Source organism: Oncorhynchus gorbuscha, linkage group LG17 (genome assembly GCF_021184085.1).
Source record: "Oncorhynchus gorbuscha isolate QuinsamMale2020 ecotype Even-year linkage group LG17, OgorEven_v1.0, whole genome shotgun sequence".
Taxonomy (NCBI): domain Eukaryota; kingdom Metazoa; phylum Chordata; class Actinopteri; order Salmoniformes; family Salmonidae; genus Oncorhynchus; species Oncorhynchus gorbuscha.
In genome coordinates, this window is record NC_060189.1 from 54,758,568 (window position 1) to 54,830,656 (window position 72,089).

General features: G+C 43.4%; 2 protein-coding genes across 6 annotated transcripts; one reads left to right on the forward strand and one right to left on the reverse strand.

Moving 5' to 3' along the window:
- Positions 1 to 9,044: 9,044 nt before the first annotated feature.
- On the reverse strand, positions 9,045 to 18,642 carry LOC124001596 (centrosomal protein of 44 kDa-like). Of its 4 annotated transcripts, none has more exons than XM_046308522.1 (11): positions 18,406 to 18,642; positions 17,737 to 17,835; positions 14,267 to 14,414; positions 11,362 to 11,508; positions 11,062 to 11,157; positions 10,710 to 10,862; positions 10,317 to 10,532; positions 9,963 to 10,029; positions 9,709 to 9,827; positions 9,286 to 9,323; positions 9,045 to 9,159 (listed from the first exon to the last, which is right to left on the reverse strand). In XM_046308522.1, the coding sequence occupies exons 2-11, from the start codon at positions 17,826 to 17,828 to the stop codon at positions 9,111 to 9,113; spliced, it is 1,125 nt and encodes a 374-aa protein (XP_046164478.1). In that variant the 5' UTR covers positions 17,829 to 17,835; positions 18,406 to 18,642; the 3' UTR covers positions 9,045 to 9,110. The 4 variants fall into 4 exon arrangements, with proteins under 4 accessions (XP_046164478.1, XP_046164476.1, XP_046164477.1 ...); XM_046308520.1 differs by lacking the exon at positions 18,406 to 18,642 and adding an exon at positions 18,101 to 18,377; XM_046308521.1 differs by lacking the exon at positions 18,406 to 18,642 and adding an exon at positions 18,096 to 18,377.
- A 37-nt stretch (positions 18,643 to 18,679) lies between these two features.
- LOC124001598 (F-box only protein 8-like) lies at positions 18,680 to 32,210 on the forward strand. 2 transcript variants are annotated; one of them, XM_046308524.1, is made up of 6 exons: positions 18,680 to 18,978; positions 22,717 to 23,114; positions 24,850 to 24,976; positions 25,572 to 25,690; positions 25,781 to 25,977; positions 29,464 to 32,210. In XM_046308524.1, the coding sequence occupies exons 2-6, from the start codon at positions 22,726 to 22,728 to the stop codon at positions 29,649 to 29,651; spliced, it is 1,020 nt and encodes a 339-aa protein (XP_046164480.1). In that variant the 5' UTR covers positions 18,680 to 18,978; positions 22,717 to 22,725; the 3' UTR covers positions 29,652 to 32,210. The 2 variants fall into 2 exon arrangements, with proteins under 2 accessions (XP_046164480.1, XP_046164482.1); XM_046308526.1 differs by lacking the exon at positions 18,680 to 18,978 and adding an exon at positions 19,071 to 19,305.
- The last annotated feature ends 39,879 nt before the right edge of the window (positions 32,211 to 72,089 follow it).

Sequence of the window (72,089 nt, forward strand, 5' to 3'; positions counted from 1 at the left end):
TAACACCATCCCAACCGTGAAGCATGGGGGTGGCAGCATCATGTTGTGGGGGTGCTTTGCTGCAGGAGGGACTGGTGCTCTTCACACAATAGATGGCATCATGAGGACAGAAAATTATGTGGATATATTGAAGCAACATCACAAGACATCAGTAAGGAAGTTAAAGCTTGGGACGCCAAGCATACTTCCAAAGTTGTGGCAAAATGGCTTAAGGACAACAAAGTCAAGGTATTGGAGTGGCCATCACAAAGCCCTGACCTCAATCCATAGAAAACTTGTGGGCAAAACTGAAAAAGCATGTGAGAGCACGCTACAAACCTGACTCAGTTACACCAGCTCTGTCAGGAGGAATGGGCCAAAATCCACCCAACTTACTGTAGCTTGTGGAAGGCTACCCGAAACGTTTGACCCAAGTTTAACAATTTAAAGGCAATGCTACCAAATACTAATTGAGTGTATGTAAACGTCTGACCTACTGGGAATGTGATGAAAGAAATAAAAGCTGAAATTAATCATTCTCTCTACTATTATTCTGACATTTCACATTCTTAAAATGAAGTGGTGAACCTAACTGACCTAAGACAGGGCATTTTTACTAGGATTAAATGTCAGGAATTGTGAAAAACTGAGTTTAAATGTATTTGGCTAAGGTGTATATAAACTTTCGACTTCAACATTATGTTTTCACCACTGATTTGTGGTGTGTAGTGGACCAATGTGCCTCTTTCAGTTCTATAGCCTTCTTTACCCAGACTCTGATGCAGGTCCTGCCAACAGTCCACTGTCAGTTTGTAGCGTCTGCTCGGGCAGTGACCTCAGCAGCACATTCACAGTGTGAGAGTCGCAGTGTTTATTTTTCAACCCCATGTCCGAGTGACCTCCACAGCTCACCTAGTGTGCTCGCTCACAATGATAAGATGTTATTGTAGGACTTCCCATAGCCCTGTGGAAACTGTTTTGATTGGCAACCCAAAGGGCTTTTGGCCTGGGTCCAACTATAACAACTTGGCTTCTATTGGCCGAGAGAGTGAGAAATAAGAGTACATTTGCAATCAATCATTAGATCTAGCCGAGGAAATTATTTTCGGAACAAAACAATGAGGAGAAATAGTGGAGTTAAATTGGAGTGTTAGAAAAACAATCCTCGGGGGCGTGAAGTAGGTCAATTGTTTGCAGGATGACCAGCTTGGAACCGAAACAAATGTTAGGTAAGATAATAACGGAATCTTAATGTGAATCAAATCAACAATGACTGGATGTTCTTACACAGGGGCCCTAAGCAGGATATGGTTCCGCCATGAAGGTTTAGATAGCTAGCTAGACTATCTTACCGAGCAATCTTATCGACTTTCTGACATAACAGAAGAAAAACTGCTGATGCACAAGCTACCAAATTTCTACGTTGCGCGTAGTGTATTCTTCTATGCTATTTTTCAACAGTAAGTTGAGAACTGAGGTCCCCCCCCCAAATAGTCCCCCTAGCGGCCCCGGGGCCCTACCTGCAGCACATAGTCTGCGTATAAGCAGATAACAAAACATCAAAGTCACTTTCCTCATGAGCCCAGGAAAGAGCTGACAAACAATAACTACCACTTACTGTGGACAGTCATGGGGGGAATCCGCTATAAGCTAAGTGTCACATTTGATCACAGGCGTGTGTCTAAAGACACTTCACTGCCCGGTTTGGGCCCATACATTTCAGTCATCTATACCCGCAGGGGGGGTGAACTTGAATGTGGACTGGTGTGAAAGGAGGGAGGAGTGGCGGGGCGCACAGAGGCATATAGCACCCTCACACACTCAGGACTTTGAAGGAATGTGCCGAGTGCCAGCTCCCTCTTAGATTATCCCTCCTTCTTCCCTCTCTCTTTCTTTCTCTCGTTCTGTCTGTTTTCTCAATACTGTTGAGACTGATGAAGGCTGGAGTGGAGATGCAGATTAAGGTAGATGTGGGGAGCGACAGAGCCATGTGTTCCAGGCAAGGCTAATCAACAAAAGATAATGACACATTCACTATGAACTTCTTTTCCTCTCTCTCGCTCTGTCTTAATATCAGCCTCTGGGGCTCTTAGTCTTGAGACACATTGTGATTACATCATGAATCATAGTGGTGGCTAGCGTATTCATTTTAGAGCAGAGTGAATTGGGACTCTGATGGTTTCAGGGTTTCAGTTAAAAACTGTAGCTCAAATGATAGAACATGGTGCTTACAAAACCAGGATAGTGGGTTTGATTCCCATTGACGACCCATATACAAAATGCATGACTAAGTTGGTTTGGATATGCTGAATGGCATAGATACTGAACAAAAATATAAACGCAACATGTAAAGTGTTTCATGAGCTGAAATAAAAGATCCAAGAAATGTTGAATACGTACACAAAGCTACCTTCCCTCAAATGTGTTTACATCCCTGTTAGTGAGCATTTCTCCTTCGCCAAGTTAATCCATCCACCTGACAGATGTGGCATATCAAGAAACTGATGAAACAACATGATCATTACACAGGTGCACCTTGTGCTGGGGACAATAAAAGCCACTCTAAAATGTTCAGTTTTGTCACACAACACAATGCCACAGATGTCTCAAGCTTTGAGGGCAATAGGCATGCTTACTGCAGGAATGTCCACCAGAGCTGTTGCCAGAGCTGATGAAACTGTGGGTTTGCACAACTGAAGAAGCTATGGACAACCAACACATTCATATTTTACTGATGGCAATTTGAATGCACAGAGATACTGTGACGAGATCCTGAGGCCCATTTTCGTGGCATTCATCCACTGCCACCACCTCATGTTTCAGCCTGATAATGCAACGCCCCACATCTCAAGGATCTGTACACAATTCCTGGAAGCTGAAAATGTCCCAGTTCTTCCATGGCCTGCCGACTCACCAGACATGTCACCCATTGAGCATGTTTGGGATGCTCTGGATCGACTTGCACGACAGCGTGTTCCAGTTCCCGCCAATAACCAGCAGTTTCGCAAAGCCATTGCAGCGCGACACAACATTCCACAGGACACAATCAACAGCCTGATCAACTCTATGCGAAGGAGATGTGTCGCGCTGCATGAGGCAAATGGTAGTCACACCAGATACAGACTGGTTTTCTGATCCACGCCCTACCTTTTTTGGTCTGTAACCAACAGATGCATATCTGTATTCACAGTCATGTGAAACCCATAAATTAGGGCCTAAGGAATATATTTCAATTGACTGATTTCCTTGTGTGAAATGCAACTCAGTAAAATAATTTAAATTGTTGCATGTTGTGTTTATATTTTTGTATATATGGAGGGATTTTCTATTGAAACAGCTACTTGTGCAGATGGTGTTTGACTTACGGTATAGTAGGTATGTTGTAGCAATAAGTCAACACAGACGTAATACTAGAGCCTTTCATCAGAAATACACTTTGGAGTGAACAGGTGGCATAGTTTGTTTATTCCTTGTTGGACACTTGTAGGCCTTTCTGCTATAAAAGACACATTCCTTTAGGGTTGAAGAAGTATATCGGTTCACAGTCTAGTCCATAAAACAAGAAAACATTCAAATTATGACAGAAAAAAATTATAAAATATATGTATATAAAATGTATATAATAATTCAATCCAATGCCTTGGAGGATTGACTGTTTTACTGCACTTCATATTGAACTAAACTGATGACTGAGAAGACAATTGCAAAGAAAAAGATTGATGGAATCAATGGGCTTCATTCAACATGCCTTGGAGGGCTTCCCTTTATTCAATACAGATCAACATTAGGGAGAGAGGGTGTATGTTTCTAGTGAATACACTTCCTCCCCTTCCAAAAGCCCTACAGCTCCGGGTAATTACTTTAAGCTGAAATGGAGCGGCTCTCTTCAACTCCACACAATGCAAGAGATGTGTTTGTTCAGGCAGGAGATCACAACAGTGCTTCATTGTACTCTTTAGTCGTGTGTTGTATTCAATTCATAGAACATTCTTTTTCTTGGGAGAGGAATTTCTCTTGATAGACTACATACAGCAAGACACAACCACATAATCCCAACAACAGTCAACACACACACAGAAAACACAGAATGCACAGTGCATAACATAAAATTACAACCCTCACACACAGCCAGTAAAAACAAGCAGGGCTTAGGGAACAATCTTGAGGAAACATACCAGTGGAGAAGAAGTGATTAAGGACTTCTCCCCCGGCTTAGCCACATCTGGGCAGGGCAGGTCTCACAGTCAGGCAGCAGCAGTCCTGTAGTAACCCTGACTTGGTGTTTCAGTATGGGTGAGGGTTAGGGGTGGTCCAGGGTCTCCTGTTGGATTTGGGGGAGGAAAGGTGGGATGTGGGGGAGTTTTTAAAAGGAGTTACATGCTGTTTGTTGAGTCGAAAAGGAGGAATGTGTGGATCTGCTACTTTTGGTTCTCGCTCTGTAGGTCTATGATCAGACTTTACGACAGAGACTGTGTGGTCTCGCTCTGCCAGCTGGCACCCCCTGCTGAGCTCCCATCATCACAGAAAGCTGCTCCACACACACACAAACAGACACACACACACACACACACAAACAAGCAGAGAGAAACATGCACACATTCACAAACAACTAGAGACAGACACACACACACCACCTCCAGTGTCAGGGCTCACCTCCGATCTACCCATGTTTTCGCTGAGCTGCGTCACACACTTACTCCTGACTCACACTGAAAGTCAATAACAATGTTCAGGAACAGTGCCTTGGATTTGCAATAGCAGACTCTGTTCCAGAATACTAATGTGTACATCCTTCCAGACAGGTCTAGACACATGACCTGGATGTTTCATCTCTCCAACAGCTTCAGCCAGCTAGAGGCCTGGGAGCTGAGCTAAACAACAGGTAAGAGGGAAGGAGAGACGGAGGGAGAAAGGTCTGAGAGGTTAGGCTAGCTCTGTTCTGACTTGCTGTCTCTAGAACAAGGGGTCAATGAATGGATCCTCTAGGAATGACCATTCAGATTTAGAGTGGCAATTTGCTCTGGAAACATTCCATCTCACAGAGCACTTTGCAAATATTCAAAGTAGCAGTGAAGGATAAGACAGATGTATTGTTCTCTTATACATAGAATGACCACTAGAGGGCAACGATGAAGCATGAATTAATCACGTCAGCTGGAATATACTGTCTGTTAGTGAACTCTAGTGGTCAAATCCATACATCACACTGTGGTCAGGGAAATAAAGGATCAGCAAAAGCACTGCATTTTTCTACGTGCTTAATTGGTGAAATATGAAGATTTTGTATGTGAAATATACAAGCATGAAAATCAAGAGGCATTTGAACACATCAAACACATTTGTTTTCTGACTCCGTTAATACATTCGGTAATGCAACATTTATTAGATGCCTTCATCGAAGAAGATGCATTGGGGGCAGTGGTGGAATAAGTACCCAACTGTGAAGATACCTTAGTAGAACATGACTTGAGTAAAAGTGAAAGTCGTCCAGTAAAATACTACTTGAGTAAAAGTCTAAAAGTATTTGGTTTTAAATATACTTTTTTTTTAAGTAAAAAGGTATAAATAATTTCCAATGACTTATATTAAGCAAACCAGACGGCACCATTACACTCTAACACTCAGACATCATTTACTAATAGCCAGGGGCACACTCCAACACTCAGACATCATTTACTAATAGCCAGGGGCACACTCCAACACCCAGACATCATTTACTAATAGCCAGGGGCACACTCCAACACTCAGACACCATTTACAAATGAAGCATGTGTGTTTATGGAGTCTGTCAGATGTTCTCTTGATAAGTGTGTGAATTGGACCATCTTCCTGTCCTGCTAAGCATTACAAATGTAACTAGCACTTTTGGGTGTCAGAGAAAATGTAGAGTAAAAAGTACATTATTTTCTTTAGGAATGTAGTGAACTAAAAGCAAAAGTTGTCAAAAATATAAATAGTAATGTAAAGTACAGATACCCCAAAAAAACGATTTTTACTTAAGTACTTTACACCACTGATTGGGGGTTTGCCACTTAGAGAGCAGGAGCTGCTGAAGATGGTCCAAGCTCCATGGACCTTTGTTTGAATGAAGGTCTTTGGTTCAGTTTGATTAAGTAAGATATGCTCTGAATTAGAATTTGATCATGTTGTGGGCCCCTCAAAACCATGGTTCTAAGCCTCAGAAGGTGACCATCCCTTCCGGCGACCGATTTGGTGGTTGATCAGCCCCAGGGAGGTCCTGGCTTTTGATCCCAGTCCCCAGCTAAGTTTGTCATTAAAAGTCTATATTTTGCCTTTAACCTGCCTCTTGAGTGTTTGTACTGTGGCCAATCCTCGATTACACCACAGCTTAAGTGGCGCTTATAGGAATCAAAGCCAAATCTCTGGTGTTGCAAGCACCATGCTCCAGCACACTGGGTTGTCCTTTGGATCCACAACTCTCCTTGGTCATTGTTGTTTTTTATTACGCATTTCTATGATATTTTAGGCCAGGATTAAATTAAAAAGCACTTTGTCAGCAAAGGCCACATTCACGGTACAACGCTGCATATTTTATTTTATTTTTTTATTTTATTTCACCTTTATTTAACCAGGTAGGCTAGTTGAGAACAAGTTCTCATTTGCAACTGCGACCTGGCCAAGATAAAGCATAGCAGTGTGAACAGACAACACAGAGTTACACGTGGAATAAACAATTAACAAGTCAATAACACAGTAGAAAAAATGGGCAGTCTATATACAATGTGTGCAAAAGGCATGAGGAGGTAGGAAATAAGCATATCAAGAAGCTGATTAAATAGCATGATCATTACACAGGTGCACCTTGTCCTGGGGGCAAAAGGTAACTCTAAAATGTGCAGTTCTCAAGTTGGGGGATCGTGCAATTGACATGCTGATTGTAGGAATTCCCAAAAGAGCAGTTGCCAGTTAAAATTATGTTAATTTCTCTACCATAAGCCGCCTCCAATATAGTTTCAGAGAGTTTGGCAGTATGCCCAACCAAGCCTCACAACCACAGAGCACGTGTAACCACGCCAGCCCAGGACCTCCACCCAGGGGATTGCCTGAGACCAGCCACCCTGACAGCTGATGAAACTGGAGGGTATTTCTGTCTGTAATAAAGCCCTTTTGTGAGAAAAAACTCATTCTGATTGGTTGGGCCTGGCTCCCCAATGGGTGGGCCTATTCCCACCCAGGCTCACCCCTGACTGCGCTCCTGCCCACTCATTTGAAATCCAGATTAGGGCCTAATTTATTTATTTCAATTAACTGATTTCCTTGTAAGAACTGTAAAACTCAGTAACAATCACTGAAATTGTTTCATGTTGCATTTATATTTTTGTTCAGTATAGTTGACAAATTGAAGAGGGTGTGCTAGCCATGGAATAGATCAAGTACATGAAAGGTCTGGAGATCTCAATGAGAGGTTTGAGAAATCACTGCTTTATAACATGCCTTGAATTGAATATCAGCCTGAATTGAAGAAACCTTTGAGCAGAATTAGACGTTCTCAAATTATAATTCCTTGTGTCCTTTCTCCTAGCCTTCTTTTCAAAACGCAATTGCTCTTCATACAATGCAGTTCGTACAGGGCCTAGGAGAGCTCTACTATGGAGGAGGAAGGATGATTGAACAGGAGCTGGAGTATAGTCCAGTATAGCTGGAGAAGATGTCTCAGAGAGGTCTGTTAGTGACCTCTACTGGTCAGGTCCATAGTTCAGTGTCCAGGGAAATTCAAGCAAGTGGGTCAGTTTAGGCACAACTACAGAGTATACATCAACACACCGTGAGGCTTTATTCAATTTGCATTGCTGAAGAATTACAGATTGCCTGACAGAAATGTAAAAGGTTATTTCCAATTAAGCTGACATCCAGCGTTTACCGTGATTGTAGTGTCCGTTTACATGGGAACATTGCTTATAATTTCACATGCTGAACTTGCGCTATACGGATTGAATAGAGCCCTCAGTTGACGGGTATTCCGACACGCCACCCTGATTGAAAGTAAGGTTACACAAGACTGGGCATTGTACGTAATATTGTTTGTGCAAATAAAATACAGAATTACAGTACCAGTCTAACCACTAGGCTACCTGCCACACCATCACACCTCCTCCATGCTTCACTGTGGGAACCTCCATCCGGTGGGAACCACACAATCCGGGTATCATCCGTTCACCAACTCTGCATCTCACAAAGATATGGAGGTTGGAACCAAATATTTCACATTTCGACTCATCAGACCAAGTGACAGATTTCCACCGGTTTAAAATGTCCATTGGTCGTGTTTCTTGGCCCAAGCAAGTCTCGTCTTCTTATTGGTGTGCTTTAGTAGTAGTTTCTTTTCAGCAATTCGACCATGAAGGCCTGATTCACACAGTCTCCTCTGAACAGTTGTTGAGATGTGTCTGTTACTTGAACACTGAAGTATTTATTTGGGCTGCAATTTCTGAGGCTGGTAACTCTAATGAACTTCTCCTCTGCAACAGAGGTAACTCTGGGTCTTCCTTTCCTGTGGTGGTCCTCATGAGAGACAGTTTCATCATAGCGCATGATGGTTTTTACGACTGCACTTTTCCAGATTGACTGACCTTCATGTCTTAAAGGAATGGACTCATTTCTCCTTGCTTATTTGATCTGTTATTGCCATAATATGGACTTAGTCTTTTACCAAATAGGGCAATCTTCTGTATACCACCCCTACCATGTCACAACACAAATGATTGGCTCAAATGCAGTAATAAGGAAATACATTTCACAATAATTTTTAACAAGGCACACCTGTTAATTGAACTGCATTCCAGGTGACGACCTCATGAAGCTGGTTGGGATAAAGCCAGGGTGGCTACATTGAAGAATCTAAAATATTTAGATTTGTTTAACACTTTTTTGGTTACTACATGATTCCATATGTATCATTTCATAGTCTTGATGTCTTCACTATTATTCTACAATGTAGAAAATAGTAAAAACTAAGAAAAACCCTTTAATGAGTATGTGTGTCCAAACTTTTGACTGGTACTCTATATAATGGGTGGTGAACACAACTCGATATTTTTCCATGATTATTTTATTCATCACTCGCATACTAATCCAGAGATCAATTACAAAAATGCATATTAAGTCTGAATTTACATTGAGGGTTCTATACTTCTTAAAAGGCTGGAAGTGTCTTTCATCCTAAAACAAAGGAGAAGAACAAAACGTAATGAAGTTAAACATAAATGGAGTATTATTTATATACAGTAGATGGTGTATTGGCCTTGGTTAACAGAGGGAACACAACATAGATCTACAGTTACTTACATGTTGGCTATCCTTTCCAATCTCTCTTTCATATTCTCCTATAGAAAATGAGTCAAGAATGAATGAAAAACAAAGGGATTGATTTCATCCGTATTGTGGAAGATCCACGTAAAAATTCTAAGGTAATTTCGGCACATGCAGAGTTTACCGTGAACAAAGTCTCCTCGAACATTGCATTTAAAATGTCAATCAACCTATAACGTGAATCTTTCACGATGCTACTGATTGAATCCAGCCCAAATATAAAAATACTGTATATAGCAGCTCACCACCTGGTAGCCTAGTAGTTAAGAGAATTGGGTCAGTAACCGAAAGGTTGCTGGTTCCAATCCCTGAGCCAAAAAGGTGGAAAAATCTGCATTTCTGCCCTTGTGCTTCCTAAGTGGACAGTTTGATACACACACTTGTAATATCTGCCATTACCTCTGGGGGTGCCGTTGTCACACAGGGGGTGATGGGATAGCTTGCGGAAGGGGTGGAGGACTGAGGACGCTCACAGCCAGAGTTGTGTAGGAGGCTCTCTGGAGGACTGGGTGTTGACTCTGTAAGGGTATGTGAGCATCAGTTGAACTTTTATCACACTGGGAATTGGACCTTTCCATTACTGTATTTCAGTTGTTGTATACGATGGCCTCATCAATATCCAAGATACTTTTATTGTCAAAATCAGTTCCAACCCGTGACTTCTGTTGCATTATCCACCACGTGATGACTCCAACCTCCATTGATAAGTGAGGACGACTCCTAGAGGGAAAAAAACAACAACCTTGAAAGCTGTACATATTTGCATCTTTAATCAGCAAACAGAGATACAGTAGACATTCTAGAATGGACTGACATGATTAGTTCAACATCTGCTTCTACTTGACATTAGATAGAGGTAGGGAGAGTTCTTTAGAAGAGTCTCCAGATCGGACAGATGTGGTGTAGAGTTCCCTTCCTACTTGGGCCATGGCTGACACACATGCAGACACACAGTATCCAAGAATCCCTTTGCAGTGGATAGGGACACACACACACAAAGAGCCTACCTGGGCCGTGGCTGTGGAGAGGGTCAGTTTGGTCTCCAGCAGTAGCACTCTGCTCTCCAGGTTCTCCCACTGGTGCTTGTCTATAGTGATCCTCCCGGCCGAGGCCTTCTCTAGAAGCTCCAGCCTCTGCTCCAGGGCCGAGAGCCCCCCCAGCCGGGTCTGGACCTGCAACAGCTGGGCCTCCAGCGCTGCCAGCCTCCCCTCCACCACCAGGTCCTGGAAGGGTGGTCACAATCCAGTCTGTGTGTGTGTCACTTTAGTGATGTGTGTTAGAGAGAAAGGCTGTGTGTGTGTGTGTGTGTGTGTGTGTGTGTGTGTGTGTGTGTGTGTGTGTGTGTGTGTGTGTGTGTGTGTGTGTGTGTGCTTATATTGGAGAAGTATGCTGGTACTCACTGTTTGAGGGACTGTAGGTGCTTGGTTCTGGACCTCCTCCAGTCCCAGCCCCTCCTCCTCTTCCTCAGACTCTTCAATATCTGAGGTTCTACTAGAGGAGCGCCAGGAGTCACCCCCAATGTGTCTCTCCACTAGTGGCCTGCTTAGGGACAACTGTGGGAAACAACCATCTCACCTAGTCATGTTAAGACCGGGCCATGTACTCACGCAGCGTCACAATGGACTACTTTATCATTTTAAAATGTTTTCTTTGACCTTTACTTAACTAGGCTAGCTCAGGCCTCTTTGATAAAGTGTAGCCAGCTGAACAGGTCTGTTGGTCTACACTGTCATGTCCTTGGCAAAGACTTACTGTGGTGGCCATGGGGTTCATTGTTTCAGCCTGAAATGGGAGAGCCTCACTTTTGGAGTCTGAACTCGAGGCCTGAAAACGAGCTCTCGGCTTTAGCTGCAACACACACAGATGCAATACATGGACCTTTTTATTTTACCAGATAGGCTACTGAGAACACATTCTCTACTACAATACAGACATGGTCTGATCAAGAGGGTGCAATAGTTAATTGAACCGTGAATACCGTGTCATCATTACCATGTCGTTTGATGATACGCTTTGCTCTAGGCTCGTCAAAGCTGAGGGAGACAGACTAACCTTGTTGCCTTTGCTGAGCTCTTTGTGTTTCTGCAGGGCGAAGGCGATGACATCACAGAGGATGCAGGTCTTTCTTTCTGCAAAGCCAAACTGGAGGAACTGCTGTTTGGTCAGGACAGGTTTGTAGTGGAAGAGATCCCGCAGTACCTAGATGTGGGTGAACAATACAGTATGACACACACACACACACATATGGCTGAATTGTCCCTGCTGAAAAATTGTTTCAAATCAAAAATACACCATGTTTTCTTCATCCAGTAAAAAATAAAAATGCAAAGATCAAAACAATATTCATTGAATTGTCATTGAAAATCACATTGCAAAGTATCTGGTACAGGGGTTTTAGGGGGCCACATTCGTTCTTCAAGAACGTCCAGAGGGTCGCACTGATAATTTGTTCATTTCTTCACCATCAAAACGTGCAAAGAAATTGTCCTGTAATCCAATGCTTATGCAATTTGATGCTACCCGACTGTCTAGGTTTCATTTGAATGATTATTAGTAAGCTGGACACAGTCAAGAAACAGTATAAATGTAGATCCATGATATTTTCTACACAGTTTCCATTTGGTTGTAATCACTTTAAAAGTATATGGAGTTGGTTTTCCCTTCCAAAATATGTGTATCCCTTGCCTCGATACACTTAATTCACGTGAAAAGGGAATAATAGGAGCTGGAACACATTTGACAAATCCAAAAATTCTACTGATAATTGTAAAACTCACTATAGTTGACATAAGTTCAGGGAAAGATGGCAGAAGGTAAGACAGGAGGTCACAGACTATAACGCAGAGCAAATGGCTTGTCTCCTTTCTGCATTTCTTCTGTATGAAATGCTGCTGGTGTCGGCCCAATCTGTCTCCCATATATTATATTAGTGTGTGTGTGTGTGTGTGTGTGTGTGTGTGTGTGTGCCAGCCAAGCGAAGCAGTGACTGGGCGCCAGCCATCGCACGGAGGGTCTCGCTCTTCCTTGTCCTTTTCGGTCTCCCTCTCCTTTCTCGCGAAAATGAACCGATGCTGTGAGAGGCAGATAGCTCGCCTGCGGCCTCAGCGCTCAGAGAACAGAAGAGGGGAGTCTGATCCGAGATGAGAACTTGGACCAACATGGAGTTCCTGTGTTCACCGCAGGAATCAGGATTTCATGTAAGACTTTATAAAACAGAATTGCTCAAGGACGCTGTGCTGCCGACCACCGGTTGCCAGCTGGAAGGAAACACCAGAGTGTGTGTTAAATAAAGATGCTGCAGATCAGGGCCCGCTCAGTGAAAACCCTTCTGGTTCTGATAGCAGGGTTAACAGAGGCTATAGTACAGCCTCAACAAAAAGACTGAAAAATCCCTGATCCATTTACACAAGTCATTCCTTCCAAGTCCTCAGTTGGTTGTGATGAGAGAGGAGCTGTAATATTAGAACGTGAGATGAAGGAAATGGCTTAGCCTTGACCTGACCAAGCACAATCATGAAAAAAGGAATTCCGACAGTGGAGGCCAATACCATTTCCCATAGATAAGAATTAACGGAATTCCTAGACTACTTTAAGACTCCATTCATGTCATTTGAGCACCACAGGAATGAAAAGGAATCCCACATGCAGCCTACCTTTCACTTCTACAGAGGAAATCCTGCACTGTTTCAAAAGGACTTTATTGGTAGTGAGTGATACAATGCCAATGTCTTCCATGTGTGTGTATTAGGGGGAAATATTGCAGTTCAGCTCAAGCGTGGAGGGGTTAAACCACAGCAGAGTGCCTGGGTAGACAGCCGTTGGCCTCAGGAGACTCCAAGGAATAAACTGAAGTCAGTGTGCGAGGCCCTGTGAGGAAACAACTGGAAACACTTTGCCATTTTGAACCATTACGACGATAACTGTGATGTATGAGAGAGGGGATCTAGAGGGGAGTCCCTGCTATTGGGAGAAACTGTTCCGTGTTAGGGAGACGACACTGCATGGGGCCACATGGGGAGAGCGGTGGTGGGGAAAAGTGGAAAAGCAGGACCCAGGAAAGATCCCAGCACGCAGTGAATGAACAGAGCATTAAATCATGGGGAGGGCATGAAGGAACGAACCTGGGAGATAATACAGTCAACTGGGGAGTGATGCGAATGTGTTACTCAAACAGGTAGGTCTAGGTCAGGATGTGGGATTGCTGCAGGGGGGGTGGGGATACATTCAAAAACATGATTTCATCACGAAAGATGTTTGTTTAAAACACAGTGTTGTAGTATTACGCTCAGCGTCTTCTTCCTACCATACTAATGGAGACCTATGGAGTAAAATCCCTCCACTGTGCATGATGATCCTTAAATACTACGGCTATGTCACGGAAACATGTTAACCTACAGTACCAGTCAAAAGTTTGGACACATCTACTCCTTCAAGGGTTTTTCTTAGTTTTTACCATTTTCTACAATGTAGAATAAAGAATAAGTCAAGACATCAAAACTATGAAATAACACATATGGAATCATGTAGTAAGTCGCAAAAACAATCAAGCACTATGATGAAACTGGCTCTCATGAGGACCGCCACAGGAAAGGAAGACCCAGAATTACCTCTGCTACAGAGGATAAGTTCATTAGAGTTTACCAGCCATGGGCCTCCCGAGTGGCGCAGTGGTCAAAGGCAGTGCCACTAGAGATTCTGGGTTCGAGTCCAGGCTACTTTGAAGAATCTAAAATATAATTTGATTTGTTTAACACTCTTTTGGTTACTACATTATTCCATGTGTGTTATTTCATAGTTTTGATGTCTTCACTATTATTCTATATTGTGGAAAATAGTCAAAATAAAGAACACCCTTGAATGAGTAGGTGTCCAAACTTTTGACAGGTACTGTACATCATTACCCTTAATATATAAAACAAAATGTAAAGAACACAATAGAATCAATGTGTGGATTTACCTTGTAGATGCATTCGATAAAACGTAGGTCGTTCTTCCCAGTGAGTTCCACTCCGAAGCGCACCAGGTGTTCAGCAAGGTGTGGTGAATAGGAGATGAATGCATAACTCACTATGGGGAGAAAGGCAGAAGGATCCCCTTTGGCCAAGCTGTAGAGATAAAGCATAGATTGGGTTTTACAATGTGTACTACTGTTTTCATATGTATTAGTATCATTTAGGTCTAAAAATATATGACAATAATGCTCTGTTCAGACAGGTAGACCAATTTTTCAACAACAAACAAAATATGCTTTTTGACCAATCAGATCAGCTCTGCTAAAGATCTGATGTGATTGGTAAAGACCAATTAGTGGGAAAAAATATGAGAATTGAGCTGCCTGTCTAAACGCAGCCCAACACACATTGACATCAATGGAACCCAAAAGAGTTCGACAAAAAAAAATGTTTAAAAAAAATGGCCAACCTTTGTCTCCGGATTTAAATAGTCTCCCATCCAGAGAAAATTGTATTTGAGCCACATCATTTTTAAATTCCCCACAAGCATATTGTGTTTGATGCTCTTCACTTCAAAAGGAATCACTTCTTCCCAGCTCATCAGATGTGCAGACTGGGGGTCCTCGTCAGAGGGGGACCCACGGCTGGTTAATGTAAAGCATGTTTACAAACAGAGTTATCGTCGAGCAGGGCTCCGTACAACCCCCTCTGCCGCCTACTGGAGACTTCAAAACAAACCCAGACCATGAACTGTACCCGTGGCTACAGCCCCAATCTGGATGTTTATAGGACTACATATGTTTAGTCTGTCTTCCAGCCAAATCATTTAGTCTTCGTCACAAATAGCACCCTAAATAGTGCACTTTTTTTTCTAAACAGAGCCAATAGCACGCAATAGTGCACTATCTGGAGAATAGGGTCCCATATTGGACACATTCAGTCTCGTGACCTTATCCTACACTACAAAGCAGGTTTGCCTATAGCACGCAAGAACATCATACAGACTGTTGATAATATTCATTCTAGCCTAAATTGTCATTCTTAATTCATCACAAGTTCCATATGTCATCACCGTCCAATCTGCAGCAACAGCATGACGCCATCGCGTCAGCATGTACCAACATCAATGTGTAACGTTTCCGACTTGTAGAATCCATGCCCCGAAGAATTCAGTGTATTCTGCAGGCAAGAGGGGGTCCAACCCAGTACTAGACAGGTGTAGCTAATAAACTGCCCGGTGAGTGAGTATGTACAGTGCCTTCGGAAAGTATTCAGACCCCTTGACTTTTTCCACGTTGTTATGTTACAGCCTTATTCCAAAATGGATTAAATAAAATAATTATCCGAAATCTACATACAATACCCCATGATGACAAAGCAAAATGTAGAAATGTTTGCGAATTTATTCAAAATATATAACAGGAATACCTTATTTACATACTGTAAGTATTCAGACTCTTTGCTATGAGACTTGAAATTGAGATCAGGTGCATCCTGTTTCCATCGATCACCCTTGATGTTTCTACAACTTGATTGGAGTCCACCTGTGGTAAATTCAATTGATTGGACATGATTTGGAAAGGCATACACCTGCCTATATACGGTCCCACAGTTGACAGTCCATGTCAGAGCAAAAACGAAGCAATGAGGTCGAAGAGATTTTCCTTAGAACGCCGAGACAGGATTGTGTCGAGGCACAGATCTGGGGAAGGGTACCAAAAAAATGTCTGCAGCATTTAAGGTCCACAAGAACACAATGGCCTCCATCATTCTTAAATGGAAAAAGTTTGGAATCACCAAGACTCTTCCTAGAGCTGGCCGCCAAGCTAAACTGAGCAATCTGTGGAGAAGGGCCTTGGTCAGGGAGGTGTCAAAGGACCCGATGGTCACTGACAGAGATGGGAGAACCTTCCAGAAGGAGCACTCCACCAATCAAACATATTTCAGTTCCTTTTAACGGGGTATGTTAGTAGGTGCGTGGCGCATCAGTTTTTGTTAAGGACTACAACACTGCTGGGTTTTTCACACTCAACAGTTTCCTGTGTGTATCAAGATAGGTCCTCCACCCAAAGGACATCAGGCCAATTTTTAAAAAACTGTGGGAAGCATTGGAGTCAACATGTGCCAGCATCCCTGTGAAACGCTTGACACCTTGTAGAGTTGAATTAAATTGAGGCTCTGAGGGCAACTCAGTATTAAGGTTTTCTTAATGTTTGGTATAGTATTGGGACAGTGACACATTTGTTGTTTTGGCTCTGTACTCCAATACTTTGCATTTGAACTTCATAGTCAAATCCTAACTGTTAGCTTTAATTTGAGGGTAATTTCATATAGACCCACATTTCAGGGGACCAAAAGTATTTTAGACAAATTAACTTGTATTAAAGTCGCTCTGGATAAGAGCGTCTGCTAAATGACTTAAATGTAAATGTAAATGTTTAGTATTTGATCCCATATTCCTAGCGCGCAATGATTACATCAAGCTTGTGACTCTACAAACTTGTTGGATGCATTTGCTGTTTGTTTTGGTTGTGTTTCAGATTATTTTGTGCCCAACAGAAATTAATGGTAAATAATGTAATGTCATTTGAGTCAATTTTACCGTAAGTAAGAATATACTATGCTTCTAAAAACACATACATTCATGTGGATGCTACAATGATTACAGATAGTCCTGAATTAATTGTAAATAATGATGAGTGAGAAAGTTACTCAAAAATATCATCCCCCAAGACATACTAACCTCTCCTATTATGTGGTCCTTCTGTAGCTCAGTTGGTAGAGCATGGCGCTTGTAACGCCAGGGTAGTGGGTTCAATTCCCGGGACCACCCATACGTAGAATGTATGCACACATGACTAAGTTGCTTTGGATAAGTGTCTGCTAAATGGCATATATTATTAGAATAACAGGGGATATTAGCATTGTGGGTGTGTATGATATTTGTGCATCTAACTTTCTCACTCATCATTATTCACAATTCATTCAGATCTATCTAATAATGATAGCAAAAATGGAGGGACTATGTACAGAAAGTGTTGTCGTTTCTAAAATGGTTCATACCCTCAAATTAAAGCTGACAGTCTGCACTTTAAACTCAAACATTGTATCTTTTCAAATCCAAAGTGTCTTGGAATACCTGATGGTCAAATCAGGTGCTGGAGTACAAAGCTAAACAACAAAAATTGTCACTGCCCCAATACGTTTGGAGCTCACTATATATCAGATTTGGGGAATATATGGGGGATGTATATCTCCAATGTAAGCAAGTAAAAGTGACACCAATGTTCATACAGCTCCTGCACTGCAACTAAGACTGAATAGTGGAGCCATCATGTGGCCATCAACTGAACAAACACAACACAGGTGCCGACAGATTGTATAAACTGGCTCCTTCCCTCAAAAGGTTTGGGAACGTGGCACAATTGTTTAGTTAGCACTGGCCCAATTTTTATTCATGACCTAGCTAACATACCCATTATAGTCGACCTCTCTTGGGTACTTCAATGTCCGTAGTTGAGCATCCAGCTTCCGAAGACATCCTTTCAAATCACCGGTTGACATCATTGCGGACCTTGAAGATGCAAATGACAGACAGGTAACGTTACCACAACCATTCTTCCATTAACTCTTTTACAACGAATGGATAAAACACAATCTAGTTAACTAACATAAACAATATAGCTATGTAACGTTACCATTACATGTTGGCTAGCTACCAACACAGCTTGCCAGCAAGTTACTTGCTATGTTATAGGCGAACGTTAGTTTTTGTTGAGGTGACTCGTTGTTGCAGTTACTGAAACATACCACGCACAAAATATAATAAATTACCTTACATTTGAGAAGTGCTAGCCAAATTGGTTAGCTAGCTGGAAGTGTATTTAGTTTGTTTTGCCCGGGTAAATAACATAATTGCCGCGATTGGTTGCCATGATAAGTGAATCAGAAAAACTAGAAGGAAGATTCATAAGAGCACATTCGTAGCTAGATGGCGGTAAGTTATTTTGTAGACTTCTGGTTTTAATGTCGATGGAAAACTGACGACGACTTATGAAACAAGCTGAACTAACTAAACCCGTGTAAAAAAGTCGTCTTTACTGTCTGTATTTGAAAGCAAAACATAATTATTCTGGTTAGCTACCTTTAATGTGTAAGAAGAAAAAAAGTCAAATGGATTTCGTTAGACTGCTCTGTGTAGGCCGACCTTTTTTACTAGAATAATACTTTTTTAAACAAAATAAAAATGAAATATTGTAATGAAACAGCAGGGAGCAGGTCTCGAACCCTCGACCTTCGAGCCCCAGGTCCGGCGCGCTATCGACTGTGCCGCAAAAGCATGCTCTTGGGTCGTTACAATATCATAGTTAAGTACCAATCACAATCGTTAGATAGATTTACTCAGTTATAGCTACGTCATTTCCACCAATAACACGCGAAGCGTCAAACCAGACAACAGTGCGTGTAAAAAGAGGAGGGCGAAATGAGGAGTTGAAGAAGCCTTATATTGAGTGATAGGGGCAGATTAGGCCTGTTGTCACTTTGAGAGCAGTTTTTCTCTACAACAGCGAAGAGAGTGGGTGTTTTTGGCCAGCATTTAACGGAGATGGGAGCATCTGGTTACCGGTAGAAGACCCACAACTATTCCCACCGAATTTGTTTACGTTCTGGACTGTGTATACGTCGCGGCGGCGGTACAATCTTCCATACAATTCAGGTAGGTGGCGCTGGTTAGGATGGTCTGTCATTGACAAGACGAGCCTCCCCAATGGCTGGTTGGCTTGTATAATTATATTGAAGAAAGGCGAGGGCTTTAGGTCAATTTAGCTTGATAGTGACATTATCTATCAGTTGCCGAACATAACTTCAAGTTTGATGTTGTTTCCAACAAGACGCTGAACGTGTTTCAAGCCCACTACTGTCTGACAGTTTATCCAATTACTGAATTAGGCAAACGTCAACAGACGGTGGGGCACATAACTCTAGTGCTTGACAGAGTATGGTCCCTCTGTTTACCAAGAGACTTCGTATTACATGACTACAGGTATGCATGAATGTCCTTCTCACTAGCGAAACGTTTGCATTAGTTTGTTAAAGATTGTACATTCAGTAGGCAGCTGATCAGAATGATTTCTCGGAATCTGTATTGTGCGTCACTTTATTGACTGTACACAGACCATTTGGTACAACATTCTCCGTACACGCATGTACAGGTAGACTACCACCGGTTTTTCAATCACGAAGGAGTCAAAACCCACTGGAGATAGTTGCTCATTTTAAACTCAAATGATATGTTTGCGATCACCAGATTCAGTTAAAACACCCCCAAACCCACCTAATTTGAATGCCTCACCCCATGAACCAACTACCAATGTAGACCAACCATATGCCTGTCCTGTGCATTCGCAATACATCAATTCAGCCAATGTGATCACACCATGCACTGTGCTTTCTCTCCTTTTAAATGAGTGCAAGTTTTTGTTTTTTTTACTACTGAATTATTTGCTTAAAATAATGCTTAAAATAATTGACTAGCAAGCTAGGCTGTCATAAGTATGACTGTAAGACATCAATCCACATTTGAACAAATACACCCTTAGGTCAGTTGAACTAATCCAAACAGTTTAGGCTATGTATCTAGACCTAGTCTTAGCCTACATGTCTAGAAACATCTATGACCTACAGTAACCCTCTCACCATATAACCAGTAGACTCGTGTCAACTTTAAAGATGCAACATGCAGAAATAGCTCTGCCTTTTCCTGGTTGCTAGAATTCTAATCGTGTGCCTAATTTCAGTTTGTGACAAAATAATCCGTCTGTGTAGAGAATCATTGTACCATCTAAACCGCTGTGAAATATGTTTTCCATATCCAAAAATAGTGTGTTTTCAGCTGTTTGAAGCTTGTGTACAAAAGTAAAAGATGCAAAAAAAAATAACATAACGGGAATAATGGACATATCTTACAAAGAACATACCTACCACTTTTTAGACTTGCTTTCAATGAGACTGACATATCTAGAACACACATTTCTTTGGATTTGGTCAGCTTGCCCAAAAAGTTACATATTGTAGCATTAAGACATTCCCCAGTGTGTTTTTGAGCAGCCTACAGTTGTAATGCTCCAGCAGCAAGCAGGGAATGCTGAATAACAAGTGCAATGCCATTGCAGCAATGGAGCGACAAGCAGCCTAGGAGCATGCCCACATCACATGGGAAACCGAGAATTGAGAACATGTGAGGAATTCCGAGCAGTGGTTAGGCTAAATAGGCTGGAATTGAGATTCAGCTGTAGTGACAGGGGTGGAAGATTCTAGCCTGATCCCAGATGTGTTTGGGCTGTCTTAACAATCACCACAGGAATTGGCAAGATGGCACAAACAAATCTGGGACCAGGCTATGATTCAGCTCTGAACCATTCTAAGATGCTATTACAAGAGAGAAGAGTGTCTGTAGTGTAAACTGTCTGACATGTTATTTGTCACGTGCCGACTAGGTGTAGTGAAATGCTTACTCACAAGCTCTTTCTGAACAATGCAAGTTAAATGAGAAAAAAGGGGAAACAAATGTGACAAAAACACAAGCTACAAACCCATTCACTGACTGACAGGAGAGTCGGAGAGAGTTGAATGCATATTACCTAGTGGGATAACTGAGGCTACTTCTGGTTTATAATATAATACCACGTCAATTTGTGTTGTGGATTGGGGGTTTTTTCCTGGAGAAAAAACAGGGCCATAGCTGGCATGATTGAGGGTAAGTGATAGCAGTAGCAAGTGGTTTAGGCCTTGCCTCAGTTGCACTGTCCCCTGCCTGATGGGGTAAAGGTTTAGATGGCTATAAATGGAAGGGGTAAGATAGTTGTTCCTGGCCAAAGGATTATAAGGGTAAAGATGGAGAGAGCAGGCTTGATGCATATAGTAACTACACTGAACCAAAATATAAACGCAACATGTAAATTGTTGGTCCCATGTTCCATGAGCTGAAATACAAGATCCCAGACATTTTCCATACGCTCAAAAAGCTTATTTATTTGACATTTTGTGCACAAATGTGTTTACATCCCTGTTAGTGAGCATTTATCCTTTGCCAAGATAATTAATCCACCTGACAGATGTGGCATGTCAAGAAGATGATTAAACAGCATGATCATTACACAGGTGCACCTTGTGTTTGGGACAATAAAATACATTTATAAAATGTGCAGTTTTGTCACATCACAATAACACAGATGTCTCAAGTTTTGAGGGAGCGTGCAATTGGCCTGCTGACTGCAGGAATATCCACCAGAGTTGTTGTCAGAGAATTTAATGTTATTTTCTGTACCTGTATTTTCTGAGAATTTGGCAGTACGTCCATCCGGCCTCACAACCGCAGACCACGTGTAACCACGCCAGCCCAGGACCTCCACATCCAGGCTTCGTCACCTGCGGGATAGAAACTTAGGAGTATTTCTGTCTGTAATAAAGCCCTTTTGTGGGGGACAACATATTCTGATTGGCCTGGTCTGGCTCCCCAGTGGGTGGGCCTGTGCCCACCCATGGCTGCACTGCTGCCCAATCTTGTGAAATCCATAGATTAGGGCCTAATTTATTTATTACAATTTACTAATTTCATTATGAACTGTAACTCAGTAAAATCGTTAATTGTTACATTTATATTTTTGTTCAGTATATTTCAAAATAGCTTGTTATGCAAAGTCACATTAGAATCTGCCTCGACCCCTTACAGAGACTGTTCCAGAGTGCACTTTCAGGAAGCAATTGCTTTAATTTGATTGGGCTAATGTATGCGTGATGACACATGAAAGCAGAGGCAATCATTGAAATGTTTCTGCGGACAAACAGCTAGGGTCTGAATGCAGGTTAAATTGACCCGTCACGGATGTTTCTCTATTTTTGTGACAACCGCTGAGCCCTTCAGTGACTCAGCATAGCAGGGTAACTCCAAGATAGATATGCCTACCATCAGCTGTTGCCATGCCAGTGACAAAAGTAACCAGGAAGTAATCCAGTTTCCCAAACATTTAAACAAGGTAGCACGATGGCCTTCGTTTTTATATTGGATTGTTAAAATAGGACTTTGGCTCAATCAAATGTAATTTACATTAGCAGATGTCACAGAGGGCTATACAGAAACCCAGCCTAAAACCCCAAACAGCAAGCAATACAGATGTGCACAGGAAAAACTCCCTAGAAAGACAGGAACCTAGGAAGAAACCTAGAGAGGAATCAGGCTCTGAGTGGTGGCCAGTCCTCTTCTGGCTGTGCCGGGTGGAGATTATAAGAGTACATGGCTATTTAAGGCCAGATTGGATAGCCAGGAATTTCCCAATTTAATGCCTAGTAAGTAGATCACTGAGCTACTTCTGTTTTGATATTCCTCCTGAGGGAACCTATTCCCTATGTGACACATGCAGACTGTGCTGCCTGTGTTGTCTTGCCTATACACCAGATCCTGCAGATGGGTCAGGGGCTGTGGAGGGTGGCCAGGAACCAGCAGCTGCAGCAGGAGTACGGAGAGCACTGGGACGCTGGACCTGGCCTTGACGGAGATCCCCAGGATTTGGGGATGGAGATGGGGGCTAACCCAGGCCAAGCTCCCCCCTTCCCCGTGGTGGGCGACCTGCCACCTCACCCCCACCCGCGGCGCCACCCCCAGCACTGCCAAGGGGCAGACATCTACCAGCTGCTGCGTGCCCGCCGGGGGAAGGAGCAGCAGGGTTTCATAGACCTGGAGATGCTTCCTCCAGAGCTCAGCATCACCATCCTGTCCTACCTGAACGCTACAGACCTCTGTCTGGCATCCTGCGTGTGGCAGGACCTGGGCCACGACGAGTACCTCTGGCAGGGGTGAGTAGTAGACTGACAGGGTCTGTGGAAGGGATGCAGGGGTGAGTAGTAGACTGACAGGGTCTGTGGAAGGGATGCAGGGGTGAGTAGTAGACTGACAGGGTCTGTGGAAGGGAGGCAGGGGTGAGTAGTAGACTGACAGGGTCTGTGGAAGGGATGCAGGGGTGAGTAGTAGACTGACTGGGTCTGAGGATGGGAGGCAGGGGTGAGTAGTAGACCGACTGGGTCTGAGGAAGGGGGGCAGGGGTGAGTAGTAGACTGACAGGGTCTGAGGATGGGAGGCAGGGGTGAGTAGTAGACTGACTGGGTCTGTGGAAGGGAGCCAGGGGTGAGTAGTAGACTCACAGGGTCTGAGGAAGGGAGGCAGGGGTGAGTAGTAGACTCACAGGGTCTGAGGATGGGAGGCAGGGGTGAGTAGTAGACTGACTGGGTCTGAGGAAGGGAGGCAGGGGTGAGTAGTAGACTGACAGGGTCTGAGGATGGGAGGCAGGGGTGAGTAGTAGACTGACTGGGTCTGAGGATGGGAGGCAGGGGTGAGTAGTAGACTGACAGGGTCTGAGGATGGGAGGCAGGGGTGAGTAGTAGACTGACTGGGTCTGAGGATGGGAGGCAGGGGTGAGTAGTAGACTAACAGGGTCTGAGGATGGGAGGCAGGGGTGAGTAGTAGACTAACAGGGTCTGAGGATGGGAGGCAGGGGTGAGTAGTAGACTGACAGGGTCTGAGGATGGGAGGCAGGGGTGAGTAGTAGACTGACGGGGTCTGAGGATGGGAGGCAGGGGTGAGTAGTAGACTGACTGGGTCTGAGGATGGGAGGCAGGGGTGAGTAGTAGACTGACTGGGTCTGAGGATGGGAGGCAGGGGTGAGTAGTAGACTGACTGGGTCTGAGGATGGGAGGCAGGGGTGAGTAGTAGACTGACAGGGTCTGAGGATGGGAGGCAGGGGTGAGTAGTAGACTGACTGGGTCTGAGGAAGGGAGGCAGGGGTGAGTAGTAGACTGACTGGGTCTGAGGAAGGGAGGCAGGGGTGAGTAGTAGACTGACTGGGTCTGAGGAAGGGAGGCAGGGGTGAGTAGTAGACTGACTGGGTCTGAGGAAGGGAGCCAGGGGTGAGTAGTAGACTGACAGGGTCTGAGGAAGGGGGGCAGGGGTGAGTAGTAGACTGACAGGGTCTGAGGAAGGGAGGCAGGGGTGAGTAGTAGACTGACAGGGTCTGAGGAAGGGGGGCAGGGGTGAGTAGTAGACTGACAGGGTCTGAGGAAGGGAGGCAGGGGTGAGTAGTAGACTGACAGGGTCTGAGGATGGGAGGCAGGGGTGAGTATAGTTAGAGGGCGTTCAGAATTAATTATTCAAAAATAATGTCACTAATTGGTATTTTGACCAAATAAGATCAGCTTTAAAAAATGTGAAAAGTTCTGATGTTATTGGTCAAAAGACAAATTATTGGACAAAATATCAGAATTGGGCTCCCTGTGTGAACGCGGTCAATGAGAAGTGCGCTACAGGACCTGATATGCCATTACAGATTCATCTATGTTTTTAATTGTCCACAAATCATTCAAATGGTGCTTGCCACTAGTAGGTACACCATTTACCAGGTTCTGTGGGACAATGTGCTTTTTTAATGGTTCAAAGAGTTGATTGGGTGATCGTTTCTAATCGCAAGTCCTCCCTTTTTCTCTGTCGCTCGCTTGTTCCCTGACTTGCTCTCTCTTTCTCTCTCTGGCTGTGCCCTAGTTTGTGTAAGTCCACATGGGGTCACTGTTCCATCTACAATAGAAGGCTTCCCTATGGCTTCTCATATAGAAGACTCTACATGATGCTAGATGAAGGCAGTCTGACGTTCAACGCTAACCATCAGGAGGTAAGTCATCTCTTTTTCACCTTTATCCCCAATACCTCGTTCTCCTTTTTAAAGCACCACTTCCCCACTGAAACACTCCGGTTTCCCGGACGTAGATAAAGCCGGCTTAATCCGTTTCCGGGAAATGGTTCCTTATATATAAGATTTGGCTCGATGTATACTGGCCAATTAGCTTTTTTTCACTGTATGTTATTGATTCTGCATAGATCAACCTTCGTCAGTATATGAAAACCACAAAAAAATTATGATTTTAGAAATGGTAAGTACACATCACACTTCAGCCCACCTTGAAGACAAATGACTACCAGCTAAATTACTTGTTTACTGCTGATGCATGCATTCTGAAAGACATCACAGCCTTGGAGGTCACTGCAGGTCAAAGCCTGGTCCCCTAGAATCTAATGGCGTTATTTGGTCTGTCTGTATCGCTAAGTGAATTAGGCTGACTATGGCCAGCCACTTAAAGGGCATGTGATAGAACCCACTGTTTGATGGACTGAGATGGTGTTGTCTGAGTCTCTTCTCTCTACTCTCCCCCTCTAATCCCTCTTTCTCTGTGTATGTTTCATGTTGATCCACTCTCTCTCTCCAATAGGGTATCAGTTACTTCATGTCCAAAGGCATACTGGTGGACCATCCCAAGGAGCTGGCCAAGTTCATCTTCTGCACTCGCACGCTCAACTGGAAGATGCTGAGGGTATACCTAGATGAGAGGTGGGTTTTCTTCATTGAATTCTCACTGGGCTTTTTTCAAATTCTCACTGGGCTTTTTTCAAATTCTTATTGGATTGTCTCTCATTGCAGGAGAGATGTGTTGGATGAGCTGGTCACGCTGCACAACTTCAGTAACCAGTTCCTGCCCAACGCACTGAGGGACTTCTTCAGACACATCCACGCCCCAGAGGAGAGGGGCGAATATCTGGAGACGCTCATCACCAAGTTCTCCCACCGCTTCTGCGCCTGCAACCCTGTCCTGGTCCGGGACGTGGGTCTCAGCCCAGGTCAGTGCACTGCAGGGAGTTTTAGTTCTAATCTGCAGGGTGTTTAAGGAAGTCGGATGAGTGGAGGGGATTGTAGTTCTGGTGCATGTTATGTTAATTCAGCCTATGTGAGCGGAGGGAGTTGTAGTTCTACAGGATGTTTAGTTTAGTGGAGGGAATTGTAGTAATAAGTTAATTCATGGGAATTGTAGTCCTGACAGGTGTTGAGTTGGAGGCAAGATGTATGTGGGTGCTGCAATGGGTGCTGGGTTTTTTTTTTTGCCGATGATCTAGCCGTCTGCCCACGCTACAGAGTGCGTTATCGGTCTGCTAATACAGGACTAGTAAAGGCCCAGTGCACTACTTTTGTAAGAGAAATGTATATAAAAATATATGGGCCTCCTGAGTGGCACAGCGCTAGAGATGGGTCACAAGGAGCGCTAGAGATGTCACTATAGACCCGGGTTTGATCCCGGGCTGTATCATAACCGGCCGTGATCGGGAGTCCCATAGAGCGGCACACAATTGTCCCAGTGTCGTCCGGGTTAGGGGAGGGTTTGGCTGGGGGTGGGGGCTTTAATTGGCTCATCGCACTCTAGCGACTCCTTGTGGCGGGCCAGGCGCCTGCAGGTTGACATCGGTCGTCAGTTGAACAGTGTTTCCTCCGACACATTGGTGCGGCTGGCATCCAGGTTAAGGGGGCATGTGGTAAGTAGTGCAGTTAGTTGGGTCATTTTTCGGAGGACACATGACTCGACCTTCGCCTCCCCAAGCCCATTGGTTAGTTGCAGCGACGAGACAAGATTGTAATTGGGGAGAAAAAATACAAAAATATATACAGTCCAGTCGATAAATATTTGGACATTGACCATGTTATTATTATTTTAGCTGTCTACAACAGCATATTGGAGTTGAAATTAAAGAATGAATATGAGCTTTAATTTGAGGGTATTTACATCCAAAATGGGTGAATGGTGTAGGAATATGTGGTCCCTCCATTTTGTCTGCTCAGCTGTTCCATGGCCAGGTGTGTGTTATTCCATCATTAGTTAATTTACAGGTTAGCAGATAAAAGGTCTAGAGTTGATTTCAAGTGTCACATTTGCATTTGGAATCGGTTGCTCCTTAACCCTCAATATGAAGTCCAAAAGAGCTGTCACTGCCAGTGCAGGAAGACCTCATTAGGCTGAAAAACCCAGCAGAGAGAAACATTAGGTGTGGCCAAATCAACTATTTAGTACATTCTTAAAAAGAAAGAACACATTGTTGAGCTCAGGAACACCAAAAGGCCCGGAAGACCACCAGAAACTACCAAGTCCATATTATGGCAAGAATTTTAAGACCTGAAGGTCAGTCATTTCTGGAAAATGTCAAGAACTTTTAAAGTTTCTTCAAGTGCAGTTTCAAAAACCATCAAGCGCAACGATGAAACTGGCTTTCATGAGGACCCAAAATTACCTCTGCTGCAGAGAATAAGTTCATTAGAGTTATCAGCCTCATAAATTGTAGCCTAAATAAATGCTTGAGAGTTCATGTAACAGACACATCTCAACATCAACTGTTCAGAGGAGACTGCGTCAATCAAGCCTTCATGGTCGAATCGCTGCAAAGAAACCAATACTAAAGGACACCACTTAACCAGCATGGCTACCACAGCATTCTGCAGCGATACGCCATCCCATCTGGTTTGGGCTTAGTGGGATTATCATTTGTTTTTCAACAGGACAATGACCCAAAACACACCTCCATGCTTTGTAAGGGCTATTTGACCAAGCAGGAGAGTGATGGAGTGCTGCATCAGATGACGTGGCCTCCACAATCACCCGACCTCAACCCAAGTGAGATGGTTTGGGATGAGTTGGACCGCAGAATGAAGGAAAAGCAGCCAACAAGTGCTCAGCATACGTGGAAACTCCTTCAAGACTCTTGGAAAAGCATTCCAGGTGACTACCTCGTGAAGCTGGTTGAGAATGCAAAGCTGTCATCAAGGCAAAGGCTTTGAAGAATCTAAAATATATTTAGATTTTTTTTTGGTTACTACGTGATTCCATGTGTGTTATTTCATAGTTTTGATGTCTTCACTATCATTCTACAATGTAGAAAATAGTAAAAATAAAGAAAAACCCTTGAATGAGAAGGTGTGTCCAAACTTTTTACCGGTACTATATATTAATTCAGATTGATCAGGGGGTGTTTCAGCACCTGATAATTCCCACGGCTATGGTAAGTGGATGTTGTAATACTGGCAACAGATGGATTCAACCAGTCTAGACGTAGGTCCGCTTTAGAGGACCAAGCCCAAGAAGACACAAGTACTGTAAAAGGCCCTTTACTCCACTAGGAGATAAAAGGAATCGGTTATGTCACTGTAAACACCTGACATCGTGCGTCTGTGTCTGTCTGTCTGGCCTGTTCTGTTGACAGCGCTTGCAACCACCTGCCAGTTTCTGCCACAGTCGAACAACTCCTAACTCTGGGTCCATGCTCAACAAATCCCACAGGCTTTAGGTCTTCTCTCATCTGTTGATCTCCCCACAGTGTCTCTAATTTACTAAGGGCTCTGGTGTTGCACTTGACCCAAGTTGTCCTGTCCTTGTTGAATGAATCAAATGTGTGAGAAATCTTTGTACTAACACTGTCATTGGTCCCTAAAGCCACAATAATCCCACGGGCTTAAAGTGTTAGGAGAGTGAGGGCAGCGCTCCAGCCAATCACAGGACGGCGTTGTAATAACATCTGGCGTGGTTCTCGGCCGTTCTCCGTCGTCCTGGAGGAGAAGCCGGCTGATTTATTATAAACTTACTGGCGATAGAATTGGCAGAGCAGTAAAGGAGGAGCGGCGATTGTACGCTCTCACACTTTCTCTCGCTCTCTCCCACTCTAAAGAGACCCCCTGTTCAACCCCTCTTAGTCTGCCCAGAACCAGGGCTGATACCCACACTGTAAGGTCTGAGAATATGAGTAGACACGTCTCTTTCCTTCCCTGTTATGCGTCTTGTCTTAAAGGAATATTATTCACACTTCAGAATATGCTTCTTCTTTTTTTCTGAAGACGCGTCATTATGAAACTCTTTTTCTATCAGCCCTTCTCTTGTTCTGATGCTCTTTTCTGGTCTTCCCTTCGCTCCGTCTCCCTGTCGTTTATTCATAAACTCCCACCCACCCTCTCAGCCAAGTGATGACCACACAATGAACAGAGAAAGTATTGTTGGACTGAGAAAGACCTCAACTAAAACATTGGGGCTATCTAATATATTGAATACATGTATATTACTAAGCAAGATAAACAAAATATCTATTTTGTTGGCGTGTGTGCCCCATCACAATTATTGATCTTAAGTCTAAACTAGTTTTTTAGGTAAACACCATCATTTATTTATTTTTACTGGCCCAATGCTCTTAACAGCTAGCCTAGCTGCCACCCCCACAGCTCGATATACAACTTTATCTTCATTGGATGCTGGGACTTGTTTGACCTCTCACATTCTGTCCATCTCTCCTCTCCAGATGCGGTGTATGTGCTCTGCTACTCACTCATCCTGCTGTCTATAGACTTGACCAGCCCGCACGTCAAGAACAAGATGTCCAAACGCGAATTCATCCGCAACACGCGCCACGCTGCCCAGAACATCAGCGAGGACTTTGTCGGCCATCTTTACGACAACATCTATCTCATCGGCCACGTGGCGGCCTAACCGGGAAGTGACGAGGAGTGGAAGTCGGTGAATACACGAACCAGTGATTGCACTGATATAGGATACTACTTTGGACAATAGTTGTTGCTGGTCATTCTTAATATAGGTTCCTGTACTGCTAGCTATGATGCTTGCTTCCATACTGGGTGGGAGGTGATCTGTTCTCCGGCTGTAGAGCCAATGGAGACCAGGTAGCGTAGAGATTTGGCCCGCCCACCTGAAGTGACGAGGCCTAAAACAGACTAGACGTATATCCAGCACACAAGTAGCATACGAACATATAACCAACTACTTCCAGCTTAACCACGCAAAAGTGTAGCTCCAGTATGTTAACGAAGTCAAGAAGAAGTTAAACATATGCTATGAACAAGGACTGAATATTATTACAGCAACAATTAGCAGTTGTTGTTCACATTATGTTTTGTGAATTACTCTAACTATGAGTTTTGAGTTTAATATTCTAGTTTTCTTTTTTTAAATGAATGTTGTTTTTGTTTAAATGTTTTTTACGATTAGAGGAACTTAAAAGAATGACTAATGGGCTGGTAGAAACTCCACTGCATTTTTGTCCTTAACTTTGTGAGCTGGATTAAATTGGATGGAATTAATATGAATTTCCAAGAGGCACAACAATAATTAATCCAACCACATTTACAACATGGAATCTCTTTTATTTTTAGCAGTGAACTTCAAAGGACTATTTGCGTCCATTCCAAAGTATTTTATGAGTTGTAAAGTAATCGCCATGGGTCATACTCTGAATTGATGTGTGTGGATGACTCGAAGGTCCATGGGAATCTCAGAGTCCAATTTTGAGTTTGTAATGTGAACTCATCTACATGCATCTCAGCTGGGTCGTATTAATTAGTGTACAAAATTGAAAATGTTTTTCGCCTACGGAAGACAAATGTTTCTTATTGGACAAGTCCAATTAGTTTCTCAATGTTGCAATCCATTTTCTTCTATTTGGCGCCTAATGAACACAACACTGGTAATACAGCTCTTGATTGCAGATGGAAAAATAGGTTTCAGAGTTGAGGACAATTGTTCAGTGAGTTTTTACCTCGGCCCAAGCTGGGATAGGTAATGTTGATAAATGAAGTTGTTAGTGTATCTGTTACTTTATCCTTTTGTGTTGACAGGCATTCTACCCATTCAAAACAGGCTGGATCCCAAATGGCATCCTATTGCCTATGTGTTGCGCAACAGTTGAACAGGGCCCATAGGGCTCGGGTCATAAGCAGTGCACTATATAGGGAATAGGGTGGCATTTGGGACACATTCAGGCACTGACTCTAGCACCGATGCCTGTGTTTACACAGGCAGCCCAATTCTGATTCCATTTTTTTCCACTCATCGGTCTTTGGACCAATCAAATCCGATCTATTCACATCTAGATCTGATTTGTCAAAAGACCAATTACTGAAGGGAAAAAAGATTAGAATTGGGCTGCCTGTGTAAACAGCCTAAGTGAAACCACAGATATGAACGTTAATCTTTCCCACCATCCTTTGTGGACTACATTTATCTTGTGATTTGTTTTGTGTGTGTGACTCTGGACTGATGCCTCTATCATGTTTCCTGTCAATCTCTATTCTATGACTGCAACCTCTCACTCTTTCTATCCCTAACTCTCCCCAGTGACTCTAAGGGCTTGATTCTATTTGCTACAAATGTCCAGAAATATGTAATCTAGATCAGACATACCTCTGACATGTAGAATAAGGAATCATGTCTGCTCTATTTGTGACATTTCTATATGCATTGTTCAGTAGATTGCACATGACCCAGGACTACAAGATTGTTTCTTTTAATGATTACTAACTAGTGAGCACTTTAACCAGTGGGTGTTTTCTCTCCACACTACTGTCTTCTGAATCATATATATATATATATATATATAAAATCACACTTTAGTTCTCACATATCTGAAGGACTGTTTGTTTTCTATCTGTTGTCTTAGCCAGGCACAGTCTTTATTATTAGTTATAGTGCCAATAAACAAAATGTTGAAAATGACAACCAAACTGGCATGTGAACCTGAGCAGAATAACTACTGTGGTAAATTATTGCATACAATTGATTAAAACCCAGATTTTATTTTATTTGCACATGTATAGAGATTTATATTTTAAAAAATATTTTATTTTTATGTATTTTAACAAAAAACAAAAAAATCTCCCATAAGTAGACCGGTTTTTGCACTGACATTTTGTATGAGCACTGGACTGCATGCAGAGAACTGAGTCTTTGCACAGTTCATGTTCTCCACTTCCATGATGAATTTAAATTGAAGTGATTTGAGATTATTATTGTAATATTTATGAAATGTTAATTACACTAGTTTAACAGCAGCAAATGACAGTACAGACTTTTCCTTTTCTTCAATTCCATGTACATTTTAGTTTCCTGTGTGGATTTATGGATTGAGATTTTTATAGACGATTCCTGTTTCAACAGCCTAACAAAAACCATTTACATCTGAGATGGGTTGCTGAATGACAACACTGAAAATAAAACATGTCTACATTGTATACAAATAAAACTGAGAAAATATTCCCCTTGTGTTGAGCTGTGACTATTTCTACAGTGATCATAATGTTTTTATATTCAAAAGTTTTGATATTCAAGATCGTGACCATTACTGATTCACCCTTTGACTATGTACGCTATATTTACGAATTAAGTCCCCTATATACACCTCTCAAACACTGCTCTCGAAACTACCAAACGGCATTTCAAAGCCCCGATCCATAGTGTATATATTAACCATAGAGTTCCTCTGAGCCTGTCAGTGTATAGATAGACAGGAGTAAATCGACTCCAGACACAACATGACCCTCGACCTCTAGCGGAGTGTGCTTTATGTGCTGTAAATGAAAAGGTAGAGCATCACAGGGGCCGTCAGCAGAGAGATACAGGGCCCTTGGAGCTGCATGGGAGAGGGGTCAATCTGAGAAGGTTTAGAGAGTGGTGATGCAATGTGTACCCTGACCCCTTTTTAGCTCTCCATAGCGCGGGGAGACAAGGGACCATGTCAAGGAGGGAGAATATATAACTCAACTGTATCTGTCTTCCTCAGACTCATTTCAGGGCCTATGAAAAAAACATAGCAATGCCAAATACTAGGCTAAATTGGATGGAGAACTGGTTCAATTGAATGGTTGGTAACCTACTTTAGATGATTCGATCCATTGCCTTAATCATTCATTTAGTTCCAGCTTTTTCAGTAAAACACATGTTCGTACTAATTAAGATATGATTAATAGCCTACCTATCATTGTTGCAACAACCATGGGGTTATTCTACATTGAGGACCTAAATCTACAACTGTGCCAAAAGGAGCTCCAAGCGCCTTCCATTACTCTTATTATATAAAAGCAATACTATTTAATAAAATCCTACATGCAAGTTACATTATTTCATAGGAATCGTCGTGTTTAATTGACTGACATAAATTACTTTCTGATAAGGCAGATTCTTTACTTGAGTAAAGCGATTACGCACGAGTTGACCCTGTAAATCAGTCGATGAAGATTTGTGCCAAACTATCGACTTATGCGCATAGGGAGGAAGGATGGGACAAAAGATATGAAAATAAGGATTACAGTTAGTTCACCACACTGACCATAATATTGTACATGCAACATTAATATGTAGGTGTTTATTATTATTCTTTATGCACTTTGTAGTCATTTGCAACATTAAATGGAAATGGTGATTGTTTATTATTCTGCACTATTTTTTACTTTTATTTATTACGCAACTTATTAGCCTAGCTCATACATGTTCATTTTTTTGGGCCATACGGTTCATTTAATTTAGTCTGGCTGTATTTGAAGCTGAAATGTATGATGAAATTAGATGTTTTTTTTCTACCTTCCAATGAACAGGCTTTATTTGATTCTGCTCTGTTCCCATAGCCTAATCAGGGTTTCCGATAGTTGATGCTGTTTATATAGGTAACATTTTTTTTCGGTGTGGCTGACACCAAGGTTGCCTTTCATTTGGAATGATTGATGAAGTCCTTACGGCTCTCCATATTCTGCAGTTTGTCAACACAACTACCTGCTGAGGGAGCGGGACGCCACGCTGTCGCTGCTGAGACGCGCAGTCTCTGGATGAAACCCGGAGAGATGTGGGTAGGCTTCGAACCCTTAGCCTAGCCTACATTATAAAACTATACGCTGTACTTTTACTAATAATAATAATTGTAATATAACATTTACCAACATTCATATTGTATAATATTGAGGAACAGTAGGCCTATTCTAAAATTAACCTTCAGAATAGGCCATATACAAAATGCAGTTTGAGAGTTCAAGATAAACTCGACCTAAGTTTACGATTTTTTTTAGCAAATGTATAATATCTTTCTGAATAGGTTACGGCGAATGTGGAGTTCCATTTACCAGACTTTTGGTCGTGTAAATCAAAAACGGATGCTAATCTGAAAGAAGCCAGGCATATACTGCACAGGTATAATACAAGTAATACAAAATATCATTGTCATTACTATAGTCTAATAGACCCCCCCCAAAAAAAATGAAAAGAGGAAGAATAGGGAAGGATACGAATATTTAGATTCTGGAAATAGGCCTATCTACTATTTCGTCTAGTTGACGCCAGTATGATAGGCCTACTTTCAATGGTCTCGTACACTTTGGCGAACTGACCATCAAACTCTAAACGTGATCATTCCGGACTAATTGTGTTCATCCGAAACACAGCAACTGGCATTTTTGCAATACTATCCATGACATCACAGTTTGAAAAAAAGCAGGAGGGGGGAATAGGCACCGCATGCATCTCCTTTCATTATTTTGGTCTGGAACCACCAATAATGTTTTCTACCCAAAGTTTTAAATGTGCTTTGGCATCTTTATTATTGGCGTTACTCTCACGCAAGGCTTCCTCGGGTCCAAATGTCAAGCAGATGCCAAAGTTGGGGATGTTCTTAACAATCTGAAACCGCACCTCTCAATTCAAAGCCCAAACCCAACGCTCTTGGAAATTGGAAATTCGGTTCCCATAGCCTTTTTTCTTTTTTTGCTGTAATTTTACAATTTATGGTTTAGGATTATTGGGTTTTTAATGATTTTCTGCTCTTTTTATGTCCTAAAATAGATCTCAATCAATGTGACATTGAAATATTGTGATGTCAACAGACAGCAGTTATAGAAAGGCAGGAGTTTTGAGTGTTTGTTTTGTTTACCGATTTGATCCATGAGTATAGGCCTATATTGTCTGCAGTTTTCAAAAGCATGCCAATAACTCCATCTGACTGCAAACGTGCACTGATTACGTTACGGAAGTTTTGGTTGGATCCACTCTGCCCCATCACAACCCTGCGCACAAGGGGATGTGTCAATAAGGTTTTAAAAGCGTATGAATACACCTGAAAATGATGATGAAGATCATTTCAAGAAAACACGTTAACTAGGGGTAGCCCTTTGAAAGAAATGAATTACCCATCGGCAGTCCCGCGATGATGGTGCTTGTAGCTGCCCTCTCTGTCTCCGGGTCTTCTTTAGTGCTCTTGAGAACTCTATTTCCTATCGAAAAAGCATCGAATTGCGATTATTTTAGGGAGTTACATGGCATGATAATAATCTAATTATTTGCAATAGCATCGTTATAAGATGTATCTAATAAGTTCTCAATACTTAAACAAAGTATATTGGTTGTAGGGAATAAAGAAATTTACGGGATATATAACGAGATGTCCTTATGATCATTCTTTCAACATAATTTTCTATGATGAAAATATTTCAGAAATACATTCTATTATCCTTATGAAATACGTCAGTTCACGTAAATAAATTAAAAGCAGAAACATTTTCACAACAATATTTCCCCTAGCACGTATCAAGTAGCCTTATTGGCCATATCATAAATAATCATGATACGATATTATACTGATATGATTACCTGATATAATTGCTTGTTAGTCCGCTTAAATGTCACATTTGATTTGATCAAGAAACTGTACAAGAGATAACGGACTTTAGTTCTGTCAGAGGTTTAAAGAACTGTAATCTCCAGATGGCCTTCTAATTGAAAATGGGCTGCCTTATTTTGTACATAAGGTAACAAATGAAAGACGCACGAGGACTTGATTTTTATGGCCGTTATGTCAAGCATGGGGAAATCCTTTCAAGGAAGATGGAGGAGTATTGTAGCCCACTGAATGTTTATTTATATAAATGAACGAATCCTACATGTGCTATATGGATACATATTGTTGTTGGGTGGGGAAGATTAAAACAATATCCTACCCTTTTTCTGACCTGACAGAGCAGCAGCAAGTTGGTTTCAGTTGATACTAATGTCACAGTCCATCCCAAAAACAAAATGGTATAAAAAGTTAGCAAAAATCTGAAATCGTCTAATGGTAATGTAAATAAATGTAATGTTCTCATAATGAATTACAATATGTCCAGGTATAGCCTCTGTATAGTATACTGGCTATGAAGCCAAGCCAGTGAAGCAACTAATTGTATAATATAAGTCCAGTATATACCATAAGTATATACACCCTAAACATAGCCCCATCTGCAAACAGGGTCATTCTCTCCATATCCTCACACACACACACACACACTCTCTCTCTCTCTCTCTCTCTCTCTCTCTCTCTCTCTCTCTCTCTCTCTCTCTCTCTCTCTCTCTCTCTCTCTCTCTCTCTCTCTCTCTCTCTCTCTCTCTCTCTCTCTCTCTCTCTCTCTCTCTCTGTCTCTGTCTCCTATCCTGCAGACTAAAGTGTCCCTTTTTCTGGAGTGGACAGAGTCTTCTGGACATCCAACAGCTCGGGCCAGCTGTTGTCCAGCTGTGGGGAGCGATCAGTGACCAAGTCTCTATACCTATCATAGACATCCCATCACAGACACGGCCCATAGGCTGATTCTCTATACCTGTCCTGTCATGGCTATGCTCTGATGAAGGGGAGATAGGGAACAGTTGTCTTCTGTTTCATACAGGGAAGATGGAAGGAGACTTCATATCCTATTGGAAAGGGTACTTTTCAAAACCTCAGTCTGGCACTCGACGGTACATTGGGATTCATTGGGAAGGAATATGGCTGTGAATATGACATGACAATCATTTTCAGCACCAGGACAGTGCTGTCATGGCAATGTACATAACCTAGTTGACTGTTGCAGTCCGTTCTCTCTCCTTATGGTTCTCGTTTCTGAGTCGAATACCTAAAGGTGAGTTCCTGATTCTAAGGCGAGTCCTGAATAAGCCGTTAGGTGATGTAAGTGGTGGGGATATGTTTTATGGGATGTTTTTTTCCTGAGACCATATCTCTCTGACAACTTACATTACATTACTGCCTCCCCTCCCCCAAATGACATAAAGATATACTAGGGAGAGCGCCCTGCCTAGACGTGACAGGCTGGGGTGTCTGACCCTTGTCAGATTACAAGGAGGGGAGATCAGTGATCAGTCTATAGGCTGTTGAGCTGTTGGATGGAACTACTGCTTTAATCTATCTGCTTATACATCCCCATCACATCGCAATCGCTGCGCTGCTACTGTTACTAGATTGGCACTGAGAGATGGAGAATATAATAGAATGGGCTGGAATGGAATGGAATAGAATTGGATAGAATGGGATAGAAAATAAAACACCAGAATATCCACTCATTTGTCCAACGTATCCCACACATTATAACACACTGGAGTACATGTCCAACATTTGGAAATGAACTCTGCTGTAAATTTGGCAATAAGCTTTTTTGGAAGGAGGCAGTTCCTTTCCGGATGGCGAGGGTCAACTTATTCAAAGGCTCTCTTCTGACATACTGCTGTACAACACCAGGCCATTCAGCAGCACTATGACAGTGTTATTAGATCCTGAGTGCATCTCAGCAAGTGTGGCCCAGGCTTTACTGGCTATGCTATTGAACATTAAAAGCCCACAAGGCATAGGAGCGTAATCTATATAATAACCCATAAAGGTTTCATTTACAGAAAGCCCGCTTGTTTCTCACCTCAGTGTCTATGTCTTAAAATGTATCCTATTCCCTACATAGTGCACTACTTTTGACCAGGACCCATAGGTCTCTGGATAAAAGTAGCACACTGTGTAGGAAATGGGGTGACATTTGGGATGCAAACCAGTGAATTCCATAAGAGTTACATTGTATCAAGTGTCAAATCTAAACAGGATCTGCTGGGCTGGTTTCCAGCTAGGGGTTCCTCTAAAAGATCCGACAGGAAATGTGATGGAAACCACTGACACACAATCTTCGGTCAACGCTGTTTTCTGGCCACGCGAGGGGCAAGTTTCTGTACTGAATGAAGAGGCAATAGGTTGGGGGGAAAGGGGGGATATGACTTTCAGTGAATCGTCCAAAGTATGCAGTATAAAGGCAGAGTACCCTGGCATATTAAAGCAAGGGTGGGAAAGCTACCATAAGGTGTGTACATCCAATACACAGATGGGGTGGCACAGTCAAACACAGACCAACAGAGTGGTCAACCACATGTTGTGAGAGTTGTTATGAATGGCGTTAGTTGTAGTGGGGTTGGTGCCAATGTCCCCACTCTCCACAAGAGCTCACCAACTCCAATGCCCCCTGCTTCAAAGCACCAGGAGGGAGACCCAGAGATCCAACGAGACCTCGGTTGGGAGCAGCCCTCTGTGGTTATGGAGGGCACCAGAGCCAGGGTACCGGGCCCTCCTGGGGCCTCCGAGGTCCAGCCCTCAGCCTCTCTAAGGGCCCAGTTCTTCCAGGTTCCTTTGGCCCTCAGGCTAAAATAATATCCAGTGGCTCCAGTCACTAAGCCTGGTTAATGCATCTGTCCAAGGTCTGCAATTACCTGGTCATAACATTACCCCAGCCGTTGCCAGCCAACCAATCAGGGCAGGGCTTCTATAGGCTTCTAAACAGCGCACATTTCGCCAATGTCAAGCTGTTTGATCTCTGAGGGTAATATTGCTGAAAGAAACATATCAGGAGAGAGAGGGGAGAGGCCGAAGAGAGTATTTTTGTATTCTACCTAGCGCCTATTGTTTGGAGGTATCCACCTTCATCACAGACTGGGACATGCGAGGCATACTGCTGGCTGCAGGTTTACTCCTATAGAGACACACACACAGACAGATAATCATGCATTATGTTTATACACTTTTTAGTAAGAAATAAATACAATGGGCACGTGTTCAAGATGTGTTGCTTATAAATCAATCTGACATTTTTATTTTTTATATGTCAAGTAATTATTCTGCTCTAGTTTTTAGATGTAAGCTATCCATTATATGCGTGGGGTTTTAAGATCATTCAAATGATCGAATTTATGTAGGCCTATAGCTGCTCTGCGTTGTGCCTGCATGCCGCCTCTTCATTGTAGCTTAATGAAGCATGGACGTTTTGCTTGTTTGTGATTTGTACATTTCCAGCGTCGCCCAAGTACCATGTTTTGCTGCTGTGCCTATGAGCACTGGTGGTATAGTGCCTCGGTGTCTGCCGACTGAAAAACATAAAATGGCGCGTGATTAATCGTGCAATTACCAGGGTAATTTTCCCTCTTATCGGCGCCGGACTGCAGAGTGATTTGCTTTATTGACGTCCTTGTTTTCACACATTACTACATTGTAAAAAGTCAAGGTGCGTTAATAAAAGGCAGAGGTGAGCGCTGTGTAATTATAAAACACACACATTTGTAATCCCGAGCCATCAAAGCGGTGAGACATAATTATAATTACTATGACAACCGATTATGTTTGTTTTTCAGAATGATTTGTAACGGGTTTTTGATTTGTAATCGATTCGTTTAATCATAATTATCTTAATCAGAGGTAAATAATCACATTGACGGGATGAATTAGTGCTTTAAGAAAGCCTAGAGGAACATTTGACCGCCTGGTTTATCATTATGTCCTTTACATAGAAATGAAAACATCCTTGATTTTGACCCACTCAACATGCTAGAAAAATATGGCAAACTCTACTTAAGTAGGCCTAGCCTCGGTAAATGAACGGTTGCTTTGAAATGCAATGCAATAAGGCTTTATTGATATTGTAGACTACATTGGAACTAAATCTAGGCCAGATTTTTTTTAAACAAGGTGACATTTACCCAGTTATTCTTTGTAATGATTAATGCGATACGTGTGTGTATATATATATATATATATACATACATACATACATACATACATACATACATACATACATACATACATACATACATACATACATGTATGTACCTTATATGTCATAAGGTGAATGCACCAATTTGTAAATCGCTCTGGATAAGAGCGTCTGCTAAATGACTTAAATGTAATGTAAATGTACATACATATATATTGTAACGACCCTGTGTTTATAAGAGCGGAAATCGACTCTGCCGCACGAGCATGCTTTTGCGGCACAGTCAATAGTGCGCCGGACCTTGGGCTACAAGGTCTAGGGTTCGAGACCTGCTCCCTGCCTGTTTCATTACAATATATATAGCCTTATTGCGTTTCACTTCAAAGCAAACATATTCATTTACCTGGGTTAGGCCTACTTAAGTAAATTTTGCTAGATCTTTCTTACATATTGAGTAGGTCAAAATCAAGAACGTTATATATTTGGGTCGACTGTTGGAAAGAAATATCGTGGGTGATGGGCGATTTGCGTTAAAAACAAAATATGGGTAACAAACGTTGGAATTAAGACATTTACGTTTTTTTTAGGTACAGTTTATTAGAGATTGAATGAATGTATCAGTTTCCGTGTGTGTAATGTATATGCTGTGCTGTTCCTATAATAGAACATCTATAGGCCTATCTTATATTGAAGATTGAGGTGTCCCTTCGCAATCATCCGTGCAATGCAGACTCTTCCCCCCGTTGTTGGAAGAGGAGTAATCGGCTATGTAGGCCAGTCAAGCATCCTCTTTACATAGCCAGAAAAAGCAAATGATTTGATTCAAAGTGACCATGAGTCCCATGGCATTCTTTTCAAACAAGGATTACATCGTCACGAAATCAACGAATAAACTATTCAAATGAATATTAAACGGTTCACAATCATTCGATAGTGAATAGGTCCATTAAGAATTGAAAGTGAAAAAATCATGCTTTCAAAATAACGACACTGAGGAATAAATTCACATAGACAACAATGTTGAGTTCAACAATTAGATTATCATTTTTTTTACAGTTGCATTAAGGGTTAGTGAGCGAATTGTATGCAGTTTAGGTTTTTTATATTCCTTTATTTAACTTGGCAAGACGGCAAGACAAATCAAAGGCACTACATAGGCTTAGAAAACGTCATACACAATAACATTCCTAGAACTTTAAACATTGCTTCGAGTTGTGCTCTTATAAGATGACGTATGCATGCCTGCCACATCGCTGTTTAAATTATGTTATAGGCCGAATAATGAATCATGTTATTATTTTTAATAAATGAACGACACATTTTTTTTCACTAGGATAAAAATAAAAACGGTAGTCTGATTCATTTAGAAAATAATTTAATGTAGTATATTTTACTCTATATATCTCATATTTCTATGCGAAGGGAAATCCTACACACCACGAGCAAGGCCTTTTGACACAAAACAGGCAGAAAGAATAACTTAATTAATTCCTGATCACATTTGGTCTTGCATAAAAAAAAGCCTTTCTTCAATGAGAGCTTGAATTTCTCTCCAATAGTTTTTGTGTTTCGTTTTCAGATGTTTTCATTATACACTTGCCTGACATATGAATTCAATTCACGAACAGCAAATCTGCCCATAATATTGATGCTCTACGCTATTTGCTGTTCTATCCTTCGATGCGTCAAGGACACATTACAAGAGCTGGTCACAACCATTTTAGACCAAATAATAAGTCCAATAAGAAATCCATTCACGTAAAATCGGCCTCTACACTCTTAGAAAACAGTCCCAGTAGTCATTGCATCATTTTCGCATAAACGAACCATATACACTCTTAGAAAAAAAAACGTTTCAGATAGATCCAAAAAGGTTTATCGGGTTGCGTCATATAGGGCACCTCTTAAGGGTTCTATATGGCGCCATGTATGAAGCAAGCAATATAACCCTTTTTGGTTCTGTCCGGATTTTTTAAAAGAGTGTATACGTTTCGTTTATGTCAAAATAAATATAACCACTCCTGCGACTTTTTTTCTTCTGAAGTCGACCATCTTCTCATCGAATGTGGAAAAACCACCATTGCTACCCGTAAGGTAAACCACATTCTCTCTCTGTCTCTGCACCAAGGCATTGTCCAGGATCACTAGGTGGCGATAGAAACCCCCACTAAAACACAACGTGGTTTCAGAGAAACCTGCCAAACTTTCGCCTCAGTCGAAACAACCAAAACAAAAACATGTCCAAGTCTAAGCAGCATTCAGAAAGAACACAACCTAACAAACAACATCAATTACTGTTTTTCTCTAGAACATGAGTTCATGCTCTGTAGTTAACTGGCAGGCCTAATTCCAGCTGCTCCTCCAATCAGATCCCACTGGGAGCACACTGGTTGAATCAAAGTTGTTTCCATGTCATTTCAATGAAAATACGTTGTCTACATCCAGTGGGATATTAACCATCCATCAAGACCTGGGAAGAGTGACTAGAAAGCTTAGGATTTTACGTAGCAGGTTAGGGTTAGCTAATATACAAAACAAATCTACTTTTGAAGTCAATTTGACATAAACTGTATCCCATCTAGACATGGCCACATCTAGCTGAACAGTGAGGGAGAGAGTTCTAATCCCCACTGTTGTGCTCTTGAGTCTCTCTCTCTCTCCTATGCCTCTCTTGGCTGCTCTACCAGTCTCTCATCTTTCTTTCACTCTCCCCATCTCTTTACATCTCATTTCTCTAGAATGGTGATCGCAGCCAGTCACATCAAACAATCTCTCTCTCTCTAGTTCTCTATTTCTTTTAGTCTCTGTATACCTGCATCCCCCCCCCTCTCTCTCTCTCTCTCTAGTTCTCTATTTCTTTTAGTCTCTGTATACCTGCAGCCCCCCCATCTCTCTCTCTCTAGTTCTCTATTTCTTTTAGTCTCTGTATACCTGCAGCCCCCTCTCTCTCTCTCTCTAGTTCTCTATTTCTTTTAGTCTCTGTATACCTGCAGCCCCCCCCCTCTCTCTCTCTCTCTCTCTAGTTCTCTATTTCTTTTAGTCTCTGTATACCTGCAGCCCCCTCTCTCTCTCTCTCTAGTTCTCTATTTCTTTTAGTCTCTGTATACCTGCAGCCCCCCCCTCTCTCTCTCTCTAGTTCTCTATTTCTTTTAGTCTCTGTATACCTGCAGCCCCCCCCTCTCTCTCTCTCTCTCTCTAGTTATCTATTTCTTTTAGTCTCTGTATACCTGCAGCCCCCCCCCCTCTCTCTCTCTCTCTCTCTAGTTCTCTATTTCTTTTAGTCTCTGTATACCTGCAGCCCCCCCCCCTCTCTCTCTCTAGTTCTCTATTTCTTTTAGTCTCTGTATACCTGCAGCCCCCCCTCTCTCTCTCTCTCTAGTTCTCTATTTCTTTTAGTCTCTGTATACCTGCAGCCCCCCCCCCCCTCTCTCTCTCTAGTTCTCTATTTCTTTTAGTCTCTGTATACCTGCAGCCCCCCCCCTCTCTCTCTCTAGTTCTCTATTTCTTTTAGTCTCTGTATACCTGCAGCCCCCCCCCTCTCTCTCTCTCTCTCTCTAGTTCTCTATTTCTTTTAGTCTCTGTATACCTGCAGCCCCCCCCCCCTCTCTCTCTCTCTAGTTCTCTATTTCTTTTAGTCTCTGTATACCTGCCCCCCCCCTCTCTCTCTAGTTCTCTATTTCTTTTAGTCTCTGTATACCTGCAGCCCCCCCCCCCTCTCTCTCTCTAGTTCTCTATTTCTTTTAGTCTCTGTATACCTGCAGCCCCCCTCTCTCTCTCTCTCTCTCTAGTTCTCTATTTCTTTTAGTCTCTGTATACCTGCAGCCCCCCTCTCTCTCCCTCTCTAGTTCTCTATTTCTTTTAGTCTCTGTATACCTGCAGCCCCCCCCCCTCTCTCTCTCTCTAGTTCTCTATTTCTTTTAGTCTCTGTATACCTGCAGCCCCCCCCCATCTCTCTCTCTCTCTCTAGTTCTCTATTTCTTTTAGTCTCTGTATACCTGCAGCCCCCCCATCTCTCTCTCTCTCTCTAGTTCTCTATTTCTTTTAGTCTCTGTATACCTGCAGCCCCCCCCCTCTCTCTCTAGTTCTCTATTTCTTTTAGTCTCTGTATACCTGCAGCCCCCTATCTCTCTCTCTCTCTCTAGTTCTCTATTTCTTTTAGTCTCTGTATACCTGCAGCCCCCCCATCTCTCTCTCTCTCTCTAGTTCTCTATTTCTTTTAGTCTCTGTATACCTGCAGCCCCCCTATCTCTCTCTCTCTCTCTAGTTCTCTATTTCTTTTAGTCTCTGTATACCTGCAGCCCCCCCATCTCTCTCTCTCTCTCTAGTTCTCTATTTCTTTTAGTCTCTGTATACCTGCAGCCCCCCCCTCTCTCTCTCTCTCTCTCTCTAGTTCTCTATTTCTTTTAGTCTCTGTATACCTGCAGCCCCCCCCCCCATCTCTCTCTCTCTCTCTAGTTCTCTATTTCTTTTAGTCTCTGTATACCTGCAGCCCCCCCTCTCTCTCTCTCTCTCTCTAGTTCTCTATTTCTTTTAGTCTCTGTATACCTGCAGCCCCCCCCATCTCTCTCTCTCTCTCTAGTTCTCTATTTATTTTAGTCTCTGTATACCTGCAGCCCCCCCCTCTCTCTCTCTCTAGTTCTCTATTTCTTTTAGTCTCTGTATACCTGCAGCCCCCCATCTCTCTCTCTCTCTCTAGTTCTCTATTTCTTTTAGTCTCTGTATACCTGCAGCCCCCCATCTCTCTCTCTCTCTAGTTCTCTATTTCTTTTAGTCTCTGTATACCTGCAGCCCCCCCCTCTCTCTCTCTCTCTCTAGTTCTCTATTTCTTTTAGTCTCTGTATACCTGCAGCCCCCCCTCTCTCCTCTCTCTCTAGTTCTCTCTAGTTCTCTCTATTTCTTTTAGTCTCTGTATACCTGCAGCCCCCCCCCCTCTCTCTCTCTCTCTAGTTCTCTATTTCTTTTAGTCTCTGTATACCTGCAGCCCCCCCCCCTCTCTCTCTAGTTCTCTATTTCTTTTAGTCTCTGTATACCTGCAGCCCCCCATCTCTCTCTCTCTCTCTAGTTCTCTATTTCTTTTAGTCTCTGTATACCTGCAGCCCCCCCATCTCTCTCTCTCTCTCTAGTTCTCTATTTTTTTAGTTTCTGTATACCTGCAGCCCCCCTCTCTCTCTCTCTCTCTCTAGTTCTCTATTTCTTTTAGTCTCTGTATACCTGCAGCCCCCCCCTCCCCTCTCTGTATCTCTCTCTCTCTAGTTCTCTATTTCTTTTAGTCTCTGTATACCTGCAGCCCCCCATCTCTCTCTCTCTCTAGTTCTCTATTTCTTTTAGTCTCTGTATACCTGCAGCCCCCCCTCTCTCTCTCTAGTTCTCTATTTCTTTTAGTCTCTGTATACCTGCAGCCCCCCATCTCTCTCTCTCTCTCTCTAGTTCTCTATTTCTTTTAGTCTCTGTATACCTGCAGCCCCCCATCTCTCTCTCTCTCTAGTTCTCTATTTCTTTTAGTCTCTGTATACCTGCAGCCCCCCTCTCTCTCTAGTTCTCTATTTCTTTTAGTCTCTGTATACCTGCAGCCCCCCATCTCTCTCTCTCTCTCTAGTTCTCTATTTATTTTAGTCTCTGTATACCTGCAGCCCCCCTCTCTCTCCCTCTCTCTAGTTCTCTATTTCTTTTAGTCTCTGTATACCTGCAGCCCCCTCTCTCTCTCTCTCTCTCTCTCTCTCTCTCTCTCTCTCTCTCTCTCTCTCTCTCTCTCTCTCTCTCTCTCTCTCTCTCTCTCTCTCTCTCTCTCACACACAATTCAATTCAATTCAAGAGGCTTTATTGGCATGGGAAACATATGTTAACATTGTCTCTCTCTCTTTCTCTTTCTCTCTCCCCATGGGGCCCGAGGTGACCCAGGGTGCCCCTCTCGCCCGCTCTGACCGCCTGCGTGGCCATGCGGGTGGCCGCGGGTCGTAAGGCCGGCCTGGACTGCCAGGAATGCCCCCCGGCTCCAGGCCTTACTCACAGCTGTTGGCATACACTCAGTCCTCTGGCTCAGACCGTCCAGACACATTGTGCACTTTCCCCACATTCCTCCACACGTTGTTCCTCCTCAACCCCAAACTAACTGACGCCTAGTCTACCCCAAAGCCAGCCTGGACAACCTAGTCCGTCCCAGACAGAGACATGTCTGGATATTTGTTGCCTGACTGGCAAGGGAGACGCACGGTAAGAGGGTTGCAACGCCGCACACAGCATGGGAAACACTGTCCATTGAACACTACAGATGGTGTAGTCAAAGTAACGTTAGATACACAAAACAATGGCGGGAATAAGGTAATCTTGCAAAAGATTCATTAAATTATAAAGCGACGGAAGGATACTGCAACATGACGAGCATTTTGATTACACTCCGAGTAATCTATTAGTTAGACATTTCCCTCATTAAAGATCTTGGATTTTTGTTATCATTAAATTATATTGATACAGTCAGCTAGAGAACTGGAACCCCCATTTTAATCAAGCTCTGTATAAAATCAATCATCCTCCGGTTTCAGTGGCCACAGTTTTACGGCTGCTACAGACGTGCGGGGCCGGAGAAGCTAAAAGTGGAGGGCCTGTACCTGGATTATGTAGCCGTTTGAAGTTTCTCCCTCTAAGATGGGCCCTTCAGTGGAAAGACACAATCATATTGGGCCCCCTTCCTAGTTTAAAGGGGCTAGAGTGGGACCACCAACAGCCAGGGAGAGCCAGGGCTGGGGCCTGCTTTTATGGCCTAGGTTGTGGCTGGGCTGAGGGGGTTGAGGGGCCGGGGTAGGCTAGTAGCTAGATGGGAATCCATTTCAGCAATGGAAGTTAAGAGTTGGATAATGGCCTTCTTCCCTCAGGGGTGGCTCGATGCGTTGTAAATCCTAGGAGTCCCGAGTCCCATACTCCATTTTTACTAGGTGCTTGCCTTGCCTGCTCATGTGAATGGAGGAGCGAGTATCCAGTTTCAATTTAAGTTAGAAATAGTAGAAATGAGACTGAAAAAGGGCACTTATGAGGCAGAAGTCTTGTTTTTCATTCCCCGTAAAGACAAAGGCTTCAAAGCGACATAGAAGGGGAGATCTTAATCCACTTTTCTGCTGTTCATTCGTTTTTTTTCCTGAGACAATCGGCTTGGGTTGCCCTGTCTGTACCAGAGAGAGAGAGAAAGAGAGAGAGAAAGAAAGAAAGAAAGAGCGAGAGGGAAAGCGAGAGATGTTGAAGTAAAACCGAACCCTTTATCTCCACCCGTCCTGATCAGTTACTCTCTCCAAAATGGCCGCCCATGTACCACTACCACACACCCCTTCCTCCTTCGAGCTGGCTACCATAGAAATGGCTCATTACCATAGATACAGGGGTCAGACCCAGTATGACCTCAGAGCAACAGGATGCCAGCGGCAAATCACGGGCCTCCCTCACGTCCCTCTGGGTTAGCGGTGGCATAGCGTGAGACGTAACAGATGCTTGCCCTCCTTCATCACTCAGCCACAGCAAGAGAGAGCCGAGCATTTCATCATCCTTCTTCACAGCTCCAGTCGCAAAATCCAATAGAAGCATAAGCCACAACTGTCTTGAGTGTTTGGGAGTCTTGCATTTAAAAACAAACAAATGTTGGTCCCAAAACATGCATTGTTTGACCATAAGGACAACACATACACTAATATTTGCGGAATCAAATCAAATAAGGAAAATTAAGTCGTTTGTTTTTTACTTGTCAGACTACAAATCAACCCTGACTGAGTTTCCAACTACAAAATGTGATGAAACTACACCTCCCATGATCCTCTGTAGTGGCGTCATCATAAACCGTGGTGGTCAGAGTAGCCTAACAACATTGTTGAAAGCTGTGGAGGAGCAGCCAAATACTGAACAGAGCTGGTCCCATGGTGTTAGCACCTGGGTGGGCAGGCAACTTTCCCATGTCACGGCGGTCCTCGCCATTCCTGTCACAGCGATTACACTCCCTGTCAAATACTTGAAATAGTGTCGCATTAGTGAGAATATGTGAATGAGATTGACTGTTCTGAGATAGCCGGGGTTTGCGTTCATGTCAGTGTGTCGTGGCGTGACGCCTACGTGACAGGGACAAGTAGGTGGTGCCACTTCATAACAACAACACTACTTTACTCAACGGACTGCGGAAAGGATGTTTTCTCGTTCCAATTCATCCCAAAGCTGTTAGGATGGGGTTGAGGTCTCTGTGCAGTCAAGTTCTTCCACACCAATCTCGACAAACCATTTCGGTATGAACCTCGCTTTGTGCACAGGGGCATTGTCATGTTGAAACAAGAAAGGGCCTTCCGCAAAACTGTTGCCACAAAGTTGGAAGCACAGAATCGTCTAGAATGTCTTTGTATGCTGTAGTGTTAAGATTTCCCTTCACTGGAACTAAGGGGCCCGAATCATGAAAAACAGCCCCAGACCATTATTCCTCCTCCACCTGACATTGCTTCCAGAGGCAGTTTGGAGCTCTGTAGTGAGTGTTGCAATCGAGGATAGACAGTTTTTACATGTTACGTGTCTGCACTTGGCAATCCCGTTCTGTGAGCTTGTGGCCTACCACTTTGTTGTTGCTCCTAGACGTTTCCACTTCACAATAACAGCGCTTACAGTTGACCGGAGCAGCTCTAGCAGGGCAGACATTTGACGAACTGACTTGTTGGAAATGTGGCATCCTATGACAGTGCCACGTTGAAAGTCACTGAGCTCTTCAATAAGGCCATTCTACAGCCAATGTTTGCCTAATGACATTGCATGGCTGTGTTTTCATCAGCTACGGGTGTTGCTTAAATAGCCAAATCCATTCATTTGAAGGGGTGTCCACATACTTTTCTATATATAGTGTATATACTTGTTGTTATTAATCAGTGTCATTACTGAAGACAGACAGAGATACCCATTCATAAGATGTTGTGTTGAGAACATCTGGGGTAGACTTTATGGTGTAAAACCCCTGTGGTAATGACTTACAACTAATGACCACAGACCACCACACACTGCTACAGGGGCCCCATGTCTGAGACACAACGAGGGCAAACAAGTCAGAACAACAAATCACCTATTGTTGAAAGTAGGGACAGTGGCAGTGCCTCTTAGACTAGAGGAAGGCACCTGCTAAGTGTTGTGAGGCTTAAGGGTCTCTTACTGTTGAGGCCCAGGGACTGTTGTGGCTGGCTTTTCCAAAATGGCTGCTTAACCCGAAGGAGGAATTGTCAGACATCACCGAAAGTAACCTTAGAGCAAAAGAAGAAACGAATACAAAACACTCAAATGAAGAGAAAAAAACCTCTGTTGAGTGAAGAAAAGCATAAGCATTGCTTTATGTTCTGGTTACATAATGACCATTAGTCATTTGGAAAATGATTAACTATGATGAGGGCAGGACGAAAGTGTAGGACAAAAACAAACAAAAATGAAGAAATTCAAAATAAGGTGAAACTAGTCCACACTCTCTCTCTCTCTCTCTCTCTCTCTCTCTCTCTCTCTCTCTCTCTCTCTCTCTCTCTCTCTCTCTCTCTCTCTCTCTCTCTCTCTCTCTCTCTCTCTCTCTCTCTCTCTCTTTTATATGTCTGTAAACCAATGTTTATATTGTTTCTATATATGTTCAGTATATATTGTTGAAATATATAGAGAGGGACAGTATCCCTCCTCGGAAACATTCATTAAGATGAGGGTTAACGGGCACTACTGTATGTTGGTATACGATGTAATTCAGAGTTTACTGTGGTTCTTTGCTGAGTGGCTATGTGACAGAGCTGTCTTATAAAGAGAACTTCATGACAGAGTGAGTGTACTTTGCGCGTTAACCTACCTTGTTAGTCTAAAGACAACTTTTACAGGCCTGTTAAAATGGCAAAATAGACCCTTTTTTTTACCTCACCTCTGCATGCGTGTAAACTAAGAGTTTGTCATTTCCTGTGACCGTATCTGCTTCCCATCCTCCTGTGTTTCATTTTTACTATATTATCTTACTATTTAAAGTCTAATTTTCTTTCTCTATTCAGCATTTCTTCCCCGATGTGGGGCTGATTCCAACCTCTCCAATTTGTGTGTCTGAGGTCTGGTGCCTCTAGTATTACATTTATATTTCAGCAGGCTATAGACCTTTTCTAGCATGACAGCTACTTTTAAAAAATGTACATTTTCTAGCTTTCAAATAGGCATATTCTTCTCTTTTCCTCTCCCTTGCAACTCTTCCCCTGGTCCTTAGTGCACTACCTTCTCTTGTATGCTGTTTTCTGTCAATATACCTGGTAAAATAATGGTTCATAAACAACTCTAAGGTGGGCCCTAAAAAATCTGATTAAAAAAAAAAAAAAAGTTTTATGTTTTCACAAATGATGTTTTCTCGGTTATATTTTTTCCTGGTTTCAGATATCTCACTCTCAAAATTACATTTTTTTTTACAGAGGAACAATGAAATTGGATGTTCTGAGTCCATGTCAATGGTTAAATCACATCAGAAGATCATTTGTTTTTAGGTCTGGAAGAAAACATTGATTTTTGTTTGTGTAACTCCCAATCAATTCTTTGCGCATCTGGCCCTTTAATTGTCATCTAGTGAGTGAGGAATGTGCCGTCTAATGTGCAGGTCTAGCGATGGTTCTGTACTGCTGCTCCTCATTTCTTGGCAAAGTTTGCTAATAACAAGTAATAGATACAACTTATATACTCACTCAAGGTATACTTCTGCCAGGTAATCCTACTTTGCAGTTAACATTTCATTGAGAAGTATTTCTGTCAACCTACAATGTGGCTATCACATCAACTGGCTACGCATTGAGTAATAGACAAATGCCTGCACCACACAGACAGACAATATTGCTGGAAATTAATTGGCAGATATCGTGTTAGGTTTGGCTTTTTTAAGCCAATGGGGGCCAACCAGGGGTGGGATAATATCAAGGTTGCGTTCATTAGATTGTAGCTGGGAGATTGTGTCTGATACTTGTGAAATTTGTTTCTGACAATTTGCGATGGGAACACGTGAAAAATTGCACATACCTTCGGAAATTGTTTGGCGAGCTACTCATAGGTGGGCTACGAGCTACTGGTATCTAGCGATAGACCTGTTGGAGACCCCTGCTATAGGCAGCCAGGCAGACATGCAGACAGACAGGCCGACAGACCAACCGACAGGCAGACAGACAGTCAGACAGACAGACAGACAGGCAGACTAGGCAGGCAGAGGGGTCGAAGCTGAGCCCACTATAGAAATAGAACTACTAGAACAGGAGAAAAGGCCCTTATCACAGGAATATTGACTTGCATTCCACAGTAAGGTCTACACTTGTTGTATTCGGCACGTGTGGCAAATACAGTTTGATTTGAATGAGAATATCCATTCTAGTCATTTTATTTGTATGTAGGACATCCTCTCTACCAAAGGAGAGGAAGCAGCCATGTCTGTCTGACAGTCTTTTAATTAAACCTAGAACAGAGCAGCTTACAGGGGAACAGACATCTCACCTGAGATTCTTTTCATATATTTAAATATCAAAGTGTTGTCCGTTCCCCCATTACTCCCATATTATCTTAACGTTGTTGTTTAAAGTGATCAACGACGGAAATCAATGATTATTATTATAATAATATCAAAGGTCAGTGTGTGTGTGTGTGTGTGTGTGTGTGTGTGTGTGTGTGTGTGTGTGTGTGTGTGTGTGTGTGTGTGTGTGTGTGTGTGTGTGTGTGTGTGTGTGTGTGTGTGTGTGTGTGTGTGTGTGTGTGTGTGTGTGTGTGTGTGTGTGTGTGTGTGTGTGTGTGTGATTTATTATGCTCTCAGAGGTTTATAATATGACTGCGTTGCCATGGTTCGGGTGTACACAGATCCATTCTGTTGATTGTGTTGTAATTTTACGTCATGGGATAACTCCTTAATAACCCAATACATTTACTCTCAGGGGTTTTATACACACCGGATGTGAAGGCTACAGTTGGTTGTGTCTTATATAACATTTTGAAATGTTCAGCATAAATTGCCTTATTATACTCGGGTGTTATTATTGGGTCTGTTACACATGTGTAAATGTGATAATTATGGAGCATATCTCCCAAGGTTACATTTCATTATAATTATGCACATTGTTTACCAGGATGGTTATACAAGGCTACAAACTGTATTTACAGGATTAGCCTACAAAAGGCTAGATTATTTACAGGTGTTTTAGAATACAATAAAAGTCCTCTGAGTTTTGTTCTCAAGATATACTCGGGGTTTCGCTTTCACTCAGTCATTTTACAGCATTAGTGAAGTGTCCAATCGTTTCACCATTACGCACAGGGGAGATTTCTAGATAATATCAAGATAACAGAAAACTAAGAGCCACCACTTGTGGCTGATTGATTGAACCCAGGCCCTATTTAGTGACTGTTGGGCTGGCTGGGTTCTGTGAGGTTGTGGCTCGTTGAGCCTGCTGCTATCAGAAGCTCTGCTCCCTTATCTGATCACTGTGATCACACCAGACGGTTGGTCGGTCATCCCTGAGTCGACAGTACGTGGACCAGGCCAACCATGCGCAGACCGCAGTCCCAGTCACCCTCTTGGCCTTTGATTAGTCATCAGAGAGAAAGGAGGATGGAGGGGCGTCTGGTCGTTGAGGGGGGCTAACATGATTAGGAGCCTGAATGGCCACTGCAGCAGCCTTGATGTCACAAACGGCCTTAAATCAGCTGCTTTAGTGGACTAGTCCGGGTAGGGGATATATAGACCAGCTGCTAGACGCCTGACCAGCCTGATGGGGGGACATTAACAAGACTGTCAGGATGACCTGGCCCCCAGGGGGTCACAGCTGGACCACCGACTGGCCGGCACTTGTTCCTGTTCCTGATAGGGACTTCTGAAATGACTGTTTCCTAACAGGCCCCTTGTCGTTTCATAATTGGATTCATGTAATGAACATACTGTAAATGTTGCTGCAAATGCACAAAGAGCTTTTTCAAAGGTAACTTGAGAAGGGTTCGACTCAGATTTCACTAAAGCACAAGATAATCAGCTACAAAATATCCAGTTAAATGCATATGAAAGTATCACACGGTTTATTGCGTATGCATTATTTACGATTAAATCATTTCTACTGCATTCCATTTATTTTTCTGGAAAGGTTGTGGAAATGAAACACGTGTCTGCTAAATCATCTGTATATATCCAAAGCAGGGAATTAAAAATAATATATATATATATATTATGTTGCAAATAATCTAGTTGCCACAGTGATATTACATTCTGAATATTCCCATGTGCTGTTAATGAAAGCACAACAAAGTCATTTTACCATCAGCTGTTTTAAAGGGCTCATGTAAAGCGCTTAGGGTAAAGTGAGGTTTGCCAGAACACTGCAAGAGGATGCTTGCTGGATATCCTGGTCGTGGGTAGTTTGGTGGACTCGCACACTACCACAAAAACAACACATATACACACTCCAACGAGTGCAGACTCCCACAAAAACAACACACGCACACTCCATCGAATACAGACTCTCACAAAAACAACACATATACACACTCCATCGAATACAGACTCCCACAAAAACAACACATATACACACTCCATCGAATACAGACTCTCACAAAAACAACACATATACACACTCCATCGAATACAGACTCTCACAAAAACAACACATATACACACTCCATCGAATACAGACTCCCACAAAAACAACACATATACACACTCCATCGAATACAGACTCTCACAAAAACAACACATATACACACTCCATCGAATACAGACTCTCACAAAAACAACACATATACACACTCCATCGAATACAGACTCTCACAAAAACAACACATATACACACTCCATCGAATACAGACTCTCACAAAAACAACACATATACACACTCCATCGAATACAGACTCCCACAAAAACAACACATATACACACTCCATCGAATACAGACTCCCACAAAAACAACACATATACACACTCCATCGAATACAGACTCCCACTGAAACACACTGATAACTCCACATTTGTTTGCCATCTCGTCGTCTTTAATTCGACTGGTGAACCATTACAGTGTGTGTGTGTGTGTGTGTGTGTGTGTGTGTGTGTGTGTGTGTGTGTGTGTGTGTGTGTGTGTGTGTGTGTGTGTGTGTGTGTGTGTGTGTGTGTGTGTGTGTGTGTGTGTGTGTGTGTGTGTGTGTGTGTGTGTGTGTGTGTGTGTGTGTGTGTGTGTGTGTGTGTGCGCGTGTGCGCGTGTGTGTGTGTGTGTGTGCGTGTGTGTGTGTGTGTGAGATAATGTTCCTACAGTAGAGAAATTGAAACGACACCATGTACAGCCGTACTTATTTCTGAATCCCCTTTGTGTTTTTCTATATGGGTCATACACCAGTCATTAGCCATTAGAGGAAGCATCTCTCTGCAACCCAGAGGTTACCCGCGTGCCAGCTTTCATGTCGGCAGCCACGGCAACCCTCTGTGACTGCGGGTGGCACTGCCACCGCTCAAAGGCCCCCATTATGCTGCCCCGTCTCCCGCCTGCTCGGTTATACATGATTTTCTTGTCCGCCCAGAGTGTGCGGTATCATATACCCTCATCATCTTCAAATGCAAAATATCCCCTTTTCTTTTTCCTGCAAAGAGTTCCGAAGCCTCAGTCCTCTTCAACGAGCCATTGAGGATTTCCCTAATTGCCCTGAAGGAAGTGTTTCTCATGTTTAAATAAATACAGTTAGTAATGACCTGCCGGTTAGCAGCCTAGATGCCCTGGGCTGCTGACTGATAAGGAGGGTTAGGACTGTTTGGGTCAGTTGGACTCTTTACACAGTATCAGAGAGGGCAGTGGGCAGGGCAGAGAAAGAGAGAGAGGCAGAAAGGGCACAGAGAGAGAGTGAAGGACAGAAAGAGACGGCACAGAGAGAGAGAGAGAGAGAGAGAGAGAGAGAGAGAGAGAGAGAGAGAGAGAGAGAGAGAGAGAGAGAGAGAGAGAGAGAGAGAGAGAGAGAGAGAGAGAGAGAGAGAGAGAGAGAGAGAGAGAGAGGGGGGAAACAGGAAACTATAAATCAGAAAAGAGCCAACGACTGATTGCTGTGTACTGCTAATTGAATCAGAGTGCTGCTCGGTGCAGTCGGCTCTCAAACCCCATTTCCATTTCCACCCCGGCCAAAAACACACAAACACACAGACCCTCATTTGACCATTGTCCGTATGTCCGTCTGTCATCTGTGTCCAGCAGTGTTGGGGTCAGTTCCTTTTTAATTCAAATTCCACATTTTTCTAATAGAGATACATTGAGGAAAATTGAAATTAGAATCGAAAGTTCAGTATATTCCCTGAACTGACTGAATTGATATGGAACTGACCCCAACCAGCCAACGGTGGGGGAACACAGGAACGGGACAGGATATCAGTGAAGGTGGGCTATCACCATCACTATCAACAACACTAGAGGGGGGCCAAATCACTGTGTAGTGAAATCAGCGCTGCCGGACCAGACGGCCCCCTGGCCCTCTGACACTCACCAGATACCTTGCTGGCCCTGCTTTAATTCACTTAACCCTGTCCCCTATGTGGTTCTGGGACCTGACTCGCCCCTGGGCAAGGGTTTGGGTTTATTACCATAGGGTTAAATGGATTTGGGTGATGTGTAATTGATGCCTAATGCACGTGTGTGTGTGTGTGTGTGTGTGTGTGTGTGTGTGTGTGTGTGTGTGTGTGTGTGTGTGTGTGTGTGTGTGTGTGTGTGTGTGTGTGTGTGTGTGTGTGTGTGTGTGTGTGTGTGTGTGTGTGTGTGTGTGTGTGTGTGTTCGTGTGCATGGTTGCTCTTGGAAGTGGACATGGAGATGGAGAGAAGGGTTTGATAACGTTGTTATATCTGGATTATAACGTCGGGTATATCGTTGATTTACATGCTAACATGAAACAGATCCACTGTCGTAGTTAACGCTGTGATTTATTTAGCTGACGTTAGACGACGTGACTTTGACTGGGAATGAGTCACTGGTACATGATAAATATATTCGATCACCCGGTATATTGCATGTCTTTTTACAGAACCACTACTCAAAATAAAAACAGTTGTATCAAGGCATTGCAGCGTCCAAATATATGACGCACACTCTGACACATTTGGCCTGTCATATCTTACTTTCATATCGGCTGTCAAACTATTTTGATTGGCTAATATATTACTAAGAAAATATTTCTCTGGCATGTATTATTTTAATGATAGAAAGAGAAGCCTCCATTAAAGTCGGTGGTGTGGGGTATCCGAATGTAGGCCTCTGCTCTGTGTAGGGAAGGGAGCAGAAAGGTCATAGGTCATTTTGTGGTTTTAAGGTGATGATTTCCTTAGCAACAGGGTCACCACCGGCAACAGCCACCAACAGACTTCTCTGCAATGAGTTATAATAGCTTCAGAATCGTTGTGCACATAGCCCATTATGCAACTAAAGGGTTAAAGAATGTGGTTTATAGTGATGAGCTCTATGACGCTATCTCGCAACCACAATTATTTCATTGATTTAATAAATAGCTCTATTGCAATCAATCTTTTAAATGACTTTTAATCAAGGCGAACAGGCCGTGAATCAGAAGGAGAGTTGACCGCGGCAGAGGAATGAGTCTCCCTCTCATATGTCTGTACACAGGTTATACTTCCTCTCATATGTCTGTACACAGGTTATACTTCCTCTGTACAGCACAGTGATTCTGCTCTGACGGTTCATTCATCTAATTCTCTGTTTTTTTTCTTCTTCTTTTCCTTTTTTAAATGTTCTTCATCTCATCTTTTTACGATGGAGTTGTTTGATGAGGTTTCTCCCAGAGCGTCAGAGAGCTCCGTGTTATTGGTAGTGGCTGCATAGGGCTGGCCTGGACTGTGTACGTCCCTGTCACACACACACACACACACGGACACACACACACGCGGACACACACACAAAACAGGAAACGCACAGCGCCAGGGCACACGTCTTCGATTAAAATGATTCAGTCACTCCTGCACACTGTGGAAAGATTAATATTGTCACTGTTTATTTTTAGATTCACAGAATGTCGATAAATCAGGCCGATATTTAATGGATGATGGAATGGTGCAACACTTTTATTCCACATCGCGTTGCTTTCCATTCACAACTTGCACCTGACCCGATAATAAATGTTTTGAATACAATATAAATATGGAAAGATCGGAAAGATCAACAGGCTGTGTAACCAGGGGAAATATTTACACATGGACCAGGCTAATATGGAGAGGGGCATTGTGCCAATCTAGTGTGCCAAAGTCAAATGGCGCTCATCTGTGTGTATTTGTGTGTGAGTGTGTTTGTGGGGGGGGGCTCATCTCTGCCAGGTGCCCCTGCCCATTTTCCCTGCATTAGCCACGGGGAGCGAGAAAAATGTGTCACTAGCTAATCATGATAGATAGTTCCTACCACTGCAATGACAAGTGCTCTGTTGCTGCATTCAAAACCACAGCTGGTGGTAAGCAAGCTCCATATTTGAACTTTTAGCTCAAAGCTACAGTTGAAGTCGGACGTTTACATACTCCTTAGCAAAATACATTTAAACTCAGTTTCTTACAATCCCTTGACATTTAATCATAGTAAAAATTCCATATCTTAGGTCAGTTAGGATCAGCACTTTATTTTAAGAATGTGAAATGTCAGAATAATAGTAGAGATAATGATTTATTTCAGCTTTTATTTCTTTCATCACATTCCCAGTGGGTCAGAAGCTTACATACACTCAATTAGTATTTGGTAGCATTGTCATTAAATTGTTTAAATTGGGTCAAACGTTTCAGGTAGCCTTCCACAAGCTTCCCACAATAAGTTGGGTGAATGTTGGCCCATTCCTCCTTACAGAGCTGGTGTAACTGAGTCAGGTTTGTAGACCTCCTTGCTTTCACACGCCTTTTCAGTTCTGCCCACATTTTCTATAGGATTGAGGTCAGGGCTTGTGATGGCCACTCCAATATCTTGATGTTGTTGAGCCATTTTGCCACAACTTTGGAAGTACGCTAGGGGTCATTGTCCATTTGGAAGACCCATTTGCGACCAAGCTTTAACTTCCTTACTGATGTCTTGAGATGTTGCTTCAATATATCCACTTAATTTTCTTTCCTCATGATGCCATCTATTTTGTGAAGTGCACCAGTCCCTCCTGCAGCAAAGCACCCCCACAACATGATGCTGCCACCCCCGTGCTTCACGGTTGGGATGGTGTTCTTCGGCTTGCAAGCCTTCCCCTTTTTCCCCCAAACATAACCATGATCATTATGGCCAAACAGTTCTATTTCTGTTTCATCAGACCAGAGGACATTTCTCCAAAAAGTACGATCTTTGTCCCCATGTGCAGTTGCAAACCGTGGTCTGGCTTTTTTTATGGCGGTTTTGGAGCAGTGGCTTCTTCCTTGCTGAGCAGCCTTTTACTGTGGATATAGATACTTTTGTACCTGTTTCCTCCAGCATCTTCACAAGGTCCTTTGCTGTTATTCTGGGATTGATTTTCACTTTTTGCACCAAAGTACGTTCATCTCTAGGAGACAGAACGCGTCTCCTTCCTGAGCAGTAGGACGGCTGTGTGGTCCCATGGTGTTTATGCTTGCGTACTATTGTTTGTACAGATGAATGTGGTACCTTCAGGTGTTTGTAAATTGCTCCCAAGGATGAACCAGACCTCTGTAGGTCTAGGCTGATTTTTTTTTTCTTCCCATGATGTCAAGCAAAGAGGCACTGAGTTTGAAGGTAGGCCTTGAAATACTTCGACAGGTACACCTCCAATTGACTCAAATGATGTAAATTAATTAGCCTATCAGAAGCTTCTAAAGCCATGACATAATTTTCTGGAATTTTCCAAGCTATTTAAAAGCACAGTCAACTTGGTGTATGTAAACGTCTGACCCACTGGAATTTGGATACAGTGAATTATAAATTCAATAATCTGTGAAGAATTGTTGGAAAAATGACTTGTGTCATGCACAAAATAGATGTCCAAACCGACTTGCCAAAACTATAGTTTGTTAACAAGAAATTTGTAGAGTGGTTGAAAAACGATTTTTAATGACTCCAACCTACGTGTATGTCAACTTCTGACTTCAACTGTATTTAACAAATTCATATTTTTCCTTCGATTTTACTTATCCGTTTCAGACCGTGCTGTTCTGTATCTCCATATCAAAAAGCAGACACTAAAATGTCAGATGACACAAAATGTGAAGATAAAAGAACGACTCCTAATCAGCATTATAAGCCTCTCTGCTCTCATGCAGAACATCAATGGAAAGGCTTGTGTCCCATCATCAGTCCTTTTGGGTTTGTTTGTCTTGTTTCCACACAGTACTGATAAATACTTCCTGTCTTCTCAGAGATAGATAGGCAGTCACGCTGGAGCAGACCAGGGCCTCCACATTCAACTCACTAGTCATCACAAACACACTGAGAACCATAGAAATATCATCACTAGAACAGTTGAAAAAAAATGTAGACCACTGTGATTATATTTCTAACCTGAGAATAACTTAATTCCATCCAAACCCATTCGTATTCATGGCAGATGACTTTTATCTCTCCTCCTTCTCAGTCAGTAAGTCCTCGCTCACACAGAAGTCAGCCAGCCAGGCCTCCAGACTCCCGGCAGTTAGAGGGGCTCTAGTCTGCACTCTGCCTTAGGGTTCAAAAGGTGGAGGAGAGGAGAAGCGATTGAGTAGTCAGAGACAGCCAGACTCTCTGGTCATCTCCATCTCTTTCCCTCTGGCTTTGATTTCCACTCTGGGGCCCTGAGAGGCGGAGGGGGCGCAGAGCAATCGGACGTGTCATGGCGCCCAGCACAACCCGTGATTTATCCTCGCCGGTCGGGACCCACGTGAACACACCTCATTTAATTATGATGATGCAGAATGTCGGAATTCTTCGATCCGTGTTCAGTTACGGTTAAGGTTGGAATCCTTATGTGGACTGAGAAAAGGGACTGAGGGAAGGGACTGAGGGAAGGGACTGAGGGAATGGACTGAGAAAAGGGACTGAGGGAAGGGACTGAGAAAAGGGACTGAGAAAAGGGACTGAGGGAAGGGACTGAGAAAAGGGACTGAGGGAAGGGATTGAGAAAAGGGACTGAGGGAAGGGACTGAGAAAAGGGACTGAGGGAAGGGACTGAGAAAAGGGACTGAGGGAAGGGACTGAGAAAAGGGACTGAGGGAAGGGACTGAGAAAAGGGACTGAGGGAAGGGATTGAGAAAAGGGACTGAGGGAAGGGATTGAGAAAAGGGACTGAGGGAAGGGACTGAGAAAAGGGACCGAGGGAAGAGACTGAGAAAAGGGACTGAGGGAAGGGACTGAGAAAAGGGACTGAGAAAAGGGACTGAGGGAAGGGACTGAGAAAGGGGACTGAGGGAAGGAATTGAGAAAAGGGACTGAGAAAAGGGACTGAGAAAAGGGATTGAGAAAAGGGACTGAGGGAAGGGACTGAGAAAGGGGACTGAGGGAAGGAATTGAGAAAAGGGACTGAGAAAAGGGACTGATAAAAGGGATTGAGAAAAGGGATTGAGGGAAGGGACTGAGGGAAGTAACAATATGGTTCCCATTTTGATTTTTTTTTTTTTTTACAAGGGTGTGGGTTGGCGAGGAAGGGTGGATGAAATGGGGTTTGCGCGTGGTGGGTGAGGGAGTATTACGCATGCCAAAAGTTCAGGTGTGACAGCTTTGAACGCATAAAATGAAACGAGAGAGAGAGAATGAACAAACGAGAAAGAGAGAGTGGAAACGAACGAGAGAGAAATAGAATGAACAAACGAGAGCGAGAGAACAAACAAAAGAGAAAGAGAGAGGGGAGATTTTGTTGGATGAAAGCCTGGCACACCCTGTATCCTCGGATATTTTTTATGGCCTCCTTTCAAGAATACTATTCAGAAATACCGTCTGGGAGAGGGGTGGAGGAGGGGAGGGAAGTACAATTGTGAAATCAATTAGCCGGCGGCGCGGGGTGATGAGGTGTCGTCGGCCTCTCTCTCTCTGGTTGACACCCGCTGTCCCCTGTATTATTGTCCCGGTCCCAAATGGTACCCTAATCCCAATATAATTCACTCAGGCCAATAGGGCTCTGATCAAAAGTAGTGCACTATGTAGGGAATAGAGACGCAGACATTGTCAGCTACCGCTAGACCGCCTCACGCCCACCTCCACTACACTGGGCATCTGGACTACACATGTAGGGTCTCCTACACCCCCCCCCCTTCCCCCACCAAACTACCACCCCCCCTGTGTTCCCCACTACCTTTACACCCTACACCCCTTCCACCCTCTCTCCCCATATGGCAGGCCCTTGAACCCAGAGTAGGGTAGAGGAATATTCCTGGGATTGTGACAGGAATGAAGTCTTTTCAGCTTTGACTTTATTACCTTTAGTATTTACAAACTCAGGTACAGAAAATGTAGATTCATTTCTTTAAACAGACACACATTCATATGCCATAAGTAGCCAATGCACAAATAAAGTCAATCAAACTCTATTTTAAATACAATAAAGGAAATTCAATTTAAGAATTACATCAGAATGTATAACTTTTTCTATAACAAGTTGTTTTTGCAATAAGATACCCCAAAAAAGAATGAGGTCAAACACTGTCCCCATTATGAAACACACTACAGCCATGAATCACTGGGCTACAGCAGAGATACAAGAGTCAAGTCAACTGGCTAGGAACAGTGACCGATGTTGTCCTTCCACCAAAGAGCCACGCTAAGGATCTCACAAGATAAGCAATAAATAATCTCCCTATCCCAGCAGCCAGACACTTTCCATCCTTAGTGAGGTCACCAGAACCGTGGGTCCGTCAGGCTTCCAGCCCCCCTCCCTCCCCAGGCCATCCTCTGCCACCCGCTGCTACCCCAACCACGGTGGCCCACTGCTGGGCTGGTGGAATAAGTTAACCCCCTCTTGCCCCTGGAGTTATGGAGCTCCCAGTCCCAGCTCCCAACTCCCAACCCACTGGCAGTGGTAGGAGATTAGAGGGCCAGCTAGGTGCCAGTGTTATCTGTGTGAGTGGAGGAAAGGTTACACTACACTAACAAGAATGTCCCTGGCCATGCTTGACAAACTCCAGCTGCCTATGCCTGCCCCTGGTGCTGCCCGCTTTCCAGGGCGGTGTGTGTGCGTGTGTGTGTGTACACGCTTTCCAGGGCTATGTAAGCTCTGAGGGCTGACTGCAGGGCAGAAGGTTCTACTTAAAAGCAGGGGAGGGGAGTGTTGAGGCGTCTCTGGAGATTAAGCACTCTAACTAGCCGTTTCCACCTCTCCGAGGGAGAAAATGGACCGACCGGACTCATCACGACGCCATTGGTTGGTCTACACTAGTCTGCTGCCATACCCTGGTCTCTGGTCACAGCAGATGAAATCATTTACCTTTATAACCTCTTGAACCTTCATGGTAGTTCTTTGCTTTTGTCATGGCCCCAAAAGTGAAACCTTTTTGTACGGAGGCTGAACATTTATCTCTTGACAATATCGGAAACAATTTGCCTACAACTTTTGATAATGCAACAAGAAGAAAACATGTAACATTCATGTGGTGTGTTTTGTTTATTTATTCCTAAGAATGGATATTTAGCTTCACTATGTATTTCATCAAGGTATCATACCTCAGAAACCTTGTGATGAAATCAATGGATATCAAATTGGACCCATACTACATGCATTGGTATCTCCAAGGTAACGTTTCTAAGGAATTTAAGAGGTGGCACCAGGGCGGAGAACATACCACGCTCCGCAAACCTCCTACCCACCCTCAATGATAGCCGTCGGTCTTTTGCCACCGTGGCGAGGGCGTCAGGCTTCCTGGTCATGTGACCGGTTAGTTGTCCTGGCCCTATTAGGCTGTCAGACTGTTGATAATGGAGAAGATTGCTTGTTTAGACTGTGTAGTGGCTCCCCTTAATTCACTCTGTGTGTGTGTGTGTGTGTGTGTGTGTGTGTGTGTGTGTGTGTGTGTGTGTGTGTGTGTGTGCGTGCGTGCGTGCGTGCGTGCGTGCGTGCGTGCGTGTGTGTGTGTGTAGTGGCTCCCCTTAATTCACTGTGTGTGTGTGTGTGTGTGTGTGTGTGTGTGTGTGTGTGTGTGTGTGTGTGTGTGTGTGTGTGTGTGTGTGTGTGTGTGTGTGTGTGTGTGTGTGTGTGTGTGTGTGTGTGTGTGTGTGTGTGTGTGCGTGCGTGTGTGTGTGTGGGTGGGGCGGTCTCCCCTCTCTAATTCAACCCCGGCTCTGCACTGACACCTTTAAATGGCTATCATCAGAAAATACACATTTTCCAGAAGGACTAAAAACAACAGGAGTCTTGGTTTGGGGGTTAATTTAGCTCCTCTCTTTAGGGCCTAATTACCCCCTCATGGTTAATCTACAATCTGGACCGAATCCTTTCCATCTCTCTCTGGCTGGGGTGAGAGCTGGGCTCGACCAACCAGGCAGGCCTACTGGCCCCTATTATTTAATGGCTGACCACTCACTCACTGCAGTCCTGGCTCGGGGGAATGTACGAAGAGTAAACAATGATATGAGTATTGTCTGGAAATGAACCGTGATATTGTATCAAACGTTGTATTATATCAGAGATTGGAGCAAAACGGCCTTTTATGGATCACTTGGTATAGCCTAAACTCTAGTATGATTATGTAATGAATAAACTGAAAAAAGAGGGTTGCCATTTTCTTTTTGATATGGGAATCTAGGGAATCTGTTATTTCATGAGTTGTTAATCCAGTTGGCTACTAAAGTAACCAAATATCTAATCCATGGAATTCACAGTACATCTGCTACAGAGGAAAACCTCTAGTGATAATACATGGAGTAAAAGCAATCAGTGCCAATAAGCTGGATTTGAATACACTGGTCCATTGTTTGAAACAGAAGCAACGGCTTGTTCCCAAATGCCCTTCGGAGTACAGTCTATCATTCCCAGCTCATAAGATCATCTTTGTGGGGGGAAATTGCAAAAACTGACAGTTTTCCTGCTTGGCAGATAAATCAAAGAATCCATTTTGAAATGGTTAAAAACAGGCGTTGCTTTGATCTTGCTCTTAGATCTGGATAGACGGCAGAAGGAGGGAGGACATCTTTATGCAGCCATTGTAGTTTCCTAACTGCAGTCCTACAAGTAGAACTGATACAAAAGTGCTTCTTTTCAATTAAATATATGGGGAGGAAACAAGAGATTGACCTATGCTAGTTCACTAAGCACTGGTAGCCTAAATCCTGTCCCATAGTATTAGTTATATCCTAAGTGTGCGATCTGAAATTGCAGTTGAACACAGTACAATAACCAACCTGGCATGTTCAATAGGCTAATGGTGTAGAATGGTTCACTGCAAGTATGGGAGACAGAACAAACGTGCCGTTGTGACATAGCTGTTCATGACATATCTATCTCAAACATTCAACAGCGTTTACTAAACGCGCCCCTGGTTTCAATAGCAGTCACGGTGACTCCCCTGGTTTCAATAGCAGTCACGGTGACTCCCCTGGTTTCAATAGCAGTCACGGTGACTCCCCTGGTTTCAATAGCAGTCACGGTGACTCCCCTGGTTTCAATAGCAGTCACGGTGACTCCCCTGGTTTCAATAGCAGTCACGGTGCCTCCCCTGGTTTCAATAGCAGTCACGGGGCCTCCCCTGGTTTCAATAGCAGTCACGGTGCCTCCCCTGGTTTCAATAGCAGTCACGGTGACTCCCCTGGTTTCAATAGCAGTCACGGTGACTCCCCTGGTTTCAATAGCAGTCACGGTGACTCCCCTGGTTTCAATAGCAGTCACGGTGACTCCCCTGGTTTCAATAGCAGTCACGGTGACTCCCCTGGTTTCAATAGCAGTCACGGTGACTCCCCTGGTTTCAATAGCAGTCACGGTGACTCCCCTGGTTTCAATAGCAGTCACGGTGACTCCCCTGGTTTCAATAGCAGTCACGGTGACTCCCCTGGTTTCAATAGCAGTCACGGTGACTCCCCTGGATGCTTGCCCGAAAGTGGCCCTGCTAAATCCAACCAAATCTCTATGAGACGCCGGATTGCCTTCACACTTAAAGGCTAATACCCCTTATGCTATAGCTGGAGCCCATGTAAGATGAGGGATTGCCTCTGCAGAGTCAAATATCACCACTGCTAGAAATATATATATATATATATATATATATATATATATAGAGAGAGAGAGAGAGAGAGAGAGAGAGAGAGAGAGAGAGAGAGAGAGAGAGAGAGAGAGAGAGAGAGAGAGAGAGAGAGAATATGAATATGAAAGAGAGTCACGTTTGATGCACACTTGTTGCTTCAGCAATGCCTTCAGAAAGAACCTTTTGCTCCATAAGAATGTGCAAGAGAGTAGGAAAGTGAAAAAACACTCTGGTTGGACTGTCATATTGCAAACACATACACTCACACCGGCATCCTGAACAACGTAACGCCGTCCGTCTACTAGAGTTACCAAAACACTGCTAATAGACAGTAGTAGTGACGGCGCTGTCAGCGTTAGCATCATCATCCCTCCTCAATGTCTCTCTCTGCCCATAGAAAGAAAACAACAGGAAGTGCACCATCTTGTTTCCACATCAAATTCCATCGGCCTGCAAATGTTTCCACACACACTTGAGCACGCAAGCACACACACAAGCATGCACACACGATACACAAACACATACGCACACACACAAACACACAAACACACACACACACACCAGTGGAGGCTGCTGAGGGGAGGACGGCTCACAATAATGGCTGGAAGCAAATGGAATGGCATAAAGCACATAGAAACCATGTTTATTCTATTTGACACCATTCCACCTATTCCGCTCCAGCCATTACCACGAGCCCCTTCTCCCCAATTAAGGTGCCACCAGCCTCCTGTGACACACACTCTCACACACGCACACACACACACACCAGTGGAGGCTGCTGAGGGGAGGACGGCTCACAATAATGGCTGGAAGCAAATGGAATGGCATAAAGCACATAGAAACCATGTTTATTCTATTTGACACCATTCCACCTATTCCGCTCCAGCCATTACCACGAGCCCCTTCTCCCCAATTAAGGTGCCACCAGCCTCCTGTGACACACACTCTCACACACGCACACACACCCTTTTTCTCTGTGATCATCCGGTCATGGCCAGTTTATGTTTTCCCACAATTATAACCAATTTGATGAAATAGCCACCCGTTTCAATTTGTCCGTGACAAACCACCACCGCCACTGGTGTTGTCATTACAGGGGGAACATCTGAGCTCAAGGGGAATTAGGAGGACTTTGCATCACAAACTGAGTTTATAATTCAATTATTGTATGAACATATAATTTCATAACGGTAATGCCGTGTTGTGAAGGCGTGAAAGCTTAATGGACGGAGTCACAACACGATGGGAGGGCCTCCTTGACCTGTAGAGTGAGTTAAATAGTTTTTAATGTTCAAGAGCGACTCGTCTAGACAAGTGGTTTTGACAGCTGGAGGCTCTCTGTATTCAACAAATAACATAAACAAACACTTTTCTGAGATTATTTGAGAGATGTTTCATCTGGAAAATAAATGTACTACTGATAATATCAATTGAGTGCTTTTTAGTGAACTGTGCCAATTTTGGAAGTGGGAAATTCTAATGGCTGTAATTTTCAACATGTCAAAAAATATTCTTATAGTAGATTGCAGTTTCCTTCTGTTGCACTGATCTGACAGAAACTGATGAGCCATTCAGGAGCAATAATTCTCCTACTGGAGAATTTATAAGCAAAGCTGCAATGTGTCAGACTGGGGGCTAAACAAGTCCGTATTATTCTTCCTCATATAGAAGAATAACTTTACACATCTGAACAAATATAGTGGGGCTGGCAGTGTGTGTGTGTGTGTGTGTGTGTGTGTGTGTGTGTGTGTGTGTGTGTGTGTGTGTGTGTGTGTGTGTGTGTGTGTGTGTGTGTGTGTGTGTGTGTGTGTGTGTGTGTGTGTGTGTGTGTGTGTGTGTGTGTGTGTGTGTGTGTGTGTGTGTGTGTGTGTGTGTGTGTGTAGTTTTGTGCTTCATATTTCCCCAACCAGCTCTTTCTGTACCAGACCTTCTACACAACCTCCAGTGATTATCATACTTTTCACTGCTGTGATCAAACAGATTGCTCGTGTGAGCCAACCAGATTGGATCCACATAACGAGCAACCGGACACCTCCGGCTGGAGGTCGATAAGATGGGAGTTGTCCACACACACACACACTTGTCCTCATGCGGCGGTCGGGGTATTCCTGGGGTTATGACAACATCTAAGTGCACCACTATATTATCCCCCCATTAAAGCTGACTCACTATGGCATGGCATCCTTGTTTGGGTGAATGGGGGCTGGGGGGGGGTACCCGGCTAAAGTTTGTAACATTCCCTTACGGGACATGAAAGAAGGCTATTCTTTTTTTCTCACCCACTATTTCACTCCTGGAGGCTCAGGGGCTGGGGCAAAGGGCTAGAGGAGCAGCCAGGTTTTAGCCAGGCCAGATGTCTGGGTCAGGGGGATCCACCATTTGTTTCGCTGGCTGGGCTTGGGTCATAGAGCTGGGGCTGGGGATGGGGATGGGGCTGGGGTTATGGGGTGGTTAAGATAAAAACAGGATCAATTGCCTGCCTATGTACAACAAAGTGTGGTCTGGAGATATCTATAACGCTATAAGTCTGTGGATACGCTCAGAGATCAATGAAGTTATGTTGCAGGACCCAGGACCCCCTCACTAAACCTTAAATCACTGCAACATCAAAGGAGGGCAGGGGGCTACGACAGTGGGCAAGATGGTTCCCTCCCTACCCCTCCCTGGGTGAACAACCTCTGGATCCAGATGCCTTATCTATAATGGTCAGTCTGACCTCCAGTTGGAACTAATTTACTCCCAATCCTCGGCAATAATACAATTGCCTCAGCATCACATGCCTCAATAAACCGCCTGGAGGAACGCTAGCTATGTTGCTAATCTGGGGAGTGATGAACTGATGTTTCTTGAAGTGTGAAGAAGACGAAGAAGAAGACGAAGAAGAATGGACCAATCCAGGGGGTTCTAATAAGAGGCTTGTGCCAGCCATATTGGCCTTGTTTGACTTTATAACAGCCATTTATATCTTTGACTTCTTGCTTAGGAATCCAACTGAATATCCCTGAAGATATCCTGAAGCGGGGCAGGGAGTTAGTTTAATGAAAACATCCTGGTAGCTGAGCGCTAATGTTGGTGTTAAATCCACTTGGCCTCGTTTTAACTGGACTCATATCTACTCATTGTGAACAGAACACACATTTATAAGGTCAACTGACTCGATGAAGGGAAACGGATGAAACAATGCCAATGATTTATAACTGAACTGGATTAAACTATTGCGTAGTCTCTTCTCTCAATCCACAGAGGAAAGGATGCAAATCCTTCAACTACAGAATCAATCAATCAATCAAATGTATTTATAAAGCCCTTCTTACATCAGCTGATGTCACAAAGTGCTAAAACCCAGCCTAAAACCCCAAACAGCAAGCAATACAGGTGTAGAAGCACGGTGGCTAGGAAAAACTCCCTAGAAAGGCCAGAGGCAAGGAAGAAACCTAGAGAGGAACCAGGCTATGAGGGATGGCCAGTCCTCTTCTGGCTGTGCCAGGTGGATATTATAACAGAACATGGCCAAGATTTTCAAATGTTCATAGATGACCAGCAGGGTCAAATAATACTACAATCCCCCTCATTCTATACTATGGATTGTTGTTGGGCACTAAATCATCATAATTACCATAGTAAAATAAAAAGTAGAATACCTACCTTTCCTGCACAGCCAGATGGAATCTATGACATGGGAAACATGGGTAACCACAACATGGTTGTCAGTCTGATCCATGTTAACTCTAGTCTCCTCTCCTCTCGCTCCCACTCAGAACCACTGAACCTGGATGCAGTCCTGGCCCTCTGTCCCACATCGTGTGTGTGTGTGTGTGTGTGTGTGTGTGTGTGTGTGTGTGTGTGTGTGTGTGTGTGTGTGTGTGTGTGTGTGTGTGTGTGTGTGTGTGTGTGTGCGTGCGTGCGTGCGTGCGTGCGCGTGTGTGCATGTGTGTGCGTGTGGGCGTGTGTGTGCTTAAGGAATGGACTGTGATGTGATGACAGGTTAGACCCCTTTCACCTGTTTCCCCCCCACCTCTCAGCAGTTCCAGCTCCCGTGACCTCCGCTATCTTCTTCAAGGCCTCCAGGGGTCAGAGGTCAGCCCCTACATGGGGCATGCTGGGTAACATATGTTCGCAGATCGTTCAATTATATTACAACTGGGAGTTGTGACAGTGATAGACGTCTGGCTCTTTACCTCAGAAAGGGAATGCATGGTTTGTTTGGTTGTTGGCGTTTCTTTAAATTGTGATTTTATCTGCTTTTTCACTACTATCTTTCTTCCATCTTACTATTTTCTGAATTCTCCCTGCAGGTTGAAATACCCACAGGGCACAAACTGGTTGAATCAACGTGGTTTCAAAGTCATTTGTTAACATATTGTGATGTGGAATCAACATGGAAAACAGTTTGGATAAAAAATGTATCCAAATCAACGTAAACTATTGTTTTGAGGGTGAAATTTCAACCACAGGATTATGTCATCATGGTAACCAAATGTCAACATAGACAAACATTGTAGAAAATATGTTGAATCAGAACCTTTAAAACAACGTACGCTCTTCAACGTTATATATCACACAAAAAAACTATAGGCTGTGTAGTACCTCCTACTGGACAATGTATCTATCTACAGCTACCATTTGGTCTCCCATCCAGGGTTTTAACCAGTCCTGCTTAGCTATGTTATTCATCCCTGACTATTATATAGTGCTATTGTGAGAATGATTGTTGAGAGATCGTCACTTCTCCAACAAATGAGATTTGCTATTGAAGTCATTCCAAATGGTAGGTTTAACAGAGCAAATTAAGTGTGGTTGATAAAAGCAAATTAAAGCTTTGGTCGATTTGAAATGTAGTTATATTTTGTGATATTGAATTGTGTCAACATTTGAAGGAGATGTATCTCCTGCCTGGGTAGTTCCTTCTGCCACTCATTTAGTCTGGCTTTCACTTCAGTTTGTCTACAAAGTAATAATTGATATGTTGCATTCACGTCTCCATCCCAACCAAAAGCTAAAGGTCCAATGGAGCCATTTTTTTATCTCAAAATCAAATCCTTTCTGGGTCACGATTGAGTACCTCACTGTGATAGTTTTTTGAAATGGTCAAAAATAAATCAAAATAGCTTCTTAGCAAAGAACCATTTCTCAAGCGATAATTGTGGTAGGACTGTCTGGGAGTTGGGACTAGCTGTTATTGGCAGAGGGGTTTGGAACTGTCTTATTGGTGTATTAACTAAGTTTCAGGTTTCAAGATTTAATGCCAAGTACAGTGAAATGCTTTTCTTGCTCCAAACCCAACAAAGCACTAATCAATATCAGTGTAGCGCTAAAATAGCATGAGGACAAAAACACACGAGAAATCAAAATACGAAGTAAGAACAAGAGAAAGTAAGAAGCTATGCACCAGGTTAGTTCCAGTACCATATTTACAATGTGCAGGGATACTGGAGTGAAAGAGGTAGATATGTGTAGGGGTAAGGTGACTAGGCATCAGGATATATGATACATAGAGTAGCAGCATCATAACTGATGATTGTATATGTGTGTGTGTGTGTGTGTGTGTGTGTGTGTGTGTGTGTGTGTGTGTGTGTGTGTGTGTGTGTGTGTGTGTGTGTGTGTGTGTGTGTGTGTGTGTGTGTGTGTGTGTGTGTGTGTGTGTGTGTGTGTGTGTGTGTGTGTGTGTGTGTGTGTGTGTGTGTGGAGTCAGTATAAATGTGTGTGCATGTTATGTGTACACTAAATAGCCTAATGTAACATTCAACATTAAAATGAGTAACTAAATCATGGCCACATTTTGAGGTCACTGTAACTATAAATGTATTCTTATGTAATCATAGAAAGAGTGGATGTTCAAGATACTATAGCATACATAGGTCGACGCAGGTCTGTGGAGATCTTCACAATTGCTGTAATCATCTGTGCAGAATATCGAACAGCATTGATCACGTGCACCATGTACTTAGAATGTATTCTCAACTGCAATCCAGGTCATTTGGTTCTGCTATTAGATGAAGTACAGTGACAACACAATCTGTTGTACAAATAAACAAAATGTCTGAATTTGGTTGTGTGTTTAGATGGTAGAAAGCACAGTGATAACACATAGAAAATTAAACTGACTTTTGGCTGTTTTTATAAATCATTCAATTACTTTACCTGTTCTTGAATGAATTTGCTTGGCACTGGAACTAATAAAATAGTCCAAAAGACTAAAGATCTTTACCATTTGAATTCAGGTCAGATACTCCCATGGGATCCAACGCTTGTGGGGATCCAACGCTCATGGGGATCCAACCCTTGTGGGGATCCAACGCTTGTGGGGATCCAACGCTTGTGGGGATCCAACGCTTGTGGGGATCCAACCCTCATGGGGATCCAACCCTCATGGGGATCCAACCCTTGTGGGGATCCAACGCTTGTGGGGATCCAACGCTTGTGGGGATCCAACGCTTGTGGGGATCCAACCCTCATGGGGATCCAACCCTCATGGGGATCCAACCCTTGTGGGGATCCAACGCTTGTGGGGATCCAACGCTTGTGGGGATCCAACGCTTGTGGGGATCCAACGCTTGTGGGGATCCAACCCCCGTGAGGATCTAAACCCGTGGGGATCCAACCCTCGTGGGGATCCAACGCTTGTGGGGATCCAAACCTCGTGGGGATCCAACCCCCGTGGGGATCTAACGCTTGTGGGGATCCAACGCTTGTGGGGATCCAACCCTCATGGGGATCCAACCCTCATGGGGATCCAACCCTTGTGGGGATCCAACGCTTGTGGGGATCCAACGCTTGTGGGGATCCAACCCCCGTGAGGATCTAAACCCGTGGGGATCCAACCCTCGTGGGGATCCAACGCTTGTGGGGATCCAAACCTCGTGGGGATCCAACCCCCGTGGGGATCTAACGCTTGTGGGGATCCAACGCTTGTGGGGATCCAACCCTCATGGGGATCCAACCCTCGTGGGGATCCAACGCTTGTGGGGATCCAACCCTCGTGGGGATCCACCCTCGTGGGGATCCAACCCTCGTGGGGATCCAACCCTCGTGGGGATCCAACCCCCGTGGGGATCTAACGCTTGTGGGGATCCAGCGCTTGTGGGGATCCAACCCTCATGGGGATCCAACCCTCGTGGGGATCCAACCCTCGTGGGGATCCAACCCTTGTGGGGATCCAACCCTCGTGGGGATCTAACGCTTGTGGGGATCCAACGCTTGTGGGGATCCAACCCCCATGGGGATCCAACCCT

What these genes read in the sequence shown, in the direction of transcription:
- LOC124001596 (XM_046308520.1), bottom strand. An exon ending in TAATGCAACAGAAGTCACGG is followed by an intron (nt 9,828 to 9,962) that starts GTTGGAACTGAT and finishes ATACCCTTACAG; the next exon opens with AGTCAACACCCAGTCCTCCA. An exon ending in TGACAACGGCACCCCCAGAG is followed by an intron (nt 9,324 to 9,708) that starts GTAATGGCAGAT and finishes CATTTTCTATAG; the next exon opens with GAGAATATGAAAGAGAGATT.
- LOC124001598 (XM_046308524.1), top strand. Translation starts at nt 22,726, where the DNA reads ATGGGTCAGGGGCTGTGGAGGGTGGCCAGGAACCAGCAGCTGCAGCAG. An exon ending in TCAACGCTAACCATCAGGAG is followed by an intron (nt 24,977 to 25,571) that starts GTAAGTCATCTC and finishes TCTCTCCAATAG; the next exon opens with GGTATCAGTTACTTCATGTC. An exon ending in AGGGTATACCTAGATGAGAG is followed by an intron (nt 25,691 to 25,780) that starts GTGGGTTTTCTT and finishes CTCTCATTGCAG; the next exon opens with GAGAGATGTGTTGGATGAGC.